The following is a 72,089-nucleotide window of genomic DNA, read 5'->3' on the forward strand; positions in this document are numbered from 1 at the left end:
AGATTTTTTTTAGATGAAGCATTTGTTAAAAGACATAATATACTTTTAATAAGGAAAATAATTTTTTTCATGTAGAAGTCATAAATGATCATTTGTTGTCCTCTAGAGATATTATTTATATAAAATTTATTTTAGAAGTAATAACTAATGGTTATAGTAGCTTTATAATATTTAATATCATTAGGTCTTCTTTTAATTTAGTTGTTTCAGATTTATTGTGGTTAAAAAAGTACAATCTTAAATAAATTAGATTTCTTGTAGTCTTAGCTTTTTTGAAAGCATAATTAAGAATATAATTAATCGAATAAAAATTCATAATTCTAGTATAAATAAAAATGTATTTGTAGATATAAGAGCTTTCTTACATACTACAAAAAAAGGATCACCTTGTGTCATTTATGCAACAACTATTTCTAATATTAGAAAGACTTCAAATGAAATTTATAGTAAATATCAAGTTTTTTTAGATGTATTTAAAAAAAAGAATGTAAATACTCTTTCAAAACATCATCCCTATGATTACTCAATTGACCTTTAAGAAGAAACTCAACTATCATTTGGACCAATCTACAATTTATAAAAAAATAAATTAATTGAATTCAAAGAGTACATTGAAGAAAATCTAGCCAAAAACTTCATGTGCCATTCCAAATCTCCAATAAGAATTCCAATTTTATTTTTGAAGAAAAAATATAGATTATAAGAGATGTGTATTGATTATTGAGGATTAAACAAGATCACCATCAAGAACAAGTATCACAGACATCCATATTTATCCTAATAATTATTTAAATAATATGAATAGGTAGAAGTAAGTCAAAGTAGATAAATATGCTAATATCTTGTGGAAACCTTCCTACAAGCTTTATAGACACTGCTTTGCCTTTATACATGTCATAGGTGATTTGTAGGTTGAAAACTTGGCCAACAAGGATGCCACATGTCAACATGTTGACCACTTGTAGTACAAGTTGGACATATGGCACAGACCTAAAAAACTTACCTTGCAAATTAGACATGTGTCTTGCAAGTTGGACGCATATTAGAGGTCCCATAACATGTTGCCACATAATTCTTAATTAAGTAGTATATATACAGGCAAAAGTGAGGCCTTCCTCATTCTTGTCAACTCCTTTCTTAATTTTAGTCTAGTTTCAAGAGTCTTATGTTTTCTAGTCTTTGGCAATAGCCATTCCAATTCTTCCTTGAATATACATACTTTCTTCTATTTTGTCACTTATCTTTTGATATAGATTCCACGAATTTATGTATCTTCTTGCAATTTACGTCCTTGACAACAAGTATCCACTACTTTTGATATCTAAACTTCTAGATTAATTGAATCAAGCTAAAATCTATATAAATTAAGATCTATGAGGGGCATATAATTTGATATGCATCAAACAAAGAGGTGAATAGAAGATTGCATTTTAAACCATGTACGAATATTTTGAATATAATGTCATGCCTTTTGGACTTAGAAATATACTAGTAGCTTTTTAACATCTAATGAATGATATCTTTTGAGATTTTTTAGATAATTTTATTGTCTATTATCTAAATGACATCTTAATCTATTCTAAAAATATAAAAAAATATAAATTTCGTATTTGACATGTATTATAAAAACTAAAAGATATAAAATTCTATGTCTAGATAAAAAAGTATTTATTTCATATTATTTTAAGTTAAATTCTTAAAATACATCATTTTAAATGATGGACTTATCATAGATCATAAGAAAGTTCAAACTATTATGAATTAAAAGATTTCAAAAATTAAAAAAAGATATCCAATCCTTTTTGAGATTTGCTAACTATTATCAAATCTTCACCAAGGACTTTTTTTAAGTTGCAACTGTACGTATATATTTGACTTAAAAAGACAAACTTCAATTGAATTAAGAAATAAAAGTAATATATGAAGCTTTGAAGACAACCTTTGTTTTTACACCAATCTTATATCACATTGACTTTTCTGAGCCATTTTTTATAAAAACAAATGCATCAATTTTTTTTTAGATGCCCTATTATCAAAAATAGGAATAAATGATAAAACTCATCCAATAGCTTTTTATTCCAATTTTTTTTCAGCAACCAAGATCAATTATGAGATCCATGACAAAAAAATTCTTATCAAGTGTGTCTTCTAATCCTCTTACTCGCAATATTAGAAAAAGACCTTAAAAGTCTCATGATACTTTTAAGTTTGAATTCAAAAACAATCTATTATATTTCAAGGATGCTTATATATTTCAAAAGGTGAAACTCGACTACATATTCTTCAAGCTCATCACAACTTTTCAAGAGTATGACATTTTATATATAATAAGACTTTAGAGCTAATATCTAAGGATTTTTAGTGGCTTCAAATGTAGAAGGCAATCAAAAAATTTGTACAACCTTATGATGCTTGCCCAAGATCCAAAAATCTTTGTCATCAATCTTACAAATATTTTTTGCTATTATCTATTCTAAAAAAATCATAATATTTTATTTTTATAGATTTTTTAATCTCAAGTTCTTATGATTCTATATTTGTGATAGTAGATTGATTTATTAAAATGGTACATTTTGTACTGTATACAAAATCTATCACATGTGAAGAAACAACTAAGTTTTTTCTTATCAACATCTGTTGCTATTATGGATTACTTAAGAATTTTACATCAAATAAAGAAACTTGATTTGTATCAAGATTTTGGAGAACGCTTTTCAAGATTTCAAAAGTAGATATAAAACTATCTTTGGCTTTCCATTCTCAAATTAATAGACAAACAAAGTGTATAAATGAAGTCTTAGAGCAATATTTGAAATGTACCATCATCTATCAATAACATGATTAGATAACCTTTTTGCTATTGACAGAGTGTACTTATAATAATATGATACATTTTTCTATGCCATAAATATTTTTCTTTACTAATTATGGTTATCATCCATAACTTGATGCTTCTGACTTTTCAAAAGTTGATAATCTTGCAATGATAGATTTGACATATCATTTATTTGAACTACATAGAATAATGAAAGTTCAACTAAAAGATGCTTAAGAACAATAAAAAAACAACATAGATGCCTATTGCAAAGAAAAACCTCATTTTCATGTTGGTAATAAGGTATGATTACTTTATTGTAATATTAAAACTATTCACCCTTGTGATAAGTTGGATTATTGTAGATTTAAACCATTTCCTATTTGTAAACAAATCAATTAAATTGCTTATTAATTACATCTATTAGAATCTATGAAAATCCATCTTATATTTCACCTCTTTTTTTAGAATCATATATGACAAATACCACCATCTCTTATAGAAGTGGATAATAATCAAGAATTTGATGTCAAAAAAGTCTTAGACTTGAGGTGATGCCAACTTATATTGGAATATTTCATTCATTGGTATAGATACAATATTAGCAATATACATGGGAGCCAACAAAAAATCTTATAAAGAGAAGAAAGAAGGTTAAATCTTTTCATCAACAACATCCATCAAAAATAAGATGAAGGATAACAAACATTTGTTATAAAAGAAATATAATTTAAAAAAGATTATATTCTATCTTCTATTCTTATTTGTAGTTTTTGTATAATTGTGGTATTAAAGAGACGAAGTATCAATAGCCATTAGATTCAATTCAAGAGCCATCATTTTTTGACTTACTAGATAAGATATTGTAATTATCATAGCCTTCAAGATGATGTAATAGACATGAAGACATTAAAAAAAATATTCTTTTTTTAATAAATGATAAGATACAATACATTTGATACTACAATCTACGAAGAAAGTCTCAATTTTTGGTAATTTTGTTAGAAGTATGAACAATTTTTAATAGGATTACAAATGTTTTGTTTGAAAGAAGTTATAAAGGTTTTAAAAATGATCAAATAATAGGGTGGTCTTTTTGCGGTGGCATGGAACATTATTGATAATTGAAGAGACCTATCAACTACCTTTAAAAAGAATAAAGATTAGAATATGCGACAAGTACAATTTATTGCATCTTAGATTTTCTCAATATGTGATTATTGCTCTTCATGGAACCTTTCCCAGAAAAGAGAGATAATGTCACAAACATATATTTACTATAATTATTATCTAAAAAATATAAATAAATAAAAAATAGATAAAAATAGATTAATTTCATAATATCTTCTAAAAAAACTTTTTAAAAACTTTATAGACATTGCTTTGACTTTACATGTATTTGTAGTTGATTGGTAGGTTAAAAACTTGGTCAAAAAATTAATCACATGCTACATATAATGGTAGCTTAGAAAACAAGCTAACTATGAAGTATTCATATATAATACTTGTCTTGCAAGTTAGGATATATGTCGTACAAAATCAACAAGTTTCAGAGGTCTTATAGAATGTCACCATGTAGTTTTTATGTAGATAATATATATAGAGGCAAGAGTGAAGTCTTCTTCACTTTTGTCAACTCCTTTCTTGCTTCTAGTCTAGTTTCAAGAAGTTTCAAGAAGTTTCTAATTTTCTTTTTTTTTAGTAATAACCATTTTTTTTTAATATACATATTTTTTTATTTCTATTTTGTTATACTTCTTTGAGAAAGTCTAACTTGTTTATTTGTTTTTATCAAGTTCTTGTCTATAACAACTCTTGATAGAAATTTTGAATGTCATATGAAATTCTTAGCCAAGTTTTTGTCAATATATTACTTTGATGTAGCCAACTCATTTTGTAATAAGTTGTAGATTGGTCCAAATGGCAGTTGAGATCTTTCTTAAAGATGAATTGAAAAAATCATAAGATTGATGTTTTGAAAGAATATATGCATTTTTCTTTTCAATAAAATCTTAGAAATCTTGATATTAATTAGAAATATTGCTTGATATCTTTTCACCATCAAAAATAAGCATAGTATATATAACAAAAGATGATTATTCTTTTGTCGCATGCATAAAAATTCTCACACCTATCAATAAGAATTTGGATGTACTAGACTTGTATATTTTTACTTGATTAATAAAATTTTAAATTAAACTATAAAAAAAAATTAAGGTTATAAGAAATCTAATTTATTTAAGGATTATATATTTTTAACTATGATTATCCTAAAATAAATAGATTGAAAGAAGATCCTATTATATCAAATATTACTACACTATTATGATCTTTAATTGCTACATCTAAAGAAATAGTTTCATAGGTAACATCTCTAGAAGACAACAAACAACCATCTATGATTTCTACATGTATGGATTTATTTTTCTTGATTAAAGATATTTCTTATCTTTTAACAAAGTCTTAGTCTATAAAACAAGCTGAGATGCACAAATCTAATAATGCAAAGACTTTGTGATTTTTAGGTCCTAAATATACATCTATTGTAAAACAAGGTGAGAGATGTAAAGAGAGAATAAGATCTTTACTAGGCATTGCACATGATTCAAATTGCATCGTCCAATATCTACAATAAGGGCCATGCTACTATAATTGTCCAACAATTTTTTACACATTTTCATTGATAACTATTCTCCTATTTTGTCATTATCTTGCTTCTTTAGACAATATTAAGCAATGGGCTTAGTTTTTCTATAATATAAGTATAAATCTTCTTGATAACGTTGAGTCTTTTCTTGCTCTATGAAAAGTTAAAAATATATTGTATTAATTTGCAATGATTTCAACTTTATTGAATAAGTTTTAAAAACTTAAGAGTTGCTATTATTATTTGATTTATTTTTTTTCAACCAAATCTTTATTCTTGATGCCTTTCAAATAATTGATTTTCGCAGGCAATGGCTTGAGTAATAAATTATTCCAAAGAATTTACTTTTGATATTATTAATAACAAATCTTTGATATTATCTTTGATGTTAGCTTTCAATCCATATCAAAATTAATTGATAAAGACTTTATTATTTTAATCCACATTCTAAGCAAGGTTTTACAATTCAATTCCATATATAGTGGTTGATTGTAATTCTTGTCATAAAGATAAGAACTTGGTCTATGCTACTCTTTTTTAATTATTTTTTTAAAATATGGCTATAAATACTTTTATCAATGAATTTAAATCATAAAAGAATTATAAATTATTTTCCATCAAAGGTGCAAACTAAAAGTGAGTATTTCTAGAAAAAAGTTCACGTATGAATTCAACTTGAGTAAATCCATCAAGATATTAGAAAAGATACAACCTTAAATATAGCTTTACTTATTACAAAAATCCTTGAAATTTATATCTTATTCCATCAAACTTCTTGGGCATATTAATTATTTCCTTTTTTGTGTTTGTAGAAGCAAGACTTCTTGAATTTGGTTGTAAGGCTAATTTACTTGCTTTCCTCAACTGCACAACTTTTTGGCATAGACTTTGGACTTCTTCTATATGTGTAGGAATAGTGCTTCTATTTTTAGTATTGATGATGCGTGAAATTTCTAGCCTTAGAGTATTAACAAGCTTGTGAAAATCTGCAATAGTTACAAATTTATTCTTATTTATGCCAAGTATGACATCTATGATTTCTTCTTCTATTTCAAATAGCTTAATAAATCCACAAGTCAAATTAGGAAAAGGATAATTTGCAACCTCTAATGTCAAATGAAAATTTCCACAAAGGAAGGTAAACCTCTTTCTTTAATAAAAAAATCAATATTAGAAAATTAAATTATTTGTTTAAAAGTGGATTGTTTGCAACCTTCAAAACACAACAATAAAAGTAGAGTAATCCACTTATTTCTAAAATAAAATAAGAATAATAAATTCTTATAGACTTCCAACACGTATTGACTTTACAAGACACATGTCTTAACTTACAAGGCAAGTTTTCTATATGTGTACTACATAGTTAACTTTTTCCACAAGCTACTGATACGTATGACATATAACTAACTTATTGACCAAATTTCTAACCATTCAATCAACTACAAACTTTTATAAAGTCAAAGCGACATCTATGAAGCTTCTAGGAAGCTCTTTTAGAAGATATTATGAAATTAATCTACTTTTACCTACTTCTAAATCATATAGGTAATTATTAAAGTAAATATATATATATTTGTGATATCTCAACATTTTTACAAATTTTTGTAGTTTCTTGTGTAATTAAAATAAAGATTTTTAAATTTAAATTCTCCATATTTCTAATAGAAATCTATGCATTTTATATATTATTTTATATTTTTTCTTAATTGCATCTCATAGGAAATCCCCACGCCACGCTACGCCATTTCGTCGCCATGAATCCTCCCATGGCATCATCGTTCGTCGTCCAGGTCGACAGAGGAGACGAACGATAAAGAACAGCCGTGGACGAAGAGCGCCGACGTCGACGGAGGAGAGGCAATAAAGTGCAGCCATGGACGAAGAGTGTCGACGTCGCCGTCGCCGTGGCCGAAGAAGGTTCGACGTGTGCCAAGCAGATCGGCGTTGCAGGGTTTTGCTAGATTTGCTTGTTGTCTTCTCAAGGCTCAGCTCTCATTTCCAGCTCGCAATTCGATGCATGCGGTGCTGTTGTGTGCTCATCCGTGCGTTTTTCTCCAGCTGTATAGGTGTGGGTCGATCTGGTAGTGTTACTAGAGAGCGGAGTGGGAGCGAGAGAGGCAGCCAGTGTCAAGGGAGAGTTCAATTTTGATGCGTAGTCGTGGTGTTGTGAATCCGAGCTCGTAGTGGAGGTGTTTTCGGGACTGAGACGAGTCTCTATTTAGTGGGTTTCTGGATTCTGGTTGTGGAGAGAACGCTGTAGAGGCCGAGTGGAGTTTGAGTCCAGTTCAGGGGATTTGGAGTAGATATTTTGTTAGGGTTTTATGTGTGAGTGCGTCTATCTTTGACGTTTTTTGCGTTAGAGTTTTTTTTTTATTGAGATTTGAAAAGGGAGTGTTTTTTGCCTCCGTGCCGAGGCTTTTGGAAGGTTTCTAGTGATAGGGTTCATAAATATGACAGGAGTGATGTCCGTTGCAGGTTTCAAGGAGCTGGTTGCCAAGTATGGGAAAGTTGCGCTAGGCGTGCACATGACAGTTTCCGCGGTGTCGGTGACGTGCTGCTACACAGCTATTAAGAATAATGTGGACGTCGGGGCTGTGTTGCAAAGGTTTGGGTTGTATACTTCCAGTATGGTAAAAGAGGAAGCTGATGATATTCACAAGTACGAAGCTGGTACACCGGGGGGCGCTAGCGAGGAACTTAAACCAGTTATCCCAGAGGACGATCGGAAATCACACATACACTCAGCTGTTTCAGGCGGAGGAGCCCTGGCTCTGGCATTTCTGTGTAACAAAGCTCTAATGCCTGTCCGCATTCCCATCACGGTGGCCCTGACTCCTCCTGTTGCAAGGATGCTGGCCAGAAGAAAACTCTTCAAAAGCCCTTGAAAGTTGTATTGTCGACTTCCTTGAATGCTCTGTTCTGTTGAATTCAAGTATCCATATGGTAGGAGACGGCAATTCCTTCATTTTAGTGCACCCTAATTTCCAGGTTTTGCACCCTACATATTGGACTCCAGCACGTCTGAGCAGGAGGATTACAGTGGTGATGAGTTGCCCCCTCAGACAGAATTTGCACAGGCTTCAAATCTTTTCACATATTCTTAGCTACATTACAGCGGATATCCAGTGTATTCTTTCGCATTTACAACCTGGTTGTAAGTGCTCTCAAGCTGTTGATCTTGTCGTCGTCAGTTTCGCTAGACTTTGGTGGTGATCAGGTTTCTGAGGTTTACAGCAAGATTGTTGCTGTCGCGAAATAGATTTTTATGTATTTCAGTTCATACTGATATGATTGTTGACCAGCAGTCAAGCTTTAGCTGTAGAAGATGAATTTGAATGGACAAGGCGGATATGTTATGTTACATTTCCAATCCGCCGGGAAGATGACTTCAGAGTGACGAGTGTTTTATATTTTTATTTTTTTTCGTTGCGTATGCTGTAAATTGCTAAATATTTAATATTGTCAAGCCTATTACTTGTAAATGATTATAAATTTGCTCAAATCGTTGTTAACCACAAAAATGATCTATTTATGTATTTGATTAAATGGTTGTTTAACAAAATTAATAGAAGCTAATACTTAGGAACCTATACTATATTTTTATTGATCCAATGTTGGGTTGGACATTAGGCAAAGCAACTCTGTATTTTTTTTGTGAACACAATGCCATGTGAGGATAAGATTGTAAACTTGATTAGCAACAATGGCCCAAATTTGTTTTGTTTTGTTTGTATTTCAAATTGATGCAGATGCGAATAGAATAACCTTTGTAATATCCTGTTAAGTTGTTTCTTTATTTAAGTAATTGCAATGTCTTTACAATCCAACACATTTTACAAAAATCTAAGGGAACATGAAATTGTCAATTAGATCTTTGTAGTTACATTTAAAGTATTTACTCTTTTGCTATTGTCATTGTTCAATCTAGTCCTTATTATTCTTGTAGTCATTCTTGTTGTCATCTTGAAGTAAAGCGTTTGAAAGCTTTCGATCTTGTTTTTGATGTCCTATAATGTGTATAGGTTTGTGTAAATTTAATTCCATATGGTACAGCAAAGATGCACATATTGTAGGTGAGGTCTGCAAATGTGCAAAGAATAAACAAGTATTTTTTTATTTACAACCTTGGTTTTAATATTTATATGTAAAAGATTAACAACACAAAATTAACACTACTTCAAATACTAATAATTGTAAGGTTATATGCCTTCATTGCATCCAACAAAAGTTGCTAATAAAAATAAAAGAGTCCATATTTTACCATCTTGTTGATATAAGAGAGTAGTTGATATTTAATATATTTTTATTTATGACTTAGTATTTGTCACCTTTGAGTTGAAGCAATGTATTTGATTTACCAAAAATTAGTAATTGGAACTAAATCAAAAAATATTGTATCTCACCATGAAACTATCTTTGCATAATGCAATTATATTACAACTTTTAGAAATAGAGATCTTTGTACAATTTCTAATTAAAGTTTTGTATATATATATATATATATACATATACATATGAAATTGATGGTGTAAATTGATGATGCTTCAAAACACAACCTAAATTTAATAGAAAATATTATTTCATTTGTATATATTAATATACTATTCAAAATAATATATTTAATTTATTTTAATAACTTTGCTTATTTATTTGTAACAACAAAGACTTAAAATAATTGAATGTATTTTACAAACAAAAAACATTATAACATACTTGTATACTTGCTTTTTATTATTGAAGAATTTTATTTAAAACTTTATTGAAGTTGTAATCATTCATCAAAAGAATTATTTTTAAATAATAATTAAATAATAATAATAATTAATAATTAGAAATAAATCTATTTGTTTAAAAATATTTTACTATTGTTTGAAAAACAAAGTCATATAATTTTATATAAGTATCTAATAATATTCATATAATTTTTAATATACAAATCTTTATATTTTCAAATTGTGTATAAAACCTTAAAATGTAATTTTAAAATCCTTGCTTATTGCATTTCTAAATTATATATTATTATTTCGACAAACATATTTTCTATATACTAAATATATTTTTTATAAATTGATACTAAATAAAGCTTTTAAATTTTTCCTTAGTATAAATAATTTAAAAAAAAAAAAAAAAAAAAAAAAAAAAATGAATGTTCATAAACTTAGTCAATAAATTATGAGAGCTGGTTAAGCTACATCCTACTTTTCACCTCATGATCCATATTGTACATGTCATTTGTTCCCGACCCCATTCTCAACCCTCTTCTCTCATTCTCATCCCATTCCTATCCCCATCCCATCCAACCCCACCAAATCCCCACCTGCATCCTATGAGTTCATTTTTGCTTTATAAATTAATCATAGATGTTTAAGAGTTTATCAATTGGGTTTTAAGAAGCTAAATATTTTTTATTCAAATTATTGTGATGTTAGATTGACACACTAACATGATTCATGTTACTACTTGCAAAATAAATAAATAAATAAATAAATAAATTATACAAAGAATTGAATTGTCATGAAATAATGGTTGTTGCCATTGTATTTACAAAGATGTAATTATTATTAATTAAGTTTCTCTTCATATTGGATTTTGAAAAATATGTTTCACATCATAGTAGTGCATATCACGTTGTTGTCTTATTAGTTTAATATGTATGTACACACACATACAAACACATAAATGAATAACCATTAAAAGAATTTATGGATATATATACATAAATATGTATATTTTGATTTTCTTTTAATCATTCTAAACTTTAAAAAATATTTTAAATAATATTCAATAAAATTATATTTAATATTTTCTAAATATTATAAATAATTATAAAAATAATAATATGATTTGAATTTTTGGAATGAAAAAATATGAAAAAATATTTTAATATATATCTTAAAATTTAAAATAAAATATAAGAAGTTTAAAATTTGGCATTTCATAATAGATATGGTTATTTCAAACCAATATCAAATTAAGATAATTTATTTTTATTTTCAACTAAAACTTTCACATATCCATTAAGAAAAATCTATAATTATCTTTTAAATTTTACATGGATAAAAAAAAGTTGAAAAGTTTACTGAAAGTACTCTTCAAAATTTTGTGGTTTTTTTGTTATTTCTTTTTCACATCATGTATATGTGGAATTGGATATATATTTTATTTAAGTATTAAAGAAAATAAATAACCAATTGAATTGTTCAATTTCAAACTCTTAGAACAAGGGTGGAGTTGGGTGGGATGGAATTGAGGTGGAATTGGGCAGGATTGGGAAGAGTGGAGTCGAGCACGATGGAGACGGGATGGAAACAAGAGAAGAGGGTTCAGAATAGGGTCGGAGACAACGGACATGTACAAAATGCATCATGAAATGAGAAGTGGGGTGTGGCTTTAACAACTTCCTAAATTATAAGATTGAAAATTATAATAAAATCCATGCATTTACAATGCGTTTTTGATGCAAGTGAATTGTATATCGTCTTTTCTATAAAAGTCTCCTTTATTCCTCTTTTTTGCATATTAAATTCTTTAATTATTTGTTGGGTTACCTTCTTCTAATTCCTAGTGTGTCCTTTTAAAAGCGTCCTTTGTACGATCCTTAGTGTTTGCTCAAACCCCCTATCAACCGAAATTCTCAAAAGAAATGTTCTACTTGTCTTCTTATTGGACAATCTTTTAACTCCCATTCCACCTACAACGCCACCCTCCCCTCCGAGGAACGAACCCACGAATGAAGAAAAAGTAGACGGCCTACTTTAAAGTGTCTTTGGGGCTTGATGGCAGTTGGAAGATGAGCCTGGAGGCACGGCGGGGGTAGGGCGATGCCTCGCTCTCCCGTGGCCTCCGCTTTTCTGCGGTAGGCGATGATGCGAGATGCGAGATGACGCCAGGAAAGGAAGGATCCACCAGATTTCAATCAACATCGTTGTGTCGATCCTGATGCGTGCCGCGGCACGAATTGTGGAGTTGGGTGGAGTTGAGTGGAGGGAGGGAGGGAGGGATGAGCATTGCCGGTGGCAGCAGTGCTGTGTCGGATAATCGTCGATAGCGCAACAGATTCGGAGTCATGGTTGCTGCGACGCCAATTCCTTGTTGCTCTTGCGCGATTGCAAGCCGGTCCAGCTCGTCGACTCTCGCCTCAACTTCTGTTGCGGCATGGATCCACGACAAATACTGGAGAGTTAATGAACCTGGTTGTCAGTTTCGAGCCGTGAGGAGACGAAGTAGTTTGTTCAGCTGGCAGGCGGAGAGGTATGGTAGTTTTCGATCAGGGTTTTGCAATCCTTCGACTAGCGCTTCCACATCTCGTGAAGCTGGTCGAGTGGAACGGGCTTGTTGCGTGAAAGACAGTGTGGAAGGAGTTGAGCCATGGCCGCTGTTGGGTGGTGCCAAGGGGTGGGTGCTGGGGATGGCCATGGCGTGTCTTTTAGTTCTGGGGGATGGGGAATCGCTGGCGGCAATGCGGGTGCCGAAATCGCCACGCACAGGGTATGACCCAGTGTCGGAAGAGGAGAGGGAAGCCAGCAGTGCGTTTGCGAGACGGGTGGCGGAGGCGTTGGATCTTTTGGATAAGGCCCGGAAGGCACAGGCCAGGGATGATTTCGAGGCGGCATTCCGGTACTACAGTCTGGTATTGCCCCTCTGGTTCTTCACCTCCTTCTCCAATTCGTTGATCTCCCCGTTCTGTATACAAACATCAATCGAGTGAGGGAAAAATTCGTAACTCTGCTTGTTTTCGGAACGTGGTCTACTGTGAAGAATTTTTATCACTGCTGCGAGAGTTCGAATTTTTCATGGGAACATAATTTTGTTCACGATATCGCACACGCAAACATCTGCAGTTTATCGCTGGGTTCCATTCTTGTATTCTGGTACATTGGACTTGCAGAGGGAGCGTAATTTGGAATATAATGATCTCAGACCATCGCATGATGCGATGTCATACAGGCTGGAATAATCAGGCAAGTGTTTTGTGGGAGTGAGCACAGATAACGCAAACCAGCGGTGACTTAGCACTGGCGGACTACGCAAGGGTGGGTCGAGCGTTGACGCTGTACGAGGTCGGAGACCGGGACGAGGCAATCGCAGAAATGGAAGACATGACACTGAGCTTGAAAGGATACCCAGGTGAGCTCACACGCAACTCACACTTCATGACGGCCCAGTGCTGATCCCACCTGCCAGGCTCGTGTTAAGCTCCACCGTGTGATGGGTGGGTGCAGAAGTTCACGCCGCATTAGCAGCGGCTCTTTACACCGACAAGCACGCGCCAGTCCCAGCCGAGCAGCAATTCACGTTTGCCACACTTCTAGATCCCCGCTACACGGATCCCTCCTGGGTAAGAGCCGAGAAGCATTGGCCTCCCAGTCTCATCGTGTCACTGCAGCGCTTCATAGCCTTGCAATAGATGCGTGATTGCAATCTGCTTCTCCGCTTCGGCGTGTTTGTTGCACTCCCCATGAATCCATCACCAGAAAAAGCACAGATCTTGTCTCGACTACTCTAGGTTGTCTTCATCTCAATTCCTCGCCTTTGCACCTTCAAAATCTGGATTTGTACACCTGCAGTCTCTCACATGCATAGATGTTGTGCCTTGCAAGAGCATAAGCTTTGCTCCCTGACAGCATTGCATCTCCACTATGATCTTTTGTGCTGCGAGGGATGGCGTAACCCGCCGGATGTCTGCATCGTTGTGTATGTGTGCAGTTGTGGAGCAAACTCTTTTACAGTGTGTGTGCGTGTGTGTTCTGCAATGAAGTGGATTGTTTACATAGCCTTGAGATGCCTTCTAAAGAATCAGAAAAGAAAGAGAGGAAGAAATGTCTACTGAATCTTTCATTGGTGTTGTTGTGGAAGGGCGTAGCAATGCTTGGATTTATGCAAATCGTGTGTGAGTGCGTGTATAGTGCCTTTGGATGGAATGAGATGCTCTTTTTTAGATGCAGTTTGTTTGGAATATGGTAATTGCATGCCTAGAATATTTCATATCATATTTTAGTTTCAATGCAACACCACTTATCAAATTGCTATATTTATCATCCATGGCCTCTTTTTGTGAAAGTAAAAATATAAAGACATGCTTAATGATACATTAAATAAAAAACAAAAATGACAAAGTGTTCTTTAGAAGTAAATGTTTATTCACTTGCAACTATATGTTCTCAATTCTCCTTTAAAAAAGAACTAGTTATTTAATTTTTATAAGGCAGAAGAGATATTAGAAAGAATTGAGAAGGATGAGGAATCAAAAATATCTTCAGATTGTAATAAATAAATTGAGCATATTTAAATGTGTTATTACTTAAATTCTTTGCATTAACCAAAATTTGCAAATGTATTCCAAAGATTGAATATATTAAAGAAGGAGTTTGTAGCCAAATAAGTGTGACAAATATTTGTCTTACTTGTACAAAAATATATCGTAAATATGTGTTGAATTGAGTAATTTTTTAATTTCTATACAATCTTCTATATTATAATAATAGTCAAATGCTTTAATATAAGTATAAGTTAATTAAAGCATAATATATTTATTATATATATTCTTTTGTTAATATGTAGGTAGATTTTTATTTATAGGTTAATTTATCTAAAAATGAGATACTTAGTATAATATAATATTTATCAAAAATACAACATCTATGTGCATATGAAATAAAAGTATTGTATTTTTTTAGAATAGATGGAATAGATGGAATAGATAAGGACTATAATAGAAAAAAACCACATCTCATGATGAAATATAAACTTGTACCTTGATTAACCAACATATGCAACATGTGGCCAACTTATAAAACAAATAGTCAACATGTGTGATATGTGGCAAATTGGTTGGCAAAGTTTTCAACCTAATAATCACCTAAAAATACTTATAAAGTCAAATTTGTGTCAATGAAGTTTCTATGAAGCTTCCTATTAAGATATTATCAACTTAATTTACTTTTATATACTTCTACCTGATCCATTTTTTCTTCCTAATTACTAATGTCAATATTAATGTGTAACAATATTCAAGCTTAACATCATTACTAAATAAATTAAGACACTTTATAAATAAATTTAAATTTAATTTTTTTTTTAAAATAATTATAATATTGTTTATGATAAATATAAAATTTTATTATTGGTATAATAAAAAAATATTAAAAAATATATTTATAAAATATAATTTATGTTTGTATTCTATATTATTTATTAAGTAATAGTCTAATTAAAACACTACACACAATTTTTAAATGTAAATTGTCTTTTCTTTTCTTTTATATTTTATCATTTTTTTAAAAAATAATTATACTTTTTAGTTTTATCACTAATTAAAAATAAAAGTTAAATAATACCACCTTACAATTTGGATTAAAATATAAATTTTATTCTTATAATCTTTCAATTGAATGAACAAAATTTTAGATGATCTTTTTGACATTTCAATCTATACTAAAAACATAGACTGATTTTTTCTTGACAAGAGAGAAAAAATATTTAACTTTTAGTGTTCTACAAAATTTGGTATAGTTAATAAATAAATTATTGCTAATATTATATTTTTACCTTATTTATATATTTTAAATATTCTCATAGATAAGTTCAATATAAATCATATATAAAGTTTAAGCAATGATTTTAAAAAATTGATTTAGAAGGAGCATCTAAAATTTTATTTACATAAACGTCTCATGGCACATATATTATAAGCCTTAGAAGAAAAAAAAAAAAAAAAAAAAAAAAAAAGTGGACTACACCTAATTGAATTAAAATAATCTATAGTAGCTATATCAAAAGAATAGCATTATAACTTGAAAAATTCATGTATAATAATTTTTACATTACAAATTTATGATGACCAAACAAGTAGCTTTTAGTCGATTCTTGTATATTTTTAAATGGGACCCAACACACAATTATAAATAATTAATAGCTTACAATATTTGAAATACTATAAGAAAATCATAAACAAAGATGGTGTCATTTCTAGGCTTAAAAACCTTGTTGGGCTTTTACAAAATATAAAATATACTTCTATTATTGAATCTAAAGTTCTAACTTATAAATATCCATATAGATTAAACAAGAGTGGTCACCTCATATGAAAACAGTCTTTATATGCAAAACACATATTTGAACCTTCTAATTAGAATAACAAAGATTTAATCAAAACTAAAGATAAATTTAAGTTTTCAACAAAAGACAAAAAATTATACAATCTTGTTATATATTCTTAATCAAGTGATTAAATAAATTTGGTAAGAAGGCAAGATTGTCCTTTATGATTGAAAGATTGCATAAGTTTATACCATCAATCAAAAGATTTTTTTTTTTTTGAATTTTAATTCAACTAATAAAAAAAACTATAGATATTTTATATATTTAAATTATTTTTTTCAACCATTATTTGCAATCTATGTGTGGCATATAAGCCAAATAAACTTAGAGTTATTTTTGGCCTTAGATTTGTAATATAATTCTTTCCAATGAATGAATTTAATTGTAATAGTGTATTCTTTTATAGTATATGTTTTTTCTTAACCATTAGTTTATGTTCTGATTTTTATACGTTATTATTATATAGTTAATTATTATTGGTTAAGAAATTGATTTTTTTAAAATAAAAAACTAATAAGATTTTAGAAAAAATCTTTGTATTCTCATATATACTCAAGATTTTGGTGTAAAAAAACTACACTATTAACATTAATTGGTAGTAAAATTGTACAAAATAAATCACTTGTATAACACTCCTATGGTTTTTTGAATAAATAAAAGATAAATTGTAAGTAAAAAGACTAGTAATTGGACTTATTACACATGCACATAGATGTGACTCACAGCAATGCAATTTTAAAAACACACAACAAATCCAATTCCACAACAAAGAACACCAACTGTGAAGCATAACAACGTTTGTATCAAGTCTGGACTAAAACTCTATTGCTAACCCTAGCAATTGTCCTAAACAAGCTTTATTTTGTATCTACACCAACCCACAGAGGCACTGCCCCCGTCCATCCCATTGAACCCTTGTAGAGGCTGTTAAAAAACAAGCAAGCAGAGCTTGCCAACTGAATTCTTAATAGGAGATTAATATCAATACTAGTTAGTTAAAATTTAGAATCAAATCATCAAAAAAATTATTAGTATGTATTATCTTAAGACTAACATATTTTAGATCAAGTTCATTTATATACATATATTTAAAAATAAATAAGGAAGATGATATCAATAATATAATAAAGATAAATAATGAATAATGAACATAAATCATCATTTTCTACATAATAATTATAAAAAAAATACAATTTTTTCTTTGTTAATTAATATCGTCTATTACAGAAAAAAATATTAACTTTTAGAGTTTATTAATTAGAAGAAATGTTGTATTGAAGATAGGGTAGAAAACATTCTTGCTAATGCCAATCACTGTCGGCCACATGGCCTTGCCTCGATCTATTACATATAGCTACATAACCCTGCGGGCTGTGTGATATTGCCTTACTCAATTCCGTACAGCCATGTGGTCTTGTTGGCTATGTCACATCTCTTAATTATCTCTATTAGTTAATAAAAGTTAATGAATATTAATTTAATTATTAGAAATCAAAGGTTGTTAATACACACCATAGAACAAAGTCAATTCCTAAAATTTTACTTAATTATTGGAGGTTATTAATTTTTGGAGGATTAATTAACAGAATAAACACTACTATTCAAAGCCAAAGAAGAAAAAAGAATAAAAAACTATATGATAAGCATTAATTATCAAATAGTACAAGATCATATATCTATATCTACGTATAATATAATACAAGTAATAATTTTTTGAATAAATAAATAAATCTCACTTATATAAAATCAATAGAATATTTTTAGTTTTGGAGATATGGGGCATTAAAATGTTCAAAGAACCCCTCTCACATTGACGCCGTTTAAAATAAACAGCTTTACCTTTGATACTTGTTCACACTGTAGCGACGTTTTATCTTTGCTTGATGACCAATTTTTCATTTAATGTATTGTAAACAAGTTGCAATTCCGATTCCTCGACAAGTCCAACAGCTGATTCAGTAGCACTTCCGTTTCCTCCACGTCTCTAAGCATGAACAATTCTTGAACGGAACGTAGACAATAATCCTCATTTGATTAATGCAAGATGCTTTTGACAAGTCTGCAACATTCTTGTTACCTACTGAGATTCGAATTTCATTTGCCAACATCTGGAGTCGGCAAACATGTCTGGAGTTTAAATAGATGATTTAAACCCTAAACCCTGATCAGCCTTACGTAAATAGCTACCAGCTGCCGTGATCTGTAGAGAGGTTCCAAGTCTAAGAAATTCCTCTCTTTGAATAATTTTTATTTCAGTATTTGCACTTGCGCCTCATGAGTTGCCAACGTCGTGCCAGCTTTTCATGGAGTTAATTTCCCCGGATCTTTTCTCCGCATTACTCTAAACTTCTCGTCCTAATCCATCACAAATCGTGAGTTAGTCATCCTGTGGGCGAAACCATGACTTCTCATCACAAGACCCTATGCGATTTCCATCTGTTTCGCTCGTACTTGTTCACGAGCCTAGATTGTTGCAAATGGTGAAGGCTGGCCCCCAAGCAGGCAGGGACCGAAACAAACCTGATTCTTGAAATTTGCGTTTCTTGCAGCTTCTTATCACACAGCATCTCTAGTCATAGGAGTTGTAAGCATGGTTCAAATCCAATTCAAGGCCTCCGAACGTAGCACTAACCGTAAGAGTTGTTCGGAGTTGACCTAGAAACTTGCCACCAATGTGTGCCCGCCCCAGTCTGTATGACGAAACTCTCATTGAAGCAGCCACTGGCCATGTTAAACTTACGGCACTTCAATCCATTTAACTGCATCCCGCAAGGTTTTATGGCAAGCTTATGCATTGTATGGCGCAATGAAAGTGTAAGTGCCAGGTTTAATGATTTCATAAACCGCAAAACTACCATCAAATTTGAGGAGCATGCAACCTTCACGACAATTTGAAGCAGGCAGCTCTGCAGGGCTAGAAGCCGAGGTGGGAATCATCACTCTCCCTGTAGTTGTAGCTGGAATAGTAGCCGTAAGAGTGACCTCGCCATCGTTGGATCGGCTCCATTCGCTTACAACTCTCCCGTGGACCGAGTCATAGCTTGCTTTGAGCCATGTCAGATCGCCGACGAAGGTCGGCTTAATCACAACCTTGCCAAATCCGGGCACTTCCGGATCGCTCTGAATCCCCGCGAGGTCGTGGAAAAACCACTCCGTGATCTGCCCAAGCATGAAATGGTTATGGGATGACCGAGGGTTGGCGTCCCAGGCTTCCGTGAGCGCCGTCGCACCCTTTGCAAGCTGCATGCCATAGCCGGGCTTGTCTGACTGGTTCACCATCTTGAAGATCACATCGGAGCGGTTGCCGCCCGCCAGAGCACGCAGCAGATAGCGAAACCCGACGTCTCCTGCGGTTAGTCCTTTCGCCTCGACATCCGCAACGATGTTCTCTAGAACGGCCGATTCGTTAGATGGATCGACTAGTCCCATCACAAGCGCTATGGCGTTCGCGCACTGTGAGCCCGTGGCATACTGATTCGTATCTGCGTTGAAGTACTTTGCATTGAAGGCGGCTCGAATTCGCTCCGCCTGTTCCTCAAATTTTGCAATGTCCTCGTTGCGGCCCAGCAACTTGGCCGCCTTCGCGAGGATGAGACTGTCCTGGTAGTAGAATGCGGTTCCTGTCACTCCCTTCGGTGTCAATTTTGAAGGGCCTGGATCGCCGGGCCCAATGTCGTACCAATCACTCAATCCAAAGCTGACGATAAGATCTACCGCACGGCTGGTAAGATATCCCACATACCGCACCATGTTGTCGAAGTACAGACGAAGAGGTTCAAGGTCCCCTGAGAATTCGTACTGTTGCCATGCGATGATCAGGAACGCGCTGCTCCATTCCGGCGAGTTGCGGTACTCGCTATACCAACCATCGAAGATCATATACTCCGGAGCGGTCGTAGTTAGCATTCCGTCTTCAGATTGCGTATCGGACATGTCGTGCATTGTTTTCGTGAAGAGTTTGTCAAGACGGAAATTGTATCGCAGGGCAGGGCCGTTGAGGTGCGTCTGCTCGAGCCAGCCAAGCCGCTCGCGATGCGGGCAATCGGTCATGTAGCACCACATGTTGCTCCTTTGCGCCCAGCGGATCAAAGTGTAGATTTTGTTGAACAAGTCATTGGAACAGGAGAATTGGCCAACGGGAGGCGAAATAGAGTGCACAATCACATTTTGCAGCGACTCCACAATCGGTAGCGGCTGCCCTTCCGCCGAGCCAATGCGCTCAACCTGTAAGTATCGGGAGGCGTGGTACCAGAACTTTGGAAAGTAGGTCTCGCTCATTCTGGAACTGTCGTTCCCGGCCAAAGTGTATTCCCAGTAGGCCATCCCTCCGCCACAGGAAATGCGATTTACCGAGCCGTCGTCATTGATTAATTCCGCCGGAATGATGCGCACTTTCGAACCCGCAGCACCACTAACTTTGATTAGCGGCATCATGGTAGCATTTTGACCCAAATCATAGACGGCGACGCCCTCCTTCAGCTCCTTCGAAGGCTTCGCCACATTCCAGACCTCAATGGCGCGAATTGGAGGAGCCGCAACACTCGTTCCTCGCAGCTTCCCCCCCGGACCGTCTAACACTGCGGCATAATCCCATTTCTCGTCGTTGAATCCCGGCGAGTCCCAGCCCCTGGCCTCCAGGCGCGCGTCATAGTCTTCACCAGCGAACATATGGGAGAACGTGATCGGACCGGGACTGATCCGCCAGCTTCCATTAGTACTCACAATCACCGTCGGACCTGTGGCATACTCAAGATGCAGTTGCGCTATGGCTTTCAACGGACCGAAACTGTTTAAAAATTTGGTGTATCGGCCGCCGGGATCCTCAATGTGATACATCCCATTGCCAAGAAGTATTCCTAATGCGTGACGCCCGGTGCGCTGCAGCTGCATCGTCACATCGTAGGTATCGTAAAGACATGTCTTCCTGTAATTCGTCCACCCGGGAGTAAACAAATCCTCACCGACTTTGCTACCATCGATTGTGGCTTCATACTGTCCCAACCCGCAGACATAGAGCGTCGCACGGTGAATCTGTGACTTCACTTCAAATTCTCGCCGCAACCTCATAGTCTGGTACCGCACCGCATCCGCTCGAGCGACCATTACGAAGTTATCGTCAGCATGACTGGAAACGGCCGCGCCGATCCACCGACAGTTATCCCAATCTATGTCTTCTTCAAGCATCGCCATCGCAATCTGCAGTCCAACATCACAACATCAGAAATTCGCCACGTAAAAAATCAAACTAAAATAAAAACGGAAGCCGCTTACAATTACTGGCAAAGTTGAAGGAAGTTGCGACACCGAAGACGCGGGGAGATAACCTGACTCGGCGGGACGAGTGAGATTCCGGAGATGAGAAGATTGCTCGAAGTGCGAGAAAGCCGCCAGGGCTCTGCTCCAACTCTGTTTCCCGGACAGAAACGAAGCTCCGGCACAATACAACTACAACTGCGCTTATTTATATATCGAAATGAATTCAGAACGAACGAGGTGGATCCTAATTACTAATACTCGGGAGCCATGAATTGAATAGTTCCTTGACACTAACTAACTAACTACATGGAGACGAGGAAGGAAGGAGGGTGAGTGAGTGAGCCATCACGGTGTGAGTCGAGCTCATCAGCGCCGATATAAATCATCTGAGCAGCACCTGCAGATTCTCGATTGTTCCTCTTCATCCGACGGACCAGAGAGGAGGAATCAATTAATTAATTAATAAACAAACTCTAAATAATTCATGTACTTTAGTTAAAATAAATAGAGAACTGTTAATTTGACTGCCAAAATATATATATATATATATATATATATATTGATTTATTTATTTATTTTGGGTCATTGTTGGCATTAAATATTGGACTGCCAAACACTCCCTAAACGAGGAAGCACACTTTTTAGTCAAGTCAAGTCATGTGGAGGTCACGTGGGGTGGACCAACAATTCCCTTTAAATATTATTTATACTATTGTTATTATAATTGTTATTTTGATAAATTTTGGTTTGTTAATATGTCTTCATATCCATTAACACATTAAACATCTGTTTTACAAAAGTTTCTTTTTAATAATAAAATTTAATTGTAGAAGGATAAATTAAGTGTAATCTATTAGAATTATTGTATTGAGAAATATAAAGAATCTTTTAATAGCAAATAATTTTGTACATTGAAATTTAAATATCATATTAATTAATTATAAAATATTATTTAAATATTTATGAATATTTTTATTATATTAATTTCTTATAAATTGATATATATATATATATTTTAGCATTATTTTATAATTAAAATTTTAAAAATCTACACATAAAACTTAAATTAGTAGGTGTTTAAAGTTTTTTATAAGTATTAAATTGAAAATTTTGAGTAAAGTTAGTATTCTTATAAATTTATTAATAAATCGACTAATAAATCATTACAATGATAACACAAATGTGGTGATTTAATTGCTATCTCAAACAATAAATATAATTCCTACTTTGAGTCTTTTTAATCTTTTAATATTCAATGTATTTTAGTCTGTTTTTGAACAAAGTCTTCCATTGTTAAAATCACAATTTAATGATTTTTTTCAAAACATTCCTTATAACACTATCATTTACTTACAAAAATTGTATAAATTTAGTTTAATATTTTTCACTAAATTTCCAATAAGCTACTTCATCTATTAGTGATCAAAGTAAAAGGTTTTGATTATCTTGCATGTTAAAAATAAATCAAATTTGTAAAAATTTAGAATAAAAAAATATTTGAATAAAAAATATATTTGAATTTATATTTTAAAAAAATGTTAAAATGATCCATCAATTTGCTAAATCAATCCACCTTATTAGGGGAAATGAGGGAGAACAAGAGAGGTTGGAATGAGAGCCATGATTGTTATGATGGTTTCCAAAGATGATCAATTTTTTTAATAATAGATACAATAGGATGGATCTATTTAGTAAATAAGTGGATTGTTTTAATATATATATTTTTTTTTTATTATCTTTCTTTAATTATAAGTTTATAAAAAGACCTGCACCAGAGCAAAGAAAAGGAGGAGATTTAGAACTTGCATTGGGACAAAGAAAAAGGGATTTGGATTTGCAAATTAGACATAATGGATGTGCATATAGCAATTGGGGTATGCTTGTAGCTTGACCCTTTCTTAAATTATGTATTAATGGTGTATAATTTTTAGTTTTAAAAAACGGCCTATTTCATTAGCAATCCATAATTTTGAAAAATTAAATTTGCAAAATTAGGAATTAAAAATTAAAAATTAAATGAATTAAAACTTCAATTAATTTTTAAAATACTTAAACATACAATAGAACTGTAAAAATGGAAGGTAGAATCAACAAGAGTTTTATATTACATGCACATTACCCAATTGCATAGCCATGTACTAACACAATTACATTAGTAGTAAATTTGACCAAGCATTCTTTCCAAGTTAAAACATAAAACAAATTAATGCTGACTTTGAAACATGTGTTTTAATATATGTTGACAGAAAGTAATTACAGGATGCAACAAATTTTCTGTAATTTTTTTATAGAAAATTTTCGATTTAAAATAACAAATGTACATGTGTGTATACATGGCCATTGAATTACATTTAAAAAAACAAAAACGCCACACCCTGTACATTTGCAATCAATATTTTTCAAACAGATAAATATCTAACAATTTTGACTTAGTGAAATAAAAATTTCATTTTTCATTTTATTTGGTTTACAATCATGTCTTTAGGAAAAGTGTTTAATTGATGCAACATATATTTTTGTACATCTGTTGTTTTTCCATGATTATTAATTTTTCTATAGATTTTGAACGGCTCTAGTCTTGTATAGAGTAATCAATCTTTTTAGGCTTTCTCAATCTTAATTGCAAGCATTTTAATAGAGTGTTTTAAAGTATTAAATGTTTGTTCAAAACAATGTGTTGACTTGTGATAAAGGCTACAAGAACCTTGTTCTGTGCTTCAAGGGATATTGAGGTGCAGCTTAAATAAATATGTGACAATACCTTTTAGAGAACTTTAATAATATTTTTGGATATATAATGAATCACCTCAAAGACTACGGTATTACAATCAGGAACACATTATTTACAATAAGAAGTTGGATGAAATACACGGCAATTAAACTACAAGATATGTGGCCTTGGAAGTGCATGAAATTAGCCATCCAATGAAGAAAAATGAATCCAGTGCTCACTTACACATCCGATATCTGTTTTCAATTCCCACCGGAATAAAAAGGCAGTTTTTAGGGTTTGGGGGTGTTGGTTGGTGGGATCGTACCACATCCAGCGAGCGCTCGCACCGACGCGGACTTAGAAAACCTGCGTTTCATGCAGCAAAAGCTGAAATAGAGTGCCTTTGAAGATGAAGAAGGAGAAGTTGAAGGCATCCACCACGGCTGGGAATGTGTCCTACATCCAGCGTTTCCTCCATGCCCACGCCACAAGCACTGACACCGACATGGCTGCTTGTATTCAACTCCACCGGTTCTACGCCATCTGGTTGAAGAGGAGATCCCTTGCTGACGGGTCTAATCCCATTCCGCTTGGGATATTGTTTTAATCCTTCACAGCGCATCGCATCGCATTGCATCGCGGGAGAGACCCCGCCTCATCTCATCTAATCCCATGCCACTTGCCCCCCCACCCCACTTGAATTTTATATCCAGTTGTATTGATTCTAATTTCAAATGACCTTTCTGATTTTTTTGTAAGTGTTCTTCTATTTGTAGGTGTCACAGTGGTTTTAATGCCACAAAAATGAAATCTATTGGTGAGCAAGAATATTTCATCAAAGATTATGAACAACTAGGATTAGACATTGTTTGTTACTCACATCAATTGTATACACGATTTTTTTTTTCTTTTTTTTTCTTTTTTTTCTTTTTTTTTTCTTTTTCAAAAGTATTACCTATTTTTTGTAAGTTTTTGTAATTTTTTGTCTCATTTTTATTTTATCATTTAAAAATAATTATACTAATTTTTTTTGATGTTTGAATGATTTTTTTATTTCTACTATTTAAAATTATTATTATTATTATTTGATGTTTTAACTAAGGTCATAAATCAAGAAATATAAAAATTTAAGAAATTTAATTATAGGGTTTTTTTTTGGAGCTACAATATTTGAGCAATAGTGTAAATTATACCAATATGTTTCAAAAGGATGTTTTGCAAGATTGTATTATTTCACCACTTCTAAACCTTTTGGCAATACGTGTAATTGGATTTTCTTATAGAGTTTATTTGCATGTAATTTGGCTAATTGTAAGTTTTTATTGCAACTATGTTGTATGGTATTTTGTTAAGCAATATGGTTGTAAATTTCCATTATAAGATTGTCTTATGAAATTGCATTTGCAAGCAAGCAGTTTTGTTGTTTGTGATTTTAAATTGATGCCCTACTTTGTAGAGATGTGTCATGCAACTTAGATGATATTAAATTTATATTGTGAGGTTCTTTTATAATGCTACATCAAATAAATTGGTATATTACAAACTTTCATTGCATAATTTTCTTAAGAGACTACATTAAATATGTCAATTAATTTACAATTTTATATTATAAGATTGATTTGCAAGTAAGTACTTTGACTAGGTGTACATATATATTATAAAACAATCTTAAAAAATTGTCTTGTTAAATAAAATTCAACAAAAAACCACTTGTTATACACATATTTAGAAATTTATGCATTTTAAAAGTTGAATCCCAATTTATGTATATTGAATAATAAAAAATAATCAGAAAAAAATCAAATTGATATTAAAAAAGAAAACAAAGATGTCTAGTGCAATGCCAACTTTGCCACTCCTCTCAAATGGATTGCTAAAAACTTTGTTATTTATAATCCACATTTTGTAGATAATTATGATATAATCCTTGTTTGTTTGTTTTGTTTTATTTTTTTTTGACCTTTGATTTGATTTTTGATGCTTGTACTTTATTCATTGGATATTATACCATAACATTAAAAACTCATTATTTGTATGTATTGTCATCAATTTGTTTTGCAATGAATTTGTGAAGTTGATGGAAGTTATTGAAGAATTATTTTTGGAACCAAATTTATGTTTCTTGTGATTGAAGAACTTGCCACATATTAGAGATAACATTGATAATCATTGTTATATCATAATGCATCTTTTTTAATTATTGTATTTTAAAACAATTGCTTATATTCCATCAAATTTTCTTAATCAACCTATTACATATCAACTTAATCATTTAAATTTTTAAAATATTTTTTTATAATAATATTATATATTTCTATTTATATTTAAAATTTGATTATTTTAATCGAAATAAAAACTCAATTTTTTTTAATAGATTAAAGTTGAACAAAAATCAATAAATTTATTACAAAATTTAAAATATGAAGTATATCATTGAAAACATCAAAATTAGGTTATATAAATTTGTATATATATTAAACAAGTGATACCTTTTACTACAAATTCTTATTATAAAAATTATGAAAATATATTTAAAAACATTATTATCCATTTTTTTGTTTTTATTAAATTGATATATATATATATATATATATATATATATATATATTGTGTAACTTTGAAATAATAAAAACAATCTTGTCTTCAAATACAAACTTACTTCACAAATAGTAATATTAATCTAAACCTACCTCTAAATGTAAAAAAGCTTGCAACTGTTTTGAGATCTACACAGAAAAAAACATGTGCATGTTATTTATGAAATAATCTAAATAAATAAGTATGTTCATCAAATTAACTTTATTCCTTGCCATGGAACATTTTCAATAAAAATAAATACATTCCTACTAGTATCATCAATGGCATAGCTGATTCACTCTATGTTTCAGAAAGTTTTTTAGATGAAGGAATTAAATGCTTGTTGCAGATGATTACAAACAATACTACAATATTTACATCTTCAAATGATGACTTGAGATTTGAGTTACACAAATTCACCACTTTACAAAATGAACAAATTCCTTCTTACATCATTAATATGTCAAACCAAGATTCATAATATTTTATATTCATGTCCATTATAATTGGTTGTTATTGAAATTAGATAAATAAGAAAGTCAATTCCTTAAACTCAATATTGAATTAAAGTAGAGGAGACGTACTTTACAATAATCTGCTTCAACCTCCTCAATGGTTTTATTGTTTTCTTCCACATACGCATACTTTCGAGACACAGACTCGTCAATCACAATCAAGTGATTTGTGAGCACCAATAATTCCCTCTGGATGTATTCCTTCTCATCCTCCTCAAGTTGCATGGCTTTCTTGATCTCCTCTTTCTTTCTCCAAAGCTCCTCGATGCCCAGGTTAACTTGTGACAACGCAGTTAAAATTTCAGAGCAAGACCAGCACCCACAAATATTCATCATAACGTATTTATCTAATTCACTCGATCCAATCACTTTAATTTTTGCACTCCTGAATTAACTCAAACCAGATGCCTTTGACTCTCGCATTTTCTGAATTTGTTGTACTTGGATTTAACCTGCAAATCAACAACCTTCAAAAAATGAAGACACTGTTGATTAAGCCTTTCAAGTTTTCTGTCTCTGTGTATACATCAGCCCAAAGGTTGTACTAGGCAGCAAGGATCTCGTTGAATGTGTTTAGAGGCCATGACAAGGTAACTAGCAAGAGCTTTCCCTTTTTTTTCTTTCTTTTTTTTTTTTTTTTTCCGATAAAGAGCAAGTTAAACATCAAACAGGCAAGATCAACCACTTACGTTGAATGAGCTCACTGGTGTAGCCATTTAATGCTCCTGATCTACGCATTAACAATTTGTTGAGATCGTCTTTTTAATCATCGGTTCAGAGGCCAAATGCCAGCACCGAAGTTAGTTCCTACCCGTCTGAAAGACATTGAATCTCATACAGCATTTAGTGCGTCATACGTAGGAGCTCCAACAATCATCACACAGACAGACAAGCCGACGAAACTGTACATCATCCTAAAACATGCGAAAAACTTGTTGCACAGACTGTGAGTTAGCTTTCCATAATTGTGATCGCAATAGGATCTGCTAATCTGCAATAATTCTTATGCAACCACAACTGCATACACATGACATCCTTTTTCAAATCTTTTTTCCGGTCGGTGCCTATGCGGTTGTACGAAGCAGCAACCTTGACTCACGTGCGTTTCACCGTTCAATGCCCAGAAGTAAAGTTCATTCCAGGCCCAAGACATAAACTTGGTAATGAATTGTCGTGCTTATACCCTCGTAAATGTTTAGTTCCATTAATCATCTCACTGTTGCACCTTACGAAAGTATTTGTCAGAGACTCTAAGAGGTATTAACGCCCACCACTGAAACACATTTTGCGGAGCAACTTCATGTTCATACTCCGATACAATGCATTGTGTTCTTGGGTTTAAACAATGCCATCACAAAATGTTCATTTGTAACCCCGCGTACTATATTTCTTGCGAAGATGTTAGCAAATAGTGCAAGTCCGAAGCAAATCCATTCGTGATAGCTTACAACCAAACGCAGTTACCAATTTTCTATCGTCAGGTGTGCTATAGTAATATTCATATGTGTTAAAGCTCACATCACTTAAGTTCGCAGCGCAAGCAACGAATCACGCGTCAAAGGATGTTGAACATAAACAGATCCAATAAAATATTAATTCCCGATTTTGGCATATCACCTTAACTATGCAAACATCCAGAGATCGTGCTTCATCACATTCTCTAACTAATTGCAACAAAGCTATCCAGAAGCAAACGTATGACCCAACGAAGAAAGTGGAACATTTTCCCACAGAAACGGGAGTCGTCCCTAGCGCATCTGTATGTAATTACTCACAAACAGTACGCACTTGCATTACCTGCATGATTGGAGTCTCGGACGTGCATCCTGCTCACCACAATGGCTTCCAATAGCAATGATCGTCACAGTGCCGCATAAAAAAATCATCAGGACTCACAGCTTTATCGTGCTCTGGAGAAGATCCGATAACGATGACATGGATACGGTGAGAGCGTGGCGAAAGCGGGCTGGATCCGAGGTGGCGAGCGGGGATCACCGATTTCGTTTCAAGGGAGAGCGGTTACAACGAATTTAGGGCTTCAGTCAAAGTCTGCGAGTCGCCACTTCGATGCTCATTTCAGTTTTTCCTGGACTGTCGAAACAGAATCTGTGCATCAAGGTTTCAAGTGCGGGGTTTAAGAAGTTAAGCTCCGTGAGCAATCCACAAACTCCTCCACACAGGGGCCAAAAAATGCATCCCATTCTGTTCCACCATGCACAACTACTGCACTCCTTCGGCATTCGAAGGCTGAACATGGTTTTTCAAACAACATCGTAAAATAGAAGGTTGAGATCGCAAAACTTGCTTGAAACAAATGAAATCACAACTAGCTTTACAACAATGCACTGAATTCAGGGCTCTGCTACATCCATCGGTGATTTATGAACTCGACAGGTCGTTGATTTCCCCGAAGCAACGACGTCGGAGAAGATGGACAATTGTTTTGAATGAGGCCGAAACTTCTATCGAGGTGACGGCAACCAGATTGTCTTCAAATCCAGATGTCGTCACTATGAGGGGTGTTGGATCCAGATACCTGAGCCTCCGACGGGTAGATGTATAAAACGGATATTATTTAGAACTGGGTATATACCCCAAAAGTAACAACCTTAATACAGAATCAGGGTAAGCAAGGGTATCAGTAGGGTTGGATGCACACCTCAACAAGGAAGGTGCCGGATTAGGGTTAGGGGGCGAGAGCCGCAAGGGGGGGGGGGGTTGTTGATATTGGAAGTGAAGCGAAAAGGCTCTCCTTTCACCATCTCTCTCCACAGTGTGTGTATGTGTGTGACAGAAGGCGTCTCGTCTCGTCTCCAGCTGCAACACCACAATGGTGAAGTTTCTGAAGCCCAACAAGGTGGTCGTGCTCTTGCAGGGCCGCTACGCCGGTCGCAAGGCTGTCATTGTTAAGAACTTCGACGATGGCACCAAGGAGCGCCCCTACGGTCACGCTATCGTCTGTGGAATCGCCAAGTATCCCCGCAAGGTTTTTGGTCTAGCCCGTGTTTCCTTGGCGTCGTCGGGTTGCAGAAGTTTTTTGGATTTTGTTTTTGTTTTTGTTTTGTTGTAAGTCTATTTGCTTTTAGGGATTATGTTTAGGTTAGCTATTGGGCTTGGTTAATAGACGACATCGCTTGTCTTTTCAAATAACAGTCTTTTTCTAAAAAGGACGAGACGTTTATGTTTTCTCTCGCTGATTGATTGAGAGATGTGCTACTTGGAGGAGTTTTGGTCTCCCTGCGTCTGGGTTTATCTTTCATGCACAGAATGTGGGAAGCTACTCCAGAATGTTCTTAAACCCTTGTTGCGGCTCTTGCGAAGGCTTGCCAACCGCTCTTACCCATACATGTGGCTTCTCTAAGTATTTTCACTCGGGGAATGAAATCTAAAGCGGGACCCTTCATGATTTTTATTGCCACCCTCAAATTATGTATCCAATTGCTGTAAATTCTGGTATGGCGATTGGAGATGAATGCAGATTTGGGTATATGTTTCTCACTAATTCTATTCTACACTTGGCTCTAGGTAATCAAGAAGGCGTCGCAGAAGACCATTGCCAAGCGCTCCAGGCTGAAAGCTTTCACCAAAGTGGTGAACTACAACCACATCATGCCCACTAGGTACGCGTTCTTTCACTTCTCAATTTTTATTCACTGCGGCTTGTGTAAGGGCATTGCAAAACATATTTCGCGATAGTGTTTTTGAAGAATTGATACATAACACGCTGTATAATGCTCAACCACATAGTATCTCTATTGAATCACTAAAACATCAATTTTGGTTTTCTTAGAATGTTATTAAGATATATTGCCGGCTCATGCAGCATTTGAAATTTCGCTGACATCTAATCGTTTCAGTGTGATCCTGCACTATCTCGTAGAAGGTTTTCCGAAGTGTCTTTCTCCAATTGTCTTGCCACTTTGTATGTGGATTGTTTTACGATTTGTGTGTAACTGGGATTACGAATAGCAACAGAGCAGGAAGTTATTTCAGTCATGTTGTTTTTGATGTGTTTAGTCATGCTTGAAACAGTATACCCCTGTATCTCTTGTATCTATAGGACCTAGGAAATGATGGATTATGCGAAGTTGACGTTGTATTATATGACACGCCTAACAATGTTAGTGTGGCAGGTATTCCTTGGACGTGGACCTGAAGAACATTGTTACCGCCGACAAGTTGGAGTCTACCGCAAGCCGAGTAGAAGCCAGAAAGGTATTGCTTGTTCACTATTCCAAGTTCATACCGTATAAAGCAGTACCTTGTGCTCTTTAATTCGTTCGAAATACGATGATTATTCCAGCCGCATGTAGTGTCGAATTTCGGTTCACCAGTGTATGATAGTTCTGTCATTCGTTCAGGAATGGTCTTAGAAATATTGCAGAATGTAGAATGTTAAGAGATCAGGTCATCTTTTTTTATTAAAGGGCCGATGTTCATGTTGACAGGCGTCGAAGACAGTTTTGGAAGAGAGATTCAAGACTGGCAAGAACAGGTGGTTCTTCTCTAAGCTTAGGTTCTGATAATATTCACAGTTTTGGATAGATTTGGGATATGGATTGTAGTATCTCAGCATGTTCTTGAATCTCTCGTGGAAAGAATGGATGGTAGTGGTCATTCACAAATGGAAGCAATATGTTCTTGACTCACATTCCTTGAAATCATCTCTTGTGTTGTACTGGTCCTTCTTTGGTCGCAGTTATTACTCGATTGTAGTCTGTTCAGGTCTCTATCGCTTGTCGTGCCGATTCGTCATCACTTGGTGAAAGACCTCTGAATGTCGAATGTTTTATTGACTTGCATAAATGTCAGATATGAGTTTATTTTGCTGCTGTAGGAAATAAATGGGAATCGAATTAAGTGCTCGTCTTAAGAACGGAATTGTGTGGATATGTGCAAGTTGCGAGAACTGCAACGCTCTGTATGCTGGTTTTGAATGTATTAATTTTAGTAAAGGGCAGAGATTCTAAGGTAATAAGTGGATTGAGTGGAAGACTATGAGATGCACAGTAGTTGGCACTGTGATTGTCACAGTGAAAACTTCATTTGTGGAGGAAGCATGCAGATTCCCCTGCTCTCGTTCGCATTGAATCATGCTCCCGCAGTAGCTTTCTCTTCAATGAATCTGGGAAGGCGACTCGCCCTGTCACTATGAGAGCAAGAAATCCTCACCAGAATATCTTTGTATATACTCTCTATAATAAGTGTTTAAGCTCCTTCCTTCAAATAGTCCAAGGAATCATTGAGCATAAGTGCTTTACGTTCAATTTTAATGCCGGATATGGGTATTTACACTATCTGTCAAACTATTGTGCTACGATGCGTCGAGTCCTCGATTTCCTTACTCTCTAAGTGTTCACACTGTTCCAAGAATAAGAATCCATTACTGAATGTCTTGCGTACCTCAATACTGTTCAGTCACTCTTGTTTTTTTTATAGAGAGAACGTGCAACTTAAATCCGCAGCTAGGGCGGAGAAATAATTCTGATTAAAGCGCCATTTGGAAGCTACCATGGGCCCTGGCAACGTCCTTTTAAGATGGGGCGCCGAACGATACGGGCAGTTATTCCTCACTAGTGTCACGATTGAGCGAAAAATTGTAACACAAGCAACTCGGAAATTAATCAATATGAATACTGCATCATCGGCCCATTTAGCGGCTACATGTTACCTGGACATTGAGACTAGACTTCAAAGGGAATGTTGCATGCAGATGAGTTAAGGTGGCTTGACAAGAATGCTCATCCTAAGCCAACTTGATGAGGGAGCTGGACTTTTCTAGTCAGTCAATTACAATGCGGTTGCGGCTAATAAGTGGCGAATACAACCCAGCCTGGACATCTCTGTTGTCAAAGTGTGTTGCATACCAGGGATAGATGAAGCTTTGCAAATCGGTTGTGTCAGATCTCAGGGTGCAAGGAAAACTGCTCTTACAATATTCCGCAAATAACAGAACGCCTACCTTACGAGACGTAGGTTGGCCAGCCTTGCATGGGAAAGATGCCCATCTGGTTCCAAACTTGCGCGTAAGTTAAATCTGCACGTTCTTCACACTAATCTAAAGCTTCAACGCAATGCCATATACTGTGACAATGAAGCTAAGCGCAGTAAACAGTAGGACAGATGTTGCTAAGTCAATTCGCAACCACCGGCGAATTGCCTCTAAAAGAACTGTCGGGCTGCACGACCTCTATCTCTGTCATGTTTTTAAAACGTAGAGAGAAGCTCAATGTTTGACTTTAGTATGAAAACAGGGGCACAAGAACAAGAGGAGTCTTTCCCGGGACATTCAAAACCAGTCGACAAACCTTTTCGAGTTTGCAATTCAAAAACAATCAGGATGAATCACTTATTGCAGTTTTACTCCAAAAATGAGCTAAGAAACCATACTTGGCGGGCTGCTAATCATGCACTACATGGCGGATACCCGCGATTTTCTCAAAAATCATCAGTATAAACCCAAAGAAACCAAATACCATTTTCATAATCTTTGCATACATGGCTTTGATTGTTGTAATTGTGAAATTCCAGGCTGATACTGGCCAGTAATACGGGTGAAGCAATCGGAAAAAGAGACTGATAAGGTGCCTTGAGTGCCGTCCAACCTGCGCGATATGCAAAAATTGTTACCCTTCCTTAGTTGCTACTAAATAATATATATATGGTTCCTTTAAAAGTATGACGTTATTCATATCAGCTTTCAAATGAGAAACTGTAAGAAATTGGAAATCCGTCCTTACTGGAAAAAGAACGTCCAGGGTTTCCCACGCAGCATGTCGCACTGGTCGAGTTGGGTACATAGGTCCTCCAGGGGCTGTGAAGGAATATAAAGCAGTTTTTAATCGTGTACTTGTAGTTGCCCGCAACTCCACACCTTCAAAATCATGACATGTATTCACTATCAGGTGCTTTCATACAAGCAGTGAATCCAAGGGTAATGTGGTTTGAAAATGGAATCCTAACCTGGGATTCATCAGTTGATGCAAGAGAAGATCTAAAAGTACAATTACCACATTACCTTTCAAAGCTTTCATGTTCGTGAGATAATGAAGCAGCACAGGCTCCACCTTCACCTTTTGCAACTGAAAGTTTCGTAAAAAAAATGAAAAAAATAGAATGTCGAAGTATCAGAACGAAGTCTTGAGCAGCTATACATTATGAGTACGTAGTGTTATATCTTCTAAATGCCAGACATATCATCTGAAATCACTAGAAATTGATAGACAATAGTGACGTACCTGATCCGTCAGCTCCGTGACAAACATGTCTGCTGGTTCTAGAACAACATTGCCCGTCTTGGGGAAGTTCTTTAAATAGTATCGAAGTCTGTCGGCTGCAAACATCCTAAGACATTAATTAGCTTCCATCATCTACTACCTAAAGAAGTGGTTGCAAGTGATGTTCTACTGTACAATGGCTTCTCGAACAACTTCTGTAAGAACAAACAAAAATTCCACAAAACATTGCGTTGTAAACTTAACATATTTCTGCTTGAAAAAACAACCAATACCTGGTTCATAATATAACATATATCTAGAAAGCAACAAAAGAAGATCTTGTCGAGCCTGCCATTCAAAAGAAGAGGAAGAAGAAAAAAGTGCACTACATCAGAGGGAAATCTTTCCATAATCTCCTACTAAAAGCCACTGAAAATCAAATCTTGGGCACTTGAAGCAATCTAAATAAGTATTTAAGTCACTCAAGTCCAAGTTATGCTGTAGCAAGCCGAAGGGTTCAAAAGCTGCACCTGAATGGGAAAACTTGAGAGGCGACCATTGTCTAAGACAACCTCCTCAAACGTGTACTGCAATTAGACGATCGGTTAGAAAGTACAAATTGAACAGAATATTGTCTCATCACAACTTATACATGAAAGAGAAGTTCCTGAAGCACATCCAAGCATACCAAGTGCACAAAAAGAGCCCAAGGAAATAAAACCAGCCCTCTATTCAACATTCTGTAAAGAACCAGAACTCAATAACAGAGATTAAATTCAGTCGGACGTATAATACTTCCGCCAGAAAAAAGTAAAGAAAAAAAAAGACATTACATTAAACATAGAGTAAAATCGCCGCACGTTACTTTGCAAATCAATCCAAAAGATGTTGCTCGCGCCTTCGACAAATGCTGTCGAGTATCGCAAAGATCCCTCTGACTCTTGTCTTGGAATCTCAAACAACTGTCGGATCCACTAAATTTTTGTCATATGAGGATTCTTTTGTTGGAACTAGATCAATAACTGAAATTTTTTGTGGAAAAATACACTACTAAAGATCATCAAGCTTCGAAAAGAGCCAGTTATTTTGGTAACTAAACTGAAGCAAAGGTAGGAGCAGACCCCAAATTCATTCAAGTTTCGCAATCCAATTTAAATCGCCTTACCCAACGATGGAAGAGCAGCGCAAATATTTGAGAGACAAAGGATTGACTCCACAGTTGCAAGAACAAAGGAAGAATTTCCTTCCCATCCTCTGGGACTTGAGCATAGTGTTGTGCAAAAACTTCATAGAAGCATACACGTGGAAAAGTGCCGTTTGCCGTCATAAAACCACAGTTCTCAACGCCATCGGCAGCTTGTGGGGAGCCATAAAGTCTCTCTGCGAAAATGGACATTCCCATCATTGCTCGGTATAGTGATAAATGATTAAAATCCATGATTAGAGTTCACACTCAGATAAAACATACTCTGAAGCGAGAACATCGACAACGAAACGAATAAGCTGACTTTGATTAACACGGTGTGACGAATTCGCCCAATGGAGCCATGCAATGATGATTTCAACAAGATTATGACTTATCGTTCACGCAGAATTAGGATTAAAAAACACCAGCTGTAAGTCTCGAGACCAAGCCCTACTCTTACCTTGAGCACGAGCATCCACTTCCAAGGCAACATCTGTGAAGAGCTGCCGGAGTAATTCTCCTCTCTGAGCGGGAAAATCAAGTGCCTGTCATTGATGTACAGCCATAAAATCAAACCAGAGATGCATCAGCTTAAATTCGGATTCAATTATCAGCGTGTGTTTTAGGGGTAACATTGCTTGACTGGAATCTAAACCCTCCTGAAAATTAATGTGTTCCCAGCACCTTCTGTAACTTGCGCTGAACTTCTTGGGTCAGCTTCTTCCTAAACAACGAGGGAGCAAGTTCACGCCGCTGTACAGTGCGGCCTCCCATCCGCTCATCAACAAGATGACCTGTTCTCCCAACTGCTTCACATGTTACCATGAGCAAAAATTCAATGATCTCTCCACCACAATCGAAAGCTCCCCCTGAATTCTAACCACCCTACACTTCTTCTCCGATTCGACCAAAAGTCCAATACTCCAGCCGCCCTCTGATTTAGTGGTGCACAGAATACGCCTAGAAGCTAGACTGTTGGGTTCGCTGGCAACCCTTTAACAATGCGGCATAAGGTCGTTTTAGTTTTTTTTTTTTTTTTTTTTTTTCCTGGTGAAGGCTCTTTGCTGATAATCTGTTATGCAGAGTGCACGGATCCAGTTGTTGATTTCCATTTCACACATATCAAAATAAAGTCCACCTGGGATACAAGTGAAAGCGCATAAGGAGAGACAAGAACTTTGAGAACTAGGGTGTCATGCAAAAACATTCACTCGTAAGAGTTTGAACCGATTTGAAGTTAAATGCACCGAAGGAATCGCTCGTGTCTAGGACATTTATTAAACACAAACATACCCGTCCTGTCTTGAAATCGATTTCAAATATTTGAAGCACAGATTCAACCAGTGTAAGAGGTCTTTAAGAATAAACAGAATCGGAAAAGCCGTCAGTCTCATAAGTCCTGAAGGACGAATCGGATTGATTGAGGGGATATAGTTGTGTCCTTCTCGACCGCAACCTATGAACAGAAAACGAAATGATCCAGTACCACTAACGCAGAAACAGAATCGTGCCCTCTTGACCCAGAAAACGGGGAAAATCGAGGAAATACAAAAAACATCAAAACGAAACAAAACAAAATGTGATTGCCCCTCCGATTCCCCTCCAAGATTTCTACGTGTAATGAAATCCTTTATCACAGTCAAGATTCTAGAATGAAAATATACCTCAAGATGAGCTTCCACTCCACAATCGCTCGATAACGTATGAAAAACGTTAAATTCTTCCCAAACAGTGCATCTTCAAAACACGTCCTAGACAACCCAAATCACGAGAGGCTCTGCATTCGCTAATACAATTCACCGCTCTTTTATCTCCGCATTGCAAACAAACTAGAAACTACCGCCGCCCACCCAAAATCCACACAAAATCCAATCGCACTACCCGTCCACGTCAGACACCGACCGCCCCCTGAATGATAACCATCTCCAGGAATCTAGCGAGCTAATTCACCTCTTTGAAATAATCTAAGACCACCCCAACAAATCTAATCAACCAACCCCGATCTACACACTAAAACCATGAATCCGAGCCAAAGCAAGCTCCAATCAAGGCGTTAAAATAGTAGCCGCCTCTGACTCATCTCTGCAACGCAAGGATCCGACGCAGTACATGGCAGTGACAGAGAATAAAACACAATGAAACGGTAATGAGACCTGCCTTAGAAAATGTCAAACTCGCCTTTATCACCAGGCTAAATTAGGGCGGGGAAGTAGGTGATCCTAAGCATGACACAATAGTAGCAACAGTAAACTGGATTAGTTGTTGGCTACCACAGCACTCAATTCGGCCCCTGCTTAGCCCACGAACATGGCAGAGCAACTAAATATTACCCCGAATTCCACTAAATCTGTAATTTCTGCCGCTGCGACAAGTATGGCACAGGGAGCCGGTCAAGTTCAAGCACTTCGCTCTGGGATGAGGATAACTTTCTTATGAATTAGAAGTAGCACATTGATTAGCGAAGGCTATTCTTAGCCGTAGCGAGAGATCGGAAAAGTAAACTACATAGCTTACACTTAGGGCATTTCATTTCGCTTGGTAGCTACCTCATCAACGTATTTATTGTGCTGAAGGTGGGGTTACATTTTCTCCGTTGAGACACATGACGCGAAATTGTTGGCACAGTTGAAGAAGCCCAGGATAATCTTGGTGGAGAGTTAAAAATCACTTGTTGGGGTTTGCACTATGATCAGGAACCCAACAGAACAAGAAGATGGCCACCCACAAGCTTGTCGTGCAGTCATTGATAGAACTGCATGTTCAATACATTGCTATCTTGTCTAGTTACTTTTCCTTTATCTAGAATTCTTCTGAATTGAGCTTATTTTTTCCTTGTCGTCATTTTGTCTCTGCTGTTTTTTAGAACGAAATGAGATATAAACTTGCTCATTGTAGCGTGACCTGCGATTATCGACAGCTGGAGTGACGGTGGGGCCCAGAATTGACCAAGTCAGAAGTCATATCCTTGCTTTAGAATCGATGCAATGCTATTGACTCCCTTGGGCATTCTTGATCCTCAGCAGAAGTAAGGATGGTCGGTCGACCTCCTCTGCAGACACCTGTTCTTGTGCGGGAGTAACAACTCACATTGAAGGTAGACCTTGTAGATTGAATCTAGACCCAGCAGAAGGACTCTGCATTCGATTTGGGAGACGACGAAGTGAAGCGAAGTCCTTCCTCTCGGTCTGTGTGACAGTGTCCGGCTGAATGGTCAGGTTGAATGACTATCTTACCTTTCATGACTTTGATCATTACTGCAACTGGATCATTTGGACTTTTACTGTCGGTGTTATGAATCTTAAGCATTCATAAAATCCAAGAGAGTACTTGGAAAAGTCCTTTAAGGTCGCAATAGATTTTTGTCTGTTTCTATAAACCTTAATAAATTCCCCGACTACAGCAGCCATTTACGAATCTGGTGGGTGGTGGAATCACTATTTCACAAACCAGTTGTGACATCTTCCAACACGCAGAGTCTAAGCTGCCAGATAATCGACTTTGCACCGCACATCCTTCAGCTACGCACAGGCATTCAACACTGGTATATGTGTGCACGACCAACACCACAGCAGTTTATAATGCAACCCAAGCAACCTTGGTAACAACTTTGCCAGTGCCGGCAAAAGCATAGCTGCTAGAGACTAATCGATGAAAGCCATGAAGGGATGTGGACGAGAGCCTCACCAGAACTGTCAATAGCTGAAAGTCGTGCCGACCTTTGAGGGCTTTGCGAAGTACACCTGGAACGTCTTATCCTCTCAACGATTGAGAACTATGCCCACGGACAATTACAGATGAAATTCAACATTGGTTCAGTTTCTGCTGATTGACGCAGCTGACAGGTGAAATGAATGAAACATATCTACAACACAAAATGAGTAAACAAACAAACAAACAAACAGAAATAAATAGTGGCACCATCAGGAAAAGCCACGAGAGACACTACATGAAATCACAACAACAAAATGTAGCCATCATTGCCATCCCCATCCATCAGATTACATCACACTTCCCTCGGAACACAGCCAGAGAAAACTATGGAAAACAAACATCCCTAATTTCGCAAGCTTCAGAACCGTAGTCTCCAATATTCACTGAGCATACTCAGTCGTGAAAACATTTACACCTCGAATTGTGCAAACAGTTAGGTGCACATCTTCGATCGATCACAATAAATTATTCCTCCATCTTCCGTTTCCTTCGCTCATCTGCGCATCGAGTTCTATGAGAATTTCCAGATCATCTCAGCTGTAAGTGCATCTGAAGCCACCGCACGTGATGTGGCCCAGCGGAGCGGATTCTTTGTTTCGTTTCCATCGATTTCGCCGCTTCACGTTCGCTATGGCACTCCCACGAATGCTTCATCGCAGTGCTCCATCACTCGCACATGGTTTGAAATCGCACCGAAACCCTATGTTGTCTCGCACTCCCTTGTTGCCAGGACCGTTCATGACATCGACAATGCTACCATGCCGAGGTTTAGGGTTTCAGTTTTTTCATTTGTTTCGTGAGCATTAGGGGAGAAATAGGTTGGATAACTTTAAAGCCAAGATAAGCAATTACAGATTAGGTTAAGTTGAAGTATGATTGGTTGAGATTAATAATAATTGTTGAGATTAATAATAATTGTCATTTAGATGTGTACAGTGAACTATGATTGGTTGAGATTGAAAAGAGTTGTCACTTAGATATATACAGTGTATTGTAATGTAAACAGAATAATGAGAAGGAAATTAAGTTACAGAATGATTTAATAATTAGACTTCGTGGGCCTAAAAATGCTGGTGCATGCAAAAATCATTATTATTCTCATGTGAATGTTAGATAGAACAATGTAATTTGCATAATTAGAAATTGTTTTATTTAGCAAATTGGAATATGTATTTTAATTCTATTTGGAAATGAATAATTAAACATATTACAATTTTGAATTTTGATTGATGGTTGCACTTAAGATAATTTCAATTAACTTATTGTTTCAAATTAGTAATAATAAATAAGAAATAAAATATCAACTTACGTAGTTTTAACTCTTATTATTTTAAAAAAAGTAATTAAAATTTTGTTTGCATACAAAACTCTCTCTCTTTATATATATATATATATATATATATATATATTAGGTATTGTTATTATCACCCCAATTTTTGCAATTATCACTACAACCTACCATCTATAACATGTCACCATGGTTTTTGCTAATGCTACTACAAACTACCTTAAACTTGAGTTACACACTATAAAGTATTTATCTCAACTATTAATGTTATAACCAAAACATCATTTTAATTACTCTAGTCTTTATTAATTACTTTGTGATACTTAATTACTTTTCTTATTTTCAAAAGTTGGAGAATCAAAGGGCCATGCTTCTACTTATTCTTCTCTAATCCTACATATATACTTGACACCACCCTCTTTCTTCTCTTTCCATCACCTTATCCGTAAACCACATGTATTCTTTCTTCCTAATCCTCAATTTCTTTGCTCCACATGCAATTTCCATCAATGTTTTCATAAGAATTTTTTACTCACCTCAAACTTTTTAACATAAACAAACTTGAATTTCTACAAATTGCCAAGTTAGTGCTTAATGAAGATTGCAGCTCTTAAAAAGATAGAAACACTTCTATGACAATAGAAACAATAAGTATATCAAAAAAGAAAAACTATCATCTACCATCATATGTTTCTAGCTAAGCTGACGTATGTCTTTTTTTATTCTATGTATTACAACCTCCCTTCTATTTTCTAAAATACTTTCTTACCTCAAGATCCATAAGTTCAAACCTTATAATCTTTCTGCTGACAATTGCAAATCTAATGGTGATACCTACAAATATATATATCAATCCAAGCATTTTTAGTACAAATTGTTGATTCATGTTGCATATTTTTTCTATATTAGTGTTTTATGAATCTCTTTATTTAGATGAGACCTTATCAAAGTAGTAGATATCTTTTTATGGTATTAAGTAGAATTACTTCTTTTATGATTTATTCTCAATTTATTTATAAAAATTCCTCATTTTTCATATTTGACTAAGAAATAGAAATAAAATTATGGTGATGATTTCATACAATAGATCATGACTACTTTATTACTTTTTAATCATTCTTGGTGCTAAAGATATGTTGCAATAATGTCCACAATATAAATTATAAACAATCAAAACATCAATACACTTTTATCACCAAGAAAGATTATAAATTCAAATCCATGTTTGTAAAGCTTTTAAGAAGCTTTTTTTACATGTTATTATAAAATTTACCTATTTTTATTTATTTATATTTTATTTATTTTATTTATATAATTAATGATATTGGTTATATCTATAACAAGTAAATATATAGAAGAGAGTAGAGCTTCCTTAAATTTTTGTGGTGTTTTCTATGAAGGATTGATTCTTGTTGTTATCTCCCATTTTTCGTCTTCTATCTCTTCTATTATACTATACATTTACTCTTACTTAATTAATTGTACTCCAAGTAGATAAATCTAAAAATTAGTTATTGCATGTTGTATTATATGTAATTGTTAGATTTTACAAGGAACTAACAAGCACTCACAAATAGCAGTAAAAAATCTTATAGTCTCCAAAAAATTGATGGTTAATTTCATTAGTTAGTTCTTTCTCTTGGAATTGTATGTAGAGTATGGAGGTTGAGGTTGTGAAACAAAAAAAAAAGAAAGAAAGTGGTGTGTAGAAAAGTAATAAAAAGTAATGAAAAGTAATGAAAAATCATAATTTTAAGTATGCATTAATAGAAATTAAAGCAAAATTTGATCTAGAATGAACTTTCACTAAGATTAATTTGTTCCATCTTCCATAAGTTTGGCCTTATCCAACATGGCTCTAGATTACTTATTCTTCTTATCTTTTTGTGATCAATTTTTTTAGTTTGTTGACAATTCTTCTATTAAGTCCATAAACGCTTCAACATGTGTCAAAGACATGAATCATAGCAAAATTCTACACATGCAATATATTCTTTTGACATTGTTAATAAAAAAGCAAACAATTGAAAGATAGATCTAAGATAAAAAATAGAATGTCTATTACCAAATACAAAGTTACTAGAGATTCATAAGATAAAAGAAGAATACCAAAAAGACATTAACAAAAGTAAAGAAGGTCTAATTCTAACTTCTATATATATTATCTAATTAAAGAGCTATATGGCAATATTCTATGAGTCGTCCGACACATAACAACTTGAAAAACACATGTCAAATTTATAAGATAAGTTTTCTACAAGAGTGCCATATGGCCAAATTCTACCATAAGTAGCCAAAATATACAATAAGTGGTCAATAAAACACTTGGCCAACTTGTTGGCCAAATTTTCAACCTACTACTTACCTACAAACACTTGTAATGTTAAATATGTGTTTACAAAACTTTATGAAGGATATGAATCTTGAAGAAATAAAAAATTAATTACTCTTGTATCACTCCAAAAGACTAAATTTTCATTAAAAGATGGTGTAATATTAAACTAAAGTGGCTATTCTAAAGGCAAAAAAAACTAAAGTCTCTTGAAACAAGACTAAGAATAAAAAAATTTATTAATAAGAATGAAAAAGGCTTCACTCTTTCTTTTATATATACTAACTTACTAGGAACTATCTGATAACATTCTATAGGACTTCCAACACGTGTCCAACTTGCAAGACACATGTCTAACTTATATAAGTTTTTTATATGTGCACCACATAGTCAACTTATTTTATAAGCTACTAATACATGTAATACAGGGCTAACTTATTGGCAAAATTTCTAACCTACTAATCAAATACAAATATATCTAAAGTCAAATTTGTATCTATACAGCTTCTAAGAAGCTTTGCCAGAAGATAATATCAAATCTATCTACATTTATTTTTTATCTAATATTTTTTTATTTAGATAAATACATATGTTTGTCAAATTATTTTTCTTTTAAGGAAAAATTCCACAAAAAGTGGCAATCATATATTAAAAAAATTGAAGAAGTATAAATTATATTTGTCACATATTTTAATCTTAATTCCCTCTGAAGGTGGTTGATAGGTCCTTTCATTTATCAATAGAATCTCATACCAAGGCAAGAAGACTATCTTATTATTTGATTATTACTAAGGCCTTTGTAACCTCAAATAAAATATTTATAATACCATGAAGGATGGTTCCTACTTCTAAAAATATTATCAAGCATCAAGAGTTTCTTCCAAAGTTATGATACCAAATATATTATATTTTATCATATATTTAAGGAAGAACATCTTATACTTTAGGATCTTTATTTTTATTGGTTGGACTTGAAGGTTATAATAGTTATAATGTCTCATTTGATAATTTAGCAAATGATAACTCTTGAATTGAATCTGCTAGTTGTTTATTTTTCATCTTTTTAGTACCACAAATAAAAAAAAATTAAAAATAAGGATAGATAGTAAAATATGATCTTTCTTGAAACTTATTTTTTTATACTAAAGATTTGTTATTCTTCATTTTGATTTTGATGGAATTATTGATTAAAAAAACATCAATCTTCTTTATTGTATTTATAAGATTCTTGATTGGCTTCTATGTGCATTCACTAATATCATATCTATGCCAATAAATGAGATATTTTAATCTATTTTGATGCCACCTTGAATCTAAGACGTTTTTGACTTCATATCCTTAATTATTATCTATTTCTATAGAGGACATTGGAATTTATCATCTTCTTGGTATATTTATTTTTTTGTATAGCTCAAGAAGAGATACATGGAACATCAGATGGATCTTTATAGACTCTAGTATGTGCAATTGATAAGTAACTCAATTAATTAGTTTATAAATAAAAAATGGTCCAAATCTATAATAATCCAACTTGTTATAAAGACAAATAGTATTAATATTATGACTAAATAACCATACCTTGTTGCCAACATGGAATTAAAGTTATTCCTTGCAATAAGCAATTATATTGATCTTTTTTCACTCTAAAGCTTTTTTTAATTGTGCCTTTATTATTGCATGTAGCTTTGACAAAAAATTCACTAGATCTTTTGTTGTAAAATTATCAACTTTTAAAAAGTCAAGTATTAAATCATAGATGATAACCATAATTGGTAAAAAAAGATATTTATTGAGTAGAAGAATATATTGTATTATTATAAGCAAAATTTACCAATGGAAAAAAAATTATCCAATCATCTTATTGATAGTTGATGGTATACCTCAAATATTGCTCTAGAATTTGTTCATTTGTCTATTAATTTGAGGATAAAAAACCAAAGATAATTTTGTGTCCATCTTTAAAATCTTGAAAAGAGTTTTTTAAAGTTTTAGTATAAATTGAGTCCCTCTATTTGATATAATATTTTTTAGTAATCTATGAAAATAATAAATATTGTTAAAGAAAAGCTTAGCTATTTTTTTACTTATTATAAATTTTATACATGGTACAAAATAAACTATCTTGATCAATTAATCTACTATTAAAAATATAATCATAAGAACTTAAGTTTGAAAGATCTGTGATAAAATCTATAAAAACAAAAGACCATGGTTTTTTAAAAATATATAATGACTAAAAAAGTCCATAAGATTGATGATATGGAGTCTTTAATCTTAAAAAAATTTCACATGATTGCACAAAGTCTTTGACTACCTTCTATATTTAAGGCTATTGAAACTCTCTGAATATTAGTTCTAAAGTCTTATCATATCTTAAATGTTCAATTTCTAGAAAATTGTGATAAGCTTTAATAATACATAATTATCCTTCATCTTTTAGAATATATAAGCAACTCTTGAAATAGAATAGATTATTTTTGAATTTAAACTTAAAATTATTATGAGACTTAAAAGAATTATATTTAATATTATAAATAAGAAGATCACAAAGTCCACTTTATTGAATTTACTTGAAAAAGGTTATATCAATAATTAATATTGATTTTATTGCTCAAAAATAAAAATTCTCTAACTTCTAAACAATGATGCATTTTAAAAATAAATCTACAATTAAAAAAAAAACTTTTTTATGCATTTCATAATTAATCTGAATTATTAAATTTTTTTAGAATAGAAAGCTATTGGATGGAGTTTGTCATTTTTTCCCATTTTTGACAATATTTCTCCTAAAGAAAAAATTGATGAATCTATTTTTATAAAAAAAATACCTTGGAAAAATTGACATAATATAAGATTGGTATAAAAATGAAAGATGTCTTTAAGGCTCTAAAAGATGCTTCAGCTTCTATGCTTAATTCAATTTTGACTTTACATATAAGATACATAAAAAGAGCCTCAATTTGAAAAAAGTTCTTAATACAGATTCAATGATAATTGTCAAATTTCAAAAAACATTAGATATCTCCTACTATTTTTGGATCTTTTTAATTCATGATAGTTTAGACTTAAGATCTATGATAAGGCCATCATATAAAATGATGTATACTAAAAAATCAACTTGTGTCAAGGACAAAGACTCGATGAGGAAAAATATACACCAAAAGGCTATCTCGATATAATAAGTCAAAATATAAACAAGTAGGTATATTAAAAGGAAACTGGAATGGCTATTGCCACAAGACAAGAAACTAAAGACTCTTGAACCTGGACTAGAAGCAAGAAAGGAGTTGACAAGAGTGAAGAAGCCTTCACTCTTGTCTCTATATATACTATCTAACTAGGGGCTACGTGGCGACGTTCTATAGGACCTCCAATATGTGTTGACTTTGTAGGACACATGCCTTGACTTACAAGGCAAGTTTTTCTACGTGTGGGCCACATAGTTAGCTTGATCTTCAAGCTAACAACATGTGTGGCACATGGCCAACTTGTTGACCACGTTTCTAATCCAAAAAGTCAATTAAAGACACCTATGAAGTCAAAGCAGCGTCTAGGAAGTTTCTAGAAAGCTTCTATATTAAATATTATATAATTAACTTACTTTTATCTACTTTTACTTACTTCTACCTATTTCTATATGTAATTATTAGCTTACATGATTATGGCCGTGACATTACCCCCCCTTCTAGAGACGAGTTCCACGAGGAGCGGTCATCATATGTTGAGGAAATCTATGATGCGACGAATTGTATTCGCCACATACTCTGATCTCTGTTCTCTTTGAAGATGATTGATAGGGCCTCTCAACCATCGGTAGTATCCCATACCAGGGCGGGAAGACCACCCAGTTATTTGATCATTATTGAGGCCTTCATAACTTCCTTCGAATAGAATATTCGGAACACCATCAGGAGTTGTTCCTACCTCTAGCAAAATCACCAAACATCGGGAGTCCCTTCCCAAATCATGATACCAAACGCGTTGTATCTCACCATCTGTTCGAGGAAGAACATGTCGTTCTTGAAGATCTTCATCTCGATTGCGTCGTCTTGAAGGTTGTGACAATCGTAATGTCTCGTCCGGCAGGTCAGCAAACGAAGGTTCTTGAGTTGAATCCGCTGGTTGTTGGCTCTCCATCTAATTAGCATCACAAATGTAAAGAAGTTACAAACAAGGATAGGAAATTGAATGTTATCTTGCCTCAATCTTGTCTCTTTTATAAGAGAGATTTTCATCTTGGTTTTGATGGATGTCGTTGATGAAAAACTTTGACTTTAGCTGATGCATTTGCTAGATTCCTGGATGGCTCCCATGTGCGTTCACTAATATCATATCCGCGCCAATGAACAAGATATTCCAGCTTATTTCGGCGCCGCCTTGAGTCTAATATCTCTTCCACCTCAAATTCTTCATTATTATCTACTTCTATAAGAGGCGGTGGTATTTGTCTTCTTCCTTGTATATCCACTGTCTTATATGGTTCAAGAAGAGATACGTGGAATACAGGATGGATCTTCATTGACTCCGGTAGATGTAACCGATATGCAACTGGGTTGATCTGTTCAGAAACAGAAAAGGGGCCAAGCCTACGATAGTCCAACTTGTCACAAGGTTGAGTAGTCTTGATATTGCGACGAAGTAGCCATACCTTATCACCCACGTTGATTTGTGGTTGCTCCTTATGATATAGATCTACGTTTATCTTTTGTCGTTCTTGAGCTTCCTTCAATTGTGTCTTCATTATTGCATGTAACTCTGACAACCGATTTGCCATATCTTCTACTGCAGGATTATCAACTTTTGAAAAATCAAAAGTATCAAGTCGTGGATGATAGCCATAATTGGCAAAGAAAGGTGTTTGTTGCGTGGAAGAATGTACCGTATTATTATAAGCAAACTCTGCCAATGGCAGAAGGGTTGTCCAATCATCTTGTTGGTAGTTGATAGTACACCTTAAATATTGCTCCAAGACTTGGTTTACGCGCTCTGTTTGTCCATCAGTTTGAGGATGGAAAGCCGAAGATAGCTTTATGTCCACTTTTAAAATCTTGAAAAGGGTCCTCCAAAATCTTGACACAAATTGAGTTCCCCTATCCGATATGATATCTTTAGGTAATCCATGATAGCGATAGATATTATCAATGAAAAGCTTAGCTGTTTCTTCACCTGTGATAGATTTTGTACATGGCACAAAATATGCCATCTTGGTGAAACGATCTACTATCACAAATATAGAATCATAAGATCTTGAGCTTGGAAGATCTGTGATGAAATCCATAGAAACAGAAGACCATGGTTGTTCTGGTATAGGTAATGGCTGAAGAAGTCCGTAAGGTCGATGACGAGGAATTTTTGATCTTGAACAAATATCACATGATTGTACAAAGTCTTTGACTGACTTCCACATTTGTGGCCACCAAAAATCTCTTGATATGAGTTCCAAAGTCTTATTATATCCAAAGTGTCCTGCTGCTGGAAAGTCATGACGTGCTTGAAGAACACGTAAACGTGCTTCTCCTTCTGGAACATATAGGCGTCCTTCAAAATATAATAGATTATTCTTGAACTCAAACTTAGAAGGATCATGAGACTTGGAAGAATTATTCTCGATATCATAAATAAGAGGGTCTGAGGACATACTGGACTGGATTTGCTTGAGAAAAGTTGAATCAACAGTCAATGTTGATTTCATTGCTCGGAGATGAAATTGCTCCGGTTTCAAGACGACCGTTCTTTGTTGCTCAAAAGCTGCATCTCCTTCTTTTGGTGCAAAATAAGAACGTCTAGATAAGGCATCGGATAAACCTTGTTGTTTTTCTAGCCGATAAGTGATAATGAACTCGAATCTTGACAAAGACATACTCCAACGAGCTTGACGACGATTCAACACGCGTGCTGACATGAAATACTCGAGGTTCTTGTGATCTGTATACACAGTGACTGGACTAGAAGCGCCTTCTAGATAATGACGCCATTCTTGAAAGGAATCCACGATCGCAAGAAGTTCTTTATCGTGGATCTCATAATTGATCTCGGCTGCTGAGAATTTTCTTGAATGAAAAGCTATCGGATGGAGTTTGTCATCTGTTCCCATTTGTGATAAAACTGCACCCAAGGCAAAATCTGATGCATCTGTTTCCATAAAAAATGCCTTGGAAAAGTCAACACGATATAAGACTGGTGCAGAGACAAACGATGTCTTCAAGGCTTCAAATGCTGCTTCCGCTTTTTGATTCCATTGAAATTTATCTTTACTAGTCAAGCGTGTAAGTGGAGCTGCAACTTGTGAAAAATCTTTGATGAAGATCCGATAGTAATTGGCAAATCTCAAGAAACATTGGACATCTCTTATCGTCCTTGGAATCTTCCAATCCACGATTGTTTGGACTTTCTTAGAATCCATCATGAGACCATCATTTGAAATGATGTATCCTAAAAAGTCAACTTGAGTAGTGTGAAATACACACTTTTCCATCTTGGCGTACAATCCTGCATCTCTAAGTTTTTGTAATACTTGACGAACATGTATTTCATGTTCTTCGACGTTCTTAGAATAGATCAGGATATCGTCTAGATAGCAGACGACAAAATTGTCTAAGAATTCACGAAATACATCATTCATGAGATGTTGAAAAGCAGCTGGTGCATTCGTGAGTCCAAAGGGCATGACATTATATTCGAAATGTCCATACCTGGTTCGAAACGCAGTCTTCCATTCATCTCCTTCTTTGATCCGTACTAGATTATATGCTCCTCTTAGATCTATTTTTGTATAGATCTTAGCTTGATTTAACTGGTCAAGGAGTCCTGATATCAAAGGTAATGGATACCTGTTCTTGATTGTAATCTTGTTGAGTCCTCGATAATCAACACACATTCGTAAAGATCCATCTTTTTTCTTTACGAATAGAATTGGAGCTCCTGCTGGAGATTTTGAATGGCATATGAAATTCTTCGCTAAATTCTCGTCAATATATGTCTTGAGTTCAGCCATCTCATCTTGCGATAAACTGTAAATTGGTCCAAATGGTGGCTGAGTTCCTTCCTTGAGGTCGATTGAACAATCATATGGACGATGCTCAGGAAGAATATCTGCATTCTTTTTCTCAAAAACGTCTTGATACTCTTGATATTGACTTGGAATGCCACTTGAAGTCTTTACGTTTTCAGAAATAGGTGCAGCATAAATAGCAAAAGTTGATCCTTCTTTTGCTGCGTGTATAAATGCTTTTGCACCTATCAGTACGGGTTTTACTGTACTAGACTTATAATTTTTTACTTGGTTCGTAGAACTATTAATAACGCTTTTGGAAAAGTCAAGTTTACGTGAATTCCAATCTATTCGAGGGTTATATTTTTCTAGCCAGGATAAACCTAAAATAACTAGATTGGACGGGGATTTAATTATGTTAAACGCTATGTAGCTATCATGACCGTCTATTGTTACTTTTATAGGATGAGTTTCATGAGTGACATCTCCAGAAGACAAGGGACGACCATCTATGACTTCTACATGTACTGGTTTAGGTTTCTGTACATAGGGTATTTTACGACTTTTAACAAATTGTTCATCTAAAAAACATGCTGAGGCTCCCGAATCTAATAAAGCAGAGGCTTTGTAATTCTTAGGTCCTAAATATAAGTCTATTATAAAACAAGGAGAGGGTTCTGAGGAGAGGATAGGACCTTCATTAGGAATTGTACAAGGTTCCAGCTGCACGGTCCCTATTGTAGCTGGACGAATCCGTTTTCCGACATGTTGTCTTCTTTGACCGTCGTACCCCTCCTTTTATAGTTGCGTCGTTTCTTTGGACAATGTTGAGCAGTGTGCTTAGGTTCTCCGCAATATAAACATAATCCTTCTTGACGACGATGAATCTTTTCTTGCTCAGTTAGAGGTTTAAAACGTACCGCGTCAATTTGCATGTCTTCTACTTCCGAATGTACGTTTGGCAAAGATGTTGATGTTGCCATTGAGTAATAAAGTTGAGGTTCCCGTGAATGATTCTCAGATCGAAATTCAAAAAGTCGATTATCACATTTTACCGCAAAATCGATTGCTTGACTCAAAGTTTGAGGATCAGGTAAGTTGAGCATCAATTTCTTTACTTCGTATTGCAATCCATAAAGAAATTGACTGATGAGTGCAGCATCATCCCACTTGATGTCAATTGCAAGTTGTCGAAATTGTGAAGCATATACTGTTACTGAGCGATTTCCTTGTCGCAGAATTCGGATCTTATTTGTTGCAACACGAGTTGCATCGTGTTCACCATACATAGATCGAAACTCCGCCAAAAAAGCTTCCAAATTGTCCAATATTGGATTTCGTTGTTCAAGAAAAGACGAAAACCACGATAATGCAGAACCAGAAAGTAGAGTGCCAATAAACCTGACTTGTGATCCTGGAGTTGGATAGCTTTGCGGTTGAAGTTCAATTGCCAATTGTACTTGATTCATGAACCCTCGAAACTTTGATCTCGTACCATCAAATTTCTCAGGTAAGGCAATTCTTGGTTCTCTAGTGCTTATAGGGTGTTATACAATTGGAGAAGGAACGTGATTTGTTGTAGATGTTGAAGCAGCTCCGATCATCTCTATATCTCCACTTTCTGCTATTCTTGTTCTTTCATGTGTTGGTGAATTGAGTTGATGCATCGCAAGCATTAACTCCCTCATTTGCTCTTGCATTTGTGCCATTGCACTCTTCATTTCAACAAGCTCTGCCATAATGACACTAAGAAGAAAAATTTGTTTGATATTGCTCAAGACAAAAGAAAAGAAAGACTTGATAACAAAGAAGATACTAAGAACAATATCAGTTTAGAAGTGGGTAATCCGCAAACTTCTAATACGCTTATGTCTTGTCAAGAGAAAGGGGTAATCCACTCTTACTCAAGAAAAAACAAAGCTCTGATATTGTAAGTGTACTCTTGTCAATCTGTCAAGGACAAAGACTCGATGAGGAAAAATATACACCAAAAGGCTATCTCGATATAATAAGTCAAAATATAAACAAGTAGGTATATTAAAAGGAAACTGGAATGGCTATTGCCACAAGACAAGAAACTAAAGACTCTTGAACCTGGACTAGAAGCAAGAAAGGAGTTGACAAGAGTGAAGAAGCCTTCACTCTTGTCTCTATATATACTATCTAACTAGGGGCTACGTGGCGACGTTCTATAGGACCTCCAATATGTGTTGACTTTGTAGGACACATGCCTTGACTTACAAGGCAAGTTTTTCTACGTGTGGGCCACATAGTTAGCTTGATCTTCAAGCTAACAACATGTGTGGCACATGGCCAACTTGTTGACCACGTTTCTAATCCAAAAAGTCAATTAAAGACACCTATGAAGTCAAAGCAGCGTCTAGGAAGTTTCTAGAAAGCTTCTATATTAAATATTATATAATTAACTTACTTTTATCTACTTTTACTTACTTCTACCTATTTCTATATGTAATTATTAGCTTACATGATTATGGCCGTGACAACTTGAGTAGTATGAAATACACACTTTTTCATCTTGGTGTATAATCTTACATCTCTAAATTTTTGTAATATATGTTAAATATGAAATTTGGGCTCTTGTATATTTTTAGAATAGATTAGAATATAATTTATATATATATATATATATATATACCATTCATTAGATATTAAAAAGTACCTATTGCATTTGTGAGTAAGAAAAATATGACATTACATTCAAAATGTCCATATTTTGTTCAAACCATAGTCTTTTATTCATCTCCTTTTTTGATGTATACAAAATTATATTTTGTCATAGATCTATTTTTGTATAGATCTTCACTTGATTGAATTTATCAAAAAGTCTTGAAATCAAAGGTGAAGGATATTTATTTTTGATAGTGATCTTGTTGAGCTCTCTATAATCTATATACATCCATAATGATATGTCTTTCTACTTCATAAATAAGATAAGAGTTCCTACTTGAGATTTAAATTAGTGTATAAAGTTCTTAGTTAAGTTTTTATCAATGTATTATTTGAATGCAATCAACTTATTTTGCAATAAGCTATAGATTGATCCAAATGATGGTTAGCTTTTGTCTTAAAGATCAATTAGACAATCAAATAGATAATACTTTAAAAGAATATTTGTATTCTTCTTTTCAAAAATATCTTTATAATCTTAATATTGATTTAGAATATCAATTATAGTCTTTCAACCATCAAAGGCGGATGTGGCAAATATAACTAAAAGTGACCCTTCTTTTATTGTATAAACTTAGAATGTCAATTTTAATTTTTTGACCATCAAAGATGAATGTGGTGTATAGAATAAAAGATTTTTTTTTTTTTTTTTTTTTTTTTTTTTTAATAACATGCATGAAAGCTCTTGCACCTACCAATAAGGATTTTATTGTATTAAACTATTAGATTTTTATTTGACTTATAAAATCTTAGATTAAATTATAGAAAAATTAAGGTTATAAGAAATCTAATCTATTTGAAGATTATACCTCTCTAGCCATAATAATCCTAAAATGACTAGGTTGGAGGGAGATATAATCATATTAAATATTAATAAGCTATTATGACTATTAATTGTTATATCTAAAAAAACAATGTTATAAATAACATCTCTAAAAGATATTAAACAACCATCTATTATTTCTACATATACAGATTTGATTTTCTTAACTAAATTTATTTCTTATTTTTTTATAAAGTCTTTGTTTATAAAATAAGCTAAGATTCCTATATCTAAGAAGGCAAAGACTTTGTGATTTTTTGACCTTAAATAAAGTTTTATTATAAAATAAGGTGAAAAATATTTTTTTAAAAAATATACCCTTTATTATGTATCGCAATGGTCTTGCAAAGTTGATCCCTCCATCACCTCATCCGATCGATTTCATCCACCTCTTGTCTCCTACCTCCACACTATGTGAAGTACATTCTAAGCCCTGGCCTCCAAACCTTTGACAAAAAGAGTGGTCAGTTGCATGGTCCCTATTGTAGTTGAAAAAAATTAAAAGAAATTACTATAATTTAACTTATTCTTCTTCAACTAAATCTATGTCTTTATTATCTTTCAAAAAGTTAACTTTTGCATGCAATGGCTTGAATAATAAATTATTCTAGTAAGTCTACTTTTGGCATCATCAACAGTAAATCTTTGACATTATCTTTTAATCCATGTCAAAATTGATTGATAAGAGTCTTGTTATTTCAATCCACATCCAAAGTAAGTTTTAGAATTCATTAGAATTTATGGTTACTAAATGTGATCATTGTTGTAAAAATATAAGTTTAGTCTTGATATCTTTTTTTGATTACTTTCTTCAAAAATGACCATAAATATATCTAAAAATGAATTCAAATTATAAAAAGACGTGATTTTTTTTTTATCAAAAGTGCAAGTCAATAGAGAGCACTCCTAAAGTAAAGTGCATCTATGAATCTAACTTGAGTAAATCCATCAAAATATTAAATAAGATGTAACCTTAGATAGAACTACATCCATTGTAGAAATCTTCAAAACTTTGAACTTGTTCCATTGAACTTCTCTAATATACTTATTCTTGTCTCTCTTATATTTATAATAGCAAGACTTCTTGGATTTAAATATGGACTTGATCTACTTGCTTTTGTCAATTACATAATTTTTTAATATAGACTTTGAACTTCTTTAATAACTTCTTTTATATGCATTATATTAAAAGATCAATACATTCTTGTATCACTCTAAAAGACTAAATTTTCACTCAAAGATGGTATAATATTAAATTAAAATTTCTATTGCTAAAGATAAAAAAAAACTAAATTCTCTTAAAACAAGTCTAAAAATTAGAAAGGCATTGATAAGAATGAAGAGGCTTTATTCTTGCTTTTATATATACTATCTAAATATGAACTATATGGTGCTGTTTTATAAGACCTCCAACACATGTCCAACTTGTGAGACATATGTTTAATTTGCAAGATAAGTTTCATATATGTGTGTCACGTAGTAAGCTTACTCTATAAGCTACTAACATTTGCAATATGTAGCTAACTTGTTGATAAAGTTTCTAATCTACCAATCAACTACAAATATATCTAAAATCAAACATGCATCTATAAAACTTCTAAGAAGCTTTGCTATAAGATAATATGAAATCTACCTATATTTATCTCCTATCTAATACTTCTTATTTATGTAAATTTGTATGTGTATGACAAGCTTTTAAGAAGCTAATCTACAAGATATTATCAAATTTAATTATTTTACTTCCATCTACTTCCTTGTATTCTCTTTAATATTAATACCAAAGTTGATGTCTATGATACTTTGTTTGATGAAGACTAATATTTTTTTTATAATTTAATAAAATTTTAAATATTTGACATTATCAATCCATTTATGTTAACCAATATTACATCAAAATAAGTAATTACCAAGTTTATTATAGTAATAAAGAAAAAATTAGAAGAAAAAAAATTAAGTATTAAAAAGAATGGTCAAAAAATAAATTAAGTTTATAATATATAGACAGCTAATATCTTATACAAAACTTACATATTATAACCAAAGTCTACAATCAATGTATTATACTTAAGAAGATATAAAAATCAATTAGAATTTCATCTACTTTAAAATAATCTAAGTCGTACTTAACTTATTATTTGTTCACTATATATAAGCAATTGGTTAGATAAAATCCAAAGTATATCTCAAGACAAGCATCAACGAACAATTTATGAGACTGTTATGGACATATAATGTTTTTAAATAAGAAGTATTAGGTAGAAGATAAATATAGGTAGATTTGATAATATCTTATAGAGTAGCTTTGTAGAAGCTTCAAAGATGTAGATTTAATTTTATATATGTTTATAATTAATTGATAGGATATAAACTTGGCAAACAAGTTAGCTATGTATTGCACATTTAAGAAACTTGTCTTGCAAGATAGATACGTGTTTTGTAAGTTGAACACATGTCAAGATCATATGGAATATTTTTACTTAGGTTCTAATTAGATAGTACATATCAAGCTAAGAGTGAAATTTTTTTTTACTCTTTTCAATACTTTTTTTAGTCTTTAGTCTTATCTCAAGAGTCTCTTATTTTTTTATATTTAGTAATAGTCATTCTAATTTAATATTATACCAGCTTTTAGAAAATTTCTATTTTTTTCTATTCACTTAAGAATATATTGATTCTTTCATTTTTTGTGATTCATGTCCTTGACATTTTGACAAAAGTATTAATTCATTATTCTTATATTGGTTTAGAAGTGAATAGATTATTTTACGTTTTTTCATTTAAAGATTATAATAGTTATTATACTTTTAGATAGAAGATTATAGTAATTATAATAAAGATTCTATGATTGGAATCTTATACAATACCTAATAAAGATTATATATTTATTTTTTAATCTTTCATCCTATTTTATAATAGATACTTTTTTAGAACCAAAAAATTACAAAATCTTTGCTTTGTTAGATTCAAGAGCCTTAGCTTGTTTTATAGACAAATTCTTTATTAAAAAATAAGAAATATCTTTAGACAAAAGAACTAAGCCAATAATTGTAATAATTATAGATAATTTTACATTATCTTTTAAAGATATTATCTATAAAACTCTTACTTTGGATAGAGCAACTAACAACCATAACAACTTAATAATATTCAATGTGATTAAATCTTCCTCCAAACCAATTGTTTTAGATTTATCATAATTAAAGAAGTATAATTTCTAAATAAATAAGTTTTTTCTTAATCTTGGTTTTTTTTGTAGCATAATTTAAAAATCTATTATATAAGTAGAAAGTTATAAATCTAATATAACCAAACTTTTATTAGTAGATATAAGAACTTTCATGCATGATACAAAAAATATATCATTTTTTTTATTTATGCTATATTTATTTTTAACTTATTAATAAAAGGAAAATAATGGATCTTTATAGATGTACGTAGACTATTAAGGACTTAACAAGATCACTATCAAGAATAGATACCTTTTATCTTTGATTTTAGGACTTCTTGACCAATTCAATGAAGTAAAGATATGTACAAAAATAGATCTATGAAGAACATACAATGTGATTTGCATTAAAAAAAGAAATGAATAGAAGGTTGATTTTTAAACTAGGTATGGATATTTTGAATATAATATCATGCCTTTTAGATTAATAAATGCACAAGTTACTTTTCAATATCTTATGAATGATGTTTTTTATAAGTTTTTAGATGATTTTTTTATCTATTATTTAAATGACATTCTAATCTATTCTAAAAACATAGAAGAACATGAATTTCATATTTGTCGTGTACTACAAAAACTTAGAGATGTAAGATTGTATGCTAAGATGAAAAAAGTGTGCATTCTATATTATTTAAGTTGACTTTCTAGAATACATCATTTTTAATGAAGGCTTAATGATGGATCCTAAGAAGCTCCAGACTATCATGGATTAGAAGATTTTAAGAATAATAAGAGATGCACAATAATTTTTAAACTTTATCAATTATTAATAGATCTTTATTAAGATTTTTTTCAAGTTTTAGCTCTACTTATATATTTGACTTAAAAAAAACAAATTTAAGTGGAATAAAGAAGCCAAAGTATTGTTTGATGCTTTAAAGAATGAATTTATTTTTGCACCTATCTTGTATTAAGTTGACTTTTTCAAGGCATTTTTAATGAAAATAGACTCATCAAATTTCGCCTTAGATGCAATATTATCTAAAATAAGAATAAAATACAAACTTCATCTAATCCCTTTTTATTTCAAAAAAATTTCAATAGTAGAAATCAACTATGAAATCTACAATAAAAAGCTTCTTGCAATAGTAGATTCTTTTTAAGAATGGCATCACTATCTAAAAAGCACTTCTATTTTATTCATTGTATATAAAAATTACAAGAACTTTAAATATTTTATGTCAACATGTGTATTAAATTGTTGATAAGCTTGTTGGAGCATATCATTATTAAGATTTGATTTTAAGATCACATATTGACTTAAAAAACAACAAGGTTTGTCAAAAATCCTTTCTAGATGTTCTTATCTTATACCAAAAGAAGAAAATGTAACTTTTGTCTAATAAAAAATAATTGACTTGAAGCATAAAAAATTTCATCTTCAAGCAATAAAATCAACATTGATTATTGATTCAACCTTTGTCAAAAAAATTCAATCAAGTATGCTCTATGATCCTCTTATTCATAATGTATTAAAAATACTTCTTTGAAGTCTCATGATACTTTTAAGTTTAAGTTCAAGAATAACCTATTCTATTTCAAATATTACCTATATTTTCTAAAAATAGAAGCATATTTACATGTTCTTCAAACACATCATGACTTTCTAGTAGCAAGATATTTTAGATATAACAAGATTTTGGAGCTTATATTCAAAGATATTTGGTGGATGAAAATATAAAAGGCTATGAAAGACTTTGTATGATTATGTGACATTTGTTTAAAGTAAAAAACTCCTTGTCATTGATCATATGGATTTTTTCAACTATTACCTATATGATTCTATATTCATGATCATAGATTATTTCACCAAAATGACATATTTCATATTACATACAAAATCTATTTCTTGTAAAGAAATAGCTAATTTTTTCTTTGACAATATTTATCACAATCATGGATTGCCAAAAGATATTATATCAAATAAAATGACACAATTTATATGAAGATTTATTTATTTATTTATTTATTTTTATAATATTAAAGGTAGATATAAAATTATCTTTGGCCTTCCATCCTCAAATTAATGAACAGACAAAATGGGTGAATCAAGATTAAAATAGTATTTGAGGTGTAGCATCAACTATCATAAAAACAATTGAATAATTTTTTTGCTATTGGCAAAGTTTGCATATAATAATTTGGTATATTCTTATATTCAATCAATACCTTTTTTTTACTAATTATGGTTACTATCTATGACTTAATACTTTTAACTTTTCAAAATTTGATAATTCTATGATAAAAGATTTAATAAATTATTTACAGGGCTACTTACAACAATGAAAGCATATTTAAAGGAAGCTAAAAAATAAAAAAAAATCAATACAGATACCTATTGTAAGGAACAACTAAAATTTAAAGTCAATGATAAGATATGATTATTTTATTATAATATTAAGACTATTTGTTTTTGTAACAAGTTAGACTATTGTAAGTTTACACCTTTTTTATTTGTGAATAAATCAATCTAATTGCTTATTGATTATATCTACTAGAATCAATGAAGATCTATCTTGTATTTCACATGTCTCTTTTTCAACCATACAAGATAATAAACATACTAAGAAGAAGACAAGTGCCACCTCTTTCTATAAAAATAGAAAATAATAAAGAATTTGAAATGGACAAAGTCTTAGATTCAAAGTGGCACCAAAATAGGTTAGAATATCTTATTCATTAGCATAGATATGATATTAATAAATCTACATAGAAACTAGCAAAGAATCTTACAAATACAACAAAGAAGGTTGATGTTTTTCATTAATGACATCTATCAAAATTAAGATGGAAAATAAATCAATTCTTTACAATAAAAGAAACAAAGATTGATAAAAATTACATTTTATGATAATTTAAAGTTTTTTATATTCTTGTCGTTGAAGATGAAAAATCAACAACTCACATACTCAATTTAGGAGCTATTACTTGTTAACATCATCTTTGATTTTATCAACATATGATGATTTTTTTTATAGAACCTATCCTTGAAAAAAAAAATAATGTCATGGAGAAATATGTTTATTTTAATAATTATCTATATAATAAAATAGAAGTAAATAAAAATAGATTAATTTCATAATATCTTTTAGAATAGCATTTTAAAAGCTTTATAGATATGGCTTTTATTTTACATGTTTTTGTAATTAACTAATAGGTTAGAAACTTCGTCAACAAGTTACTTACATGTCACATGTATTAGTAGCTTGTGGAACAAACCAACTATGTGACACACATGTAAAAAACTTGTCTTGCAAGTTAAGATATGTATCTTATAAAGTCAGTTTATATTAGAGGTCTCATAGAACATTGTCATATAATTCTTAAATAGATAATATATATAGAGGCAAGAATGAAGCCTTCTTCACTCTTATCCACTCCTTTCTTATTTCTAATTTAGTTTCAAAATTCTCTAGATTTTTAGTCTTTGCCATTAGCCATTCCAATTCCTTCTTGAATATATATATACTTTCTTACTATCATTTTTTCATCTTTCTTTGATACTTATTTCATTTATTTATATATCATTTGTTGGATTCTTATTCTTGATACTCTTGCTTCTATATATACTATTTAATTAGAAGCTATATAGTGACATTGTTATATTGAAATATAACTATATGGTAAAAATATGAACAAAAATAATATTATGATTCAAATTCTATCATCTTTGTTCAATAGTAATTCTAGACATTTAAACAAGGCTTTTATGAAAGCCTCTTAGTTTATTTTCTTGTTTTAATAGCTAATAGATTAAAGATTGATTAGCAGATTTACCTTCTAGGTTATAAAAAATTCTTCTAATACCATAAAAAAGTCATAAATCAATAAAAATAAAATAGATTAAATAAATATTTAGTACGGTCAATTCTAAGATAAAATTAAGGATAAGATCATACTAAAAATTTCTTAGAAAGGTTGAATTGATACTCAAGGGATGACCATTTTTTAGTCAAGATTAAAGACAAACCTCTAGCCATTAAAATGGTTACTTAGGACAAAATAAAAGAGATTTTTAGAAATCAAGGAGTTAAATCAAGAACTAGCTTTAAGTTTGTTCTAGAATTTTAAAGCTTATTTTCAAAGATTTTCAGATGATTTGCAATCATTGTGCAAAATCAAGGTTTGTATTAGTGACTTTGAATTTATGCAATAAAATTATAGCTATCACTATCGCCTGGTTTGTAAGATGCATACAATATCTATAATTCAAATTTTATCAATATATAGTTGAATAGATAAGTCAATTTTTTATAATTTTTTTTATTATTTTAATAGTATAAATAGAAGATATTTAATCATTAATACAATGAAGTATTAAAAGTTGGTAGTTAAACGTTATAGAGGATTTTTGCAATATCTAAAGATCTACTTGTTGGAACACAGAAAAATTTGACATGGTTTCAATAGGCTAACATATCAAACTACATACCAATTTTAAATTAAATTTAATCATTGAAGAAAGAAAATTTATTGCTCAAACTTCGTTATCAACCTTCAAGTCAGCAACCAAGGGACATCAATATGGTTCTTTTACATTTTTTTCATAATTTTTAAGTTGTATTGGCCTAAAAATGTTTACGAATATTGAAGTTATATTGTTTCACTATTATACAAAATTTTGAACTAATTGGATGATTAGATTAAGAATTATAGTTAGTTGAAGTTTGCTACCTAGAGTTAGGATTTAGAGAGAAAATTAGAAGTTTCAAAAAAAGATAAATAATAAAATAATTAAGATTTTTATTTGCTTGAGATAATAAAAAAGATTATTTTTTAGCACTTTGCATTGGCTTTAAATCCTTTTGCATTAGAATTCAAAGTATTTTTTTCTTAATAATTGAAACCTATTAAAATTTCTTAGATAATTGTAATACATGATTTCATCTTTTATAACTAAGAGACTAGTGCCTTTCCAAGTAAGAAGACACCTAATACAAAATCATTCTATAGGACTTCCAACATGTGTCCAAATTATAAGACTTATATCTTTACTTGCAAGATAAGTTTTTTATATATGTGCTATATAATTAATTTGTTTTACAAGCTATCAATACATATGACACATTGCTAATTTATTTACTAGGTTTCTAAATCAACTACAAACACGTATAAATTCAAAGTTGTATTTGTGAAGCTTCTAAAAAGCTTTTCTATAAAATATTGTTTAATTAACATATTTTTATCTACTTCTATTTAATTATATAAATAATTATTGGAATAAATATGTATGTTTGTAACATTACTTCTCCTCCTTTCTAGGAGCAAATTCCACAAGAAGAAATAATTATATGTTGATAAAATCCAAAATTAGATAAAACATATTTATCACATATTTTGATCTTTGTTTCTTTTTAAGGTAGTTAATAAGTCTTCTTAGCCATCACTGATGCTTTATTTTAGGGCAAGAAGACTACCCTCTAATTTGATTGTTATTAATACCTTCTTAGCTTCTTTCAAATAATATATTTATAAGATCATTAAGAATCATCTCTACTTTCAATAAAATCACCAAACATTGGGAGGCTCTTCTTAGGTTGTGATATCAAACATTTATATCTTGCCATTTATTTAAGGAAAAATATGTTGTTCTTGAAGATCTTTATTTTGATTATATCATGTTAAAGGTTGTGAAGATCACAATATATTGTCTAATAAGTCAGCAAACATTAGCTCTTGTACTAAATTTGCTAATTATTGATACTCTATTTTTTTAGTGCCATAAATAAATAGATATTACAAATAAAAATAGAAGATAGAATATTATCTTTTTTGAATCTTATTTATTTTATAGCAAAGATTTGTTATTATTTATCTTGATTTTAATGGATGTCATTGATGAAAAGCATCAATCTTTTTTGTTGTATTTGTAAGATTCTTTATTGATTGCTAAGTATATTTATTAATATCATATCCATACTAATTAATAAAATATTTCAACCTATTTTGGCACTACCTTGAATCTAAAACTTCTTCTATCTTAAGTTCTTCATTATTATTCACTTCTATAGGAAGGGGTGGTATTTGTCTTTTTTTTGAGATATTCATAGTCTTATATGGTTCAAAAAAAATGTGGAATACTGAATAGATCTTTATAGATTTTTGTAGATATAATTAATAAAAAATAAGATTGATTTATTTACAAATAAAAAATGGTCCAAGCTTACAATAATCCAAGTTATCACAAGAGCGGCGTGAGTCATGAATTCGACTCACTAATTATTTTAGGAAAAAAATGCATTTAGAGTGCTTAAAATTACAATATATGGTGAGTAGTATAGAAATTCTTAAACAAATAGAAAATTAAAAATGTAAGTTATAAAAATGGAGTCTTAATAAGTCTTAGAAACAATGATTTTAGTTGATTTAGTATTTTTATTTATTATTGAGTATTAAAGATTATTTATAAAGATCAATATTAATATTTGGCCTTCTATCTATATGTATTACTTATAAAAAAAACTATAAATATTAGTTAGTAGTTAGAAGAAGTACAAAAAAGAACCTCATAACTTTTTAATTAATTATATAAAAAGTATAATCTTTAGTAGATTTAAATTGATTTTATTACTATAAAAAAATATCAAGATAAAAATTTATACCTTTAAATTGATATTAGCATTATAAAATTATTTTAAGAATTTTAAATTTTTATTTAGAATTTATTTGAAAAATTTAGAGTAATTTTTAAGACTTTGGTAAAAATAAATTTTATTACTTTAGAAGCCATTGTGAAGAAATGGAACAAGAATTGAAGGCCACACAAGATTTTTAGGTTAATTGGATATTTTTGAATACCATGGTGAAGTCAAAAATCCAAAAATATTGGATCTACTAATAGAAAATAGAAGGACCAATAGCTAATATAGTCCTTCTAAAAAAGAATGTGCACAAATCTCATATGGATTGTAGCACCTTGAAGGTAGTTAAGAGGATAAGACTAAGGCCTTGTGGCCTCTCTGAAGGACCCATATACACTACTTATGAGCCTTGGTAAGGCTCGAACTCTTAATCTCTTAATCAAGTTACTCTTGAGATAAAAATTATTTATTTAATTATTTATTATTTATTTTTATCTTTAATCTATCATAAATTACTCATATTGACTTGCATTTATATATTTTTTATGCCATTGAAAATATAAAAAGATTATCTATCTAAAAATATTTTTACTTTTTATTTTTATTTTTATTACTAGATAAAAATCTAATAATCACATTATGACTAATTTTATAGTATATAATTTTTTGATTGCACTTATTTTACTTATTTTGTATTATTATTCTTTTGTTCTTGTTCTTGCTACTTCCACTTCATACCACCAATTATAAGCAACTTTTAATTGACGTCATCTTATAATTTGGATTGAAAAATAAAATTTACTTTCACAAGCAAATGATCTTGATATTGCAACAAAATAATCATATCTTACTCTTAACATAGAATTGAAGTTGTTCCTTGCAATAGGCATCCATGTTTTTCTTTTTTTTATTCTTAAGCTTCTTTTAATTATGCCTTCATTATTGTATGGAGCTCAGATAAATAATTTGCCAAATCTTTTGCCTCATAATTATCAAATTTTTAAAGATCAAAAGCATCAATTTATAGATAATAACCATAATTAGTAAAAAAAAGATATTTTTTGAATAAAAAAACATATCATGTTTATTTAAGCAAACTCTACCAATAACAAAAGAATTATTCAATCAATTTGTTGGCCATTGATAGTATATCTCAAATATTGCTCCAAAACTTAGTTTATGTATGTCATTTTTTCATAGATTTGATGATGAAAAGCTAAAAAGAATTTTTTATCTACCTTTATAATCTTAAAAAATATTTTCTAAAATCTTGATACAAATTGAGTGCTCCTATCCAAAATAATATTTTTGCATAGTCCATGATAGTGATAGATATTGTCAAGAAAAAACTTAGCCATTTCTTTTCTTGTGATGGATTTTGTACATGGTACAGATTGTGCCATTTTGATAAAAAAAAAAAAATCTACTATCACAAATATAAAATCATTCAAACTTGAAAATAAAAGATACATGATAAAATTTGTAGAAACAAAAGATCAAAGTTGTTTCAAAATAGGTAATTGCAAAAAAAGTTCTTAAGGTCCATGACAAGAAGTTTTTGATCTTGAACAAACATCATATGATTACACAAAGTCTTTGACTACCTTCTATATTTGAAACCACCAAAAATATATAGATATTAATTCTAAAGTCTTATTATATCCAAAATATCTAGTTGTTAAAAAGTAGTGATAAACTTGAAAAGCACGTAATTGTACTTTGTTTTTTTGGATGTATTATTATTTTTCAAAATAGAATAGATTATTTTTAAATTTGAACTTAAAAGTATTATAAGACTTTGAAGAATTATTCTTAATATTATAAACAAGAAGATTAAATGACATACTTAATTAAACTTGCTTGAAAAAAGGTTGAATCAATAATCAATTTGAATTTCATTTTTTGAAGATGAAAATGCTTTGGCTTCAAGAGAATTTTTTTTATTGATTAAAAGCCTCATTTATTTCTTTTGGTGGAAGATAAGAATATCTAAAAAAGGCATTTGATAAACCTTATTTTTTGATGTTATATAGTAATATGATCATTAGGTAAAAGAAAAAAGAAATTATTTTATTATAAAAGAACCTAATTAAAAGATATAATAAAAAACCATAAAATCTTATCGTATTAGAACTACCTTTAATGAAAATAGATTCTAATTACTTTTTACGACCATAAATAATATAATATAAGATAGATAAAATTGAATGAGCTCAAATTATTAAATTATCTATCTTATATTATATTATATTATATTATATTATCGTATTATGAATTTGAGCTCATTCAATTAATATATATTATATTATATTATATTATCTATCTTATATTATATTATATTAAATTATCTATCTTATATTATATTATATTATATTATATTATTTGAGCTCAAATTATCTATCTTATCTTATATTATCTTATCGTATTATGAATTTGAGCTCATTCAATTGGTTAAGTTAAAGATTATTGAAGTTCAAGTGGATTATAGTCTCAAAAATTGGAGTTAGAAGATTAGTGGGATTTTTAGGATCTTTAGTAATTTACCAATTTAATTGAAATGCTAATTATTTATATATATAGTAGACTTGATTTCTAAAATTTATGTGAATTTAAGAAGGAGATATTTATGCTAGAAGCTCAGCATCAAGGTTGGAGAAAGAAGATACTTAAGACTTGAATGGATTATCTTACATTTCTCTCAATTGATAAGTACAATTGATCTCATTTTTCTTGTGCTTGTGTTCAATTGAATTATTGAGAAGTATGAAAAATTGGAGTTGATATCAATGGTTTAATTATTAATTTTTAAGATTTCAATCTACTGTAGGATTTGTAAAGAATTTAGTTAGGCTTTATTAAGTTTTGATCTAGGATTTTATTAAGATTTAGTTAGCATTTTATTAGAATTAAACTTGAATTTAATTAAGATTTTGTTAGGATTTGGTTAAAATTTATTTAATATTTTATTAGAATTTGATTAAAATTTGGTTAAAATTGATTTAAGATTTTATTAGAATTTTGTTAAGATTTGTTGGCGATTATATTAAGATTTAGTTATGATTCAATTAAGATTTTTATTTTTAATATTTTTTTAATATTACTTTGATGCTTTTTATTATTTTTATTATATATAATATTTTAAAATTAATTTATTATTTTTTATATTTCTTTTGTTAGTCTTCAAGATTCTTTTAAATTTTAATTTAAATTTGATTAATATTTTTTAAATTTAATTAGAGTTTATTTAAAATTCTTTAAGAATTGTTAGGACCTTTTTATTGCAAGTTTTATTTTACTTTCTGTAGCCAAGTATCTGATGCATTTTCAAGCAAACTTCACAAAATATAACATCAAGTCAATAAATGATCTTGAAATCAAATTTTGATAAGATTTTACTTTAACAAGCTTATTAATGATTTAAAATACATAGCAATATGAAATATTCAATGTTCTTATGATTTATATATACAATGATTAGATTAAAAGTGTCTTCTAGATAATAATATCATTCTTAAAATGAATCTACAATTGCAAGAAGTTTTTTGTTGTGGATCTCATAGTTGAACTTGACTACTAAAAATCTCATTACATGAAAAGCTACCAAGTAGAACTTATCATCTACTCCCGTTTATGACAAAATAATACCTATAGCAAAGTTTAATGCATCTATTTTATAAAAAATCCCTTAAAAAAATTAATGCAATACAAGATTGGCGTAAAAATAAATGTTGTCTTCAAGGCTTTAAAAGATGCTTCAGCTTCTTTGCTCCATTAAATTTTATTTTTATATTATAGACATATAAGAAGAATCATAATTTTTTTAAAAATTTAATAAAGATCTAATAATAGTTGAAAAATTCTAAAAAATATGATTATCTTTTACTATTTTTGAAATCTTTCAATCTGTGATAGTTTAAATCTTCTTTGAATCCATCATAAGGTCATCATTTGAAATGATGTATTTTAAGAAATCAACTTAAATTATGTAAAATACTCATTTTTTTCATCTTAGCATACAATCCCATATCTTTTAGTTTTTGTAATAAATAACAAATTTAAAGTTTTTGCTCTTTAATATTCTTAGAATAGATTAAAATGTCGTCAAGATAATGGACAATAAAATCATCAAAAAAATCACAAAAGACATGATTTATTAGATGTTGAAAAGCAATTAGTACATTTTTAAGTCCAAATAGCATGACATTATATTTAAAATGCTCACATCTCATTCATAATGTAATTTTTCACTTATTTCTTTATTTCACTGATGTATACCAAGTTGTATGTTCTTTGTAGAACTATTTTTTTATAGATCTTTGCTTCATTGTCTTGATCAAGAAGTCCTAAAATCAAAGATAGAAGATATCTATTCTTGATGGTGATCTCATTAAGTCCTCAATAGTTCACACATAAGTGCAAAAATCTATTTTTTTTTCTTCACATATAACATGAAAGTCCTTATTGGAGATTTAGAATGGCATATGAAGTTCTTACCTAAATTCTTGTCAATTTATTCTTTAAATACAGCCAATTCATTCTATGATAGGCTACAAATTGATCTAAATGATGCTTTAATTCCTTCTTAAAGTTCAATGGAATAATCACAGAAATAATGCTCTACAAAATATATACATTTTTTTTCTTAAAAACGTCTTGATAAACTTAATATTAGCTTGAAATGTCACTTGATATTTTTTTTTTCTATTGAGAATAGATGAGGCATATATAGCAAAAATTGACCCTTCTTTTATAGCATGCATGAAAGCTCTCACACCTATTAATAAGGATTTGGATATATCAGACTTATGGATTTTTACTTGACTAGAAAAATCTTGGACTAAATTATAGAAGAAATCAAGGTCATAAGAAATCTAGTCAATTTAAAGATTATATTTTTTTAATCAAGATAATTCTAAAATAATTAGGTTAGAAGGAAATCTAATCTTATTAAATATTATTAAACTATTATGACCACTAGTTGTTATATTATAAGGAACAATTTTATAGATAGCATTTCTAAAAGACAACAAATGACCATCTATTATTTTTACATATATAGGTTTGGTTTTTTTAATTAAAAATATTTCATATTTTTTAACAAAGTCTTTATTTATAAAACAAGCTAAAGCTCCCAAATCTAATAAGGCTAAGACTTTTTGATATGTTGGTGTCACAAACATACACATATAAGCTAGTAATTACCTATATAAATAGGTAAATAGAAGTAGTTAAAAGTAAGTTAATTCTATAATATCTTCTATGAAAGCTTGTTAGAAGCTTTATAGATGTTGCTTTGACTTTAAAGGTATATTTAATTGACTTTTTGGACTAAAAACGTGGTCAACAAATTGGCCATGTGCCACATATGTTAGCTTGAAGATCAAGCTAACTATGTGGCCCACACATAAAAAAACTTGCCTTATAAGTCAAGGCATGTGTCCTACAAAGTCAACACATATTGAAGGTCCTATAGAATATCACCACGTAGTTCCTAATTAGATAGTATATAAAAAGACAAGAGTGAAGCCCTCTTCACTCTTGTCAATTCTTTTCTTTCTTCTAGTCTAGTTTCAAGAGTCTCAAGTTTTCTTATCTTTTAGTAATAAGTCTTTCCAGTTTTTTTTAATATACGTACTTCTTTATTTCTATTTTGTCACTCTTTCTTTGACATGGATTTCATTATTTATGCATCATCTTTTAGTTCATATCCTTGACAGATTGACAAAAGTGCACTTATAGTATCAGAGCTTTGTCTTGTTTTGATTAAAAGTCGATTACTTCTTTTTCATGATAAGACATAAGTATATTAGAAGTTATGGATTACCCTCTTCTAAATTGATATTATTCTTAGTATTTTCTTTATCCTCAAGTCCTTTCTTCTATTTGTCTTGAGTGGTATTAGATATTTTTCTGAGTGTTATTATGGTAGAGCTTCTCGAAACGAAGAGTGCAATGATACAAATGTAAGAACAATTGAGGGAGTTGATGCTTGCGATGCATCAATTTAGCTTACTACTATAAGGATCAACAAGAATGGCAAGAAGTGGGGATATAGAGATGATTAGAGTTGCTTCAACATCTACACCAAATCATGTCCCTCTATCCATGGTGGAACATCTTTTAAGTATTAAAGAACTAAGAGTTACCCTGCTCGAGAAGTTTGGTGGTATAAAATCCAAATTTCAAAGATTTATTAATCAAGTACAACTTGTGATTGAACTCCAACCTCAAAGCTATCCAACTCTTAGATCACAAGTTAGATTTATGTCAAGTTCAGCACTATCATGGTTTTCATCTTTTCTTGAATGACAAGCTCCAATATTGGATAATATAGAGGTATTTTTGGTGGAATTTTGGTCCATGTATGGAGAATATGATGCAACTCGTATTACAACCAAAAAGATCCATATTTTGTGACAAAGCAATCGATTTGTAACGTTATATGCTTCACAATTTTGACAACTTATAATTGATATCAAGTGGGATGATGCTGCACTTATTAGCCAATTTCTCTATGGATTACAATATGAAGTAAAAAAATTCATCCTGAACTTCCTTGATTCTCAAACATTGAGTCATGCAATTGTGTTTGCTGTGAAATGTGACAATTGATTTTTTGAATTTTGATCTGAGAGTCATACAAATATGCCTCAACGTTACTAAAATTTGATGGCAAAACTAACATCTCATCAACACATACATTCAAAAGCAAAGGATATGCAAATTGACGCGGTATGTTTTAAACATCTTATCAAGTAAGAAAAGACTCGTCGCCGTCAAGAAGGATTGTACTTATATTGTGAAGAATCTAAACACATTACTCAACATTGTCCAAAGAAGCAAAAAAATCACAAAATGAGGAGTTCATCTGTCAAAGAAGATAATGTGTCGGAAAATGAATTTGTCCAATTACAATAGGGACTGTGTAGCTGGAATCTTATATAATTTCTAATGAAGGTCCTATCCTCTCCTCAAAACCCTCTCTTTGTTTTATAATAGATGTGCGTTTAAGACCTAATAATTATAAAGCCTTCTTCTTGATAAATTCAGGAGCCTCAGCTTGTTTTTTAGATGTAGAATTTATTAAAAATCATAAAATATCATCAGTACAAAAAATCAAACGTGTTCATATAGAAGTCATAGATGGTCGTCCATTGTCTTCTGGAGATATTACTCATAAAATACTTTCTATAGATGTAGCAATAAATGGTCTTAGTAGTTGCATAATCTTTAATATAATTAGATCTCCCTCTCATCCAATCATTTTAGATTTATCATAATTAGAAAAGTATAATCCTTGCATAGATTGGATTTCTCATATCCTTGATTTTTCTAAAAGCATAAATAAGAGTGAAATTAATCCAATAGAAAGTCATAAGTCTAGTACAATTAAACCTATGTTTGTAGATGCAAGAGCTTTCTTACATGCTACAAAAGAAGGACCACCTTGTGTCATTTATACTACACCTGTTTCAAAAAATATTTCTTCTACTCAAAAAAGTATTTGAGCAAAAAAAGTATCTGAACAACCTTGGTTTTTGAGTAGAAGAATGTATCATATTATTATAACCAAACTTTATCAATGGCAAAAGAGTTCTTTAATCATCTTGATGTTAATTGATGGTACAGCTCAAATATTGCTTCAAAACTTCTTCAATTTGTTCTATTTATCTAAAAATTTGAAGATATAAAGTCAAAGATAGTTTTGTATCTATTTTTAATATCTTAAAAATGAATCTCTAAAATCTTAATATAAATTGAATTTTTCTATCCAATATAATATCTTTTAATAATTAATGATAGCAATAAATGTTGTGAAAGAAAAATTTAGATGTTTCTTTATTTATGATAGTTTTTGCAGATAACATAAAATGTGCCATCTTGGTGATAGAATCTACTATCACAAATATAAAATTGTAAGAACTTGAAGTAGAAAGATCCATGGTAAAATCTATAGAAACAAAAAACCAAGGTTCTTCAGATATAGATCATAATTAAAGAAATCCATAAGATTGGTGATGAGCAGTTTTTGATTTTGAACAAACATCATAAGATTGTACAAAGTCTTCGACTGCCTTCCACACATGAGGCTACTAAAAATCTCTTAATATAAATTCTAAAGTCATATTTTATCTAAAATGTCATATAATTGGAAAGTCTTTACAAGCTTAAAGAGCATGTAATTGAGCTTCAATATTTGGATGTCACGGACATATATATTTATTCCAATAATTATTTATATGATTCAATAGAAGTAAATAAACATATATTAATTGATAAATATTTTGTGGAAAAGCTTTCTAGAAGCTTCATAAATATGACTTTGACTTTATATATATTTGTAGTTGATTAATGGAATAAAAACTTAATCAACAAATTAACCATATATTGTATGTATTGGTAGCTTATAAAATAAGCTAACT

At 31.7% G+C, this 72,089-nt stretch overlaps 6 protein-coding genes and 2 long non-coding RNA genes across 13 annotated transcripts; 5 read left to right on the plus strand and 3 right to left on the minus strand.

The window, feature by feature from the left end:
* Positions 1–7,404: 7,404 nt before the first annotated feature.
* LOC112276315 (uncharacterized) lies at positions 7,405–8,954 on the plus strand. The gene has a single exon (XM_024507502.3). It carries the CDS (start codon positions 7,913–7,915, stop codon positions 8,345–8,347), a length of 435 nt encoding a protein of 144 aa, XP_024363270.1. The 5' UTR covers positions 7,405–7,912; the 3' UTR covers positions 8,348–8,954.
* A 3,302-nt stretch (positions 8,955–12,256) lies between these two features.
* On the plus strand, positions 12,257–14,749 carry LOC112276447 (uncharacterized). The gene is made up of 4 exons (XM_024507776.3): positions 12,257–13,092; positions 13,451–13,589; positions 13,685–13,800; positions 14,169–14,749. The coding sequence occupies exons 1-4, from the start codon at positions 12,529–12,531 to the stop codon at positions 14,424–14,426; spliced, it is 1,077 nt and encodes a 358-aa protein (XP_024363544.2). The 5' UTR covers positions 12,257–12,528; the 3' UTR covers positions 14,427–14,749.
* A 3,826-nt stretch (positions 14,750–18,575) lies between these two features.
* LOC112276481 (uncharacterized) lies at positions 18,576–22,023 on the minus strand. Its single transcript, XM_024507844.3, has 2 exons — positions 21,887–22,023; positions 18,576–21,758 (listed from the first exon to the last, which is right to left on the minus strand). Exon 2 carries the CDS (start codon positions 21,750–21,752, stop codon positions 19,350–19,352), a length of 2,403 nt encoding a protein of 800 aa, XP_024363612.1. The 5' UTR covers positions 21,753–21,758; positions 21,887–22,023; the 3' UTR covers positions 18,576–19,349.
* A 1,524-nt stretch (positions 22,024–23,547) lies between these two features.
* On the plus strand, positions 23,548–24,874 carry LOC141044870 (uncharacterized). The gene is made up of 2 exons (XR_012216610.2): positions 23,548–23,692; positions 24,065–24,874. It is a non-coding gene; the product is annotated as an uncharacterized LOC141044870 (long non-coding RNA).
* Positions 24,875–26,306: 1,432 nt separating this feature from the next.
* On the minus strand, positions 26,307–30,162 carry LOC112276698 (microtubule nucleation factor SSNA1). Of its 6 annotated transcripts, XM_073530800.2 has the most exons (6): positions 29,421–30,155; positions 28,313–28,438; positions 28,025–28,075; positions 27,693–27,901; positions 27,222–27,257; positions 26,307–26,780 (listed from the first exon to the last, which is right to left on the minus strand). In XM_073530800.2, exons 3-6 carry the CDS (start codon positions 28,044–28,046, stop codon positions 26,772–26,774), a joined length of 276 nt encoding a protein of 91 aa, XP_073386901.1. In that variant the 5' UTR covers positions 28,047–28,075; positions 28,313–28,438; positions 29,421–30,155; the 3' UTR covers positions 26,307–26,771. The 6 variants fall into 6 exon arrangements, with proteins under 6 accessions (XP_073386901.1, XP_073386899.1, XP_024364036.2 ...); XM_073530798.2 differs by lacking the exon at positions 28,025–28,075 and having other exon boundaries at positions 29,520–30,160; XM_024508268.3 differs by lacking the exon at positions 28,025–28,075 and having other exon boundaries at positions 29,421–30,154.
* A 226-nt stretch (positions 30,163–30,388) lies between these two features.
* Positions 30,389–32,272, plus strand: LOC112276697 (large ribosomal subunit protein eL27). Its single transcript, XM_024508267.3, has 4 exons — positions 30,389–30,609; positions 31,149–31,243; positions 31,757–31,838; positions 32,072–32,272. The coding sequence occupies exons 1-4, from the start codon at positions 30,454–30,456 to the stop codon at positions 32,144–32,146; spliced, it is 408 nt and encodes a 135-aa protein (XP_024364035.1). The 5' UTR covers positions 30,389–30,453; the 3' UTR covers positions 32,147–32,272.
* Positions 32,273–32,424: 152 nt separating this feature from the next.
* LOC149986452 (uncharacterized) lies at positions 32,425–34,437 on the plus strand. Its single transcript, XR_016500531.1, has 2 exons — positions 32,425–33,649; positions 33,878–34,437. It is a non-coding gene; the product is annotated as an uncharacterized LOC149986452 (long non-coding RNA).
* LOC112276695 (uncharacterized) lies at positions 33,959–39,778 on the minus strand. Its single transcript, XM_090246991.1, has 11 exons — positions 39,711–39,778; positions 36,711–36,832; positions 36,487–36,571; positions 36,006–36,220; positions 35,674–35,802; positions 35,371–35,427; positions 35,134–35,188; positions 34,862–34,956; positions 34,642–34,705; positions 34,364–34,497; positions 33,959–34,228 (listed from the first exon to the last, which is right to left on the minus strand). Exons 2-11 carry the CDS (start codon positions 36,798–36,800, stop codon positions 34,025–34,027), a joined length of 1,128 nt encoding a protein of 375 aa, XP_090103117.1. The 5' UTR covers positions 36,801–36,832; positions 39,711–39,778; the 3' UTR covers positions 33,959–34,024.
* Positions 39,779–72,089: the final 32,311 nt, after the last annotated feature.

The sequence above is a fragment of the Physcomitrium patens genome, chromosome 24, assembly GCF_059467195.1.
Source record: "Physcomitrium patens ecotype Gransden chromosome 24, ASM5946719v1, whole genome shotgun sequence".
In the NCBI taxonomy this organism is placed as follows: Eukaryota; Viridiplantae; Streptophyta; class Bryopsida; order Funariales; family Funariaceae; genus Physcomitrium; species Physcomitrium patens.

What these genes read in the sequence shown, in the direction of transcription:
- LOC112276697 (XM_024508267.3), top strand. Translation starts at nt 30,454, where the DNA reads ATGGTGAAGTTTCTGAAGCCCAACAAGGTGGTCGTGCTCTTGCAGGGC. An exon ending in TCGCCAAGTATCCCCGCAAG is followed by an intron (nt 30,610 to 31,148) that starts GTTTTTGGTCTA and finishes ACTTGGCTCTAG; the next exon opens with GTAATCAAGAAGGCGTCGCA. An exon ending in AACCACATCATGCCCACTAG is followed by an intron (nt 31,244 to 31,756) that starts GTACGCGTTCTT and finishes TTAGTGTGGCAG; the next exon opens with GTATTCCTTGGACGTGGACC.
- LOC112276447 (XM_024507776.3), top strand. Translation starts at nt 12,529, where the DNA reads ATGGTTGCTGCGACGCCAATTCCTTGTTGCTCTTGCGCGATTGCAAGC. An exon ending in CATTCCGGTACTACAGTCTG is followed by an intron (nt 13,093 to 13,450) that starts GTATTGCCCCTC and finishes GAGTGAGCACAG; the next exon opens with ATAACGCAAACCAGCGGTGA. An exon ending in GCTACACGGATCCCTCCTGG is followed by an intron (nt 13,801 to 14,168) that starts GTAAGAGCCGAG and finishes GTATGTGTGCAG; the next exon opens with TTGTGGAGCAAACTCTTTTA.
- LOC112276481 (XM_024507844.3), bottom strand. Translation starts at nt 21,752, where the DNA reads ATGGCGATGCTTGAAGAAGACATAGATTGGGATAACTGTCGGTGGATC.
- LOC112276315 (XM_024507502.3), top strand. Translation starts at nt 7,913, where the DNA reads ATGACAGGAGTGATGTCCGTTGCAGGTTTCAAGGAGCTGGTTGCCAAG.
- LOC112276698 (XM_073530797.2), bottom strand. Translation starts at nt 27,959, where the DNA reads ATGATGAATATTTGTGGGTGCTGGTCTTGCTCTGAAATTTTAACTGCG. An exon ending in TTGAAGCAGATTATTGTAAA is followed by an intron (nt 27,258 to 27,692) that starts GTACGTCTCCTC and finishes TTTTCTGTGTAG; the next exon opens with ATCTCAAAACAGTTGCAAGC.
- LOC112276695 (XM_090246991.1), bottom strand. Translation starts at nt 36,800, where the DNA reads ATGGGAGGCCGCACTGTACAGCGGCGTGAACTTGCTCCCTCGTTGTTT. An exon ending in CGCTGCTCTTCCATCGTTGG is followed by an intron (nt 35,803 to 36,005) that starts GTAAGGCGATTT and finishes TGGATCCGACAG; the next exon opens with TTGTTTGAGATTCCAAGACA. An exon ending in CCCTGGACGTTCTTTTTCCA is followed by an intron (nt 34,229 to 34,363) that starts GTAAGGACGGAT and finishes CATATCGCGCAG; the next exon opens with GTTGGACGGCACTCAAGGCA.